The sequence below is a fragment of the Toxotes jaculatrix genome, chromosome 17 (assembly GCF_017976425.1).
Source record: "Toxotes jaculatrix isolate fToxJac2 chromosome 17, fToxJac2.pri, whole genome shotgun sequence".
In the NCBI taxonomy this organism is placed as follows: domain Eukaryota; kingdom Metazoa; phylum Chordata; class Actinopteri; family Toxotidae; genus Toxotes; species Toxotes jaculatrix.
The window spans coordinates 23,076,080-23,148,168 of NC_054410.1; the positions used below are offsets into that span (position 1 = coordinate 23,076,080).

Here is a 72,089-nt window from a genome sequence, read left to right on the forward strand (position 1 = left end):
ATGATAAAGGATTCCATGACTCAGTGATAACAGAATGGACAGTATTTACCAGGATCACATTCTTCCCTGTCACATCAAACTGTATGAAGAGAAGTGAAAATGGCAGTGGCAGTGTTTTTACATCAGCAGCAGTGGATCTCCAGCCCAGCGGGCTGCTGTATAACCACCTCTCTCTCCCTCCAGCATCAGAAATGTCAGCAGAAAACCCTCGGCTTGTTCCTCCTCTCTGGGGGTCCCAAGGCCCTCCCTCCGCCACTCCTCCACCCTGCAGACAGCCGTAGGTTCAGACAGCTTGTGCCACGGCTGCCTGGCTCTGCCGAGCCTCCAAATGCCAACATATAGCAGCTCTGCCCCAGGGGCCAGGGCAGCAAGAGGAGGACATGGGAAGATGAAGAGAAAAAGGTGAAAGGGCACCCAGGGGCGTCACCATCAATTGAGAAGTAAGAGGAAGAAGATCTTTCATTGTTTTTGGATCAGTCCAGCTTGGGCTGCCCAATCTCCTGTATTTTTCTCATTATTAACTCAATACTGTGTTGTTACTGATTGAAATGTGTCTGTGGTACTGTGTATTAAAAGCTGTCATGAATGCCTGGTCCAGTCATAATCTTGCAATATATTGCTTGATTGTCAGATGGTTTCTAATTTGAACAAAATCTTGCCAATTTTTAGACTTTAAACATTTGAGCACATATTTGTTGAATAAAAAGAAAGGTTTTGTCATCCCTCCCTCCGTTCGCTGAAATGGCAAGATAACCAAGCCTAAGTTTCACAGTTCAGACGCAAGTATGAGGACCATTGTCTTCAGCTCACTGACTGTTAAAGACCAATGAAGTTTTTCGCAACACAACTGGCAGGGCTTGGATATTGGATGGCTCGTGATCCACAGGGGGTGAATCTTACCAACCTTGGTGATTACCTGATGTTCCAGCCATTTATGACAAAATACCTGCACAACTGAAGACATGTCCAAGTACAGCTTAGCTTGTGCTTTATGTTTAGTGCTTTTTATCAAACATTAGCACCTGAACTTTACTTGCAAAACATCTGAATGTGTGTGTGTGTGTGTGTTTGTATATATATATATATATATATATATATATATATATATATATATATATATATATATATATATATATATATATATAAAGCTGATACAAAAAGGAAAAAGAACAGAGAACATAGAACGTAAACAAAAGTACGGAGGAGATTTAGACAAAGAAAGAGAGATCCAATAAAACCAGTGAGAGGATTTGTCAGGACGTGAGAGGAGATAGGACTTCCCTAATGCTCTGCAATATTCATGTCCAAAATGTCGTTAATAAGCTGGTGAAGTGATGAAGTGATTGTGGCTGGGCCGTTTTCATGGAAGTAGCTGCCAGGCCTTGTCAGATAGAGCTCTGGCAAATGAGTGTGCCACTCTAATCAGTCAGCGAGGACCTCTGCATGCCCCCAGTCTAGGTGAGGTCTGGTGTGGGGTGACCAGCACTGTCAGCCCCGCCCCCCCCCCCCACCCCCCCAAGCCCAGCCAAGATGCTGTTGCAGGATTTCAAGGACACCTATTAATAGGACACACTTGGACTGCATGTGTGTCTTGTCTTTTTATTCTGTTTTTGTCAGGCCCACGTGCCCTCACAAGGAACCAAAAATTTCTAGTGAAAATGCTGTCAAGTTTAGGACTTGGGTTTAGTGTTAAAATTGGAATTGAGATTTAGTTTAGGTTTTGGGGTTTTGAAATGAGTTTTGTCTGTAAAGTTCCTACCACATTATGCAAATGTGAGTGTAGACTGAGAGGCAGAGAGACAGACTCATCCTCAGCGAGAACCAATGTGGAATTTATACAGAATCTGTCTGGCACTACACTTACAAGGAGTTACCTTCTTATCCTTCAAAAACATGATGTTGAATTTCACAGCCACAAAGTCAGACTACGATATCATCAGTTCAATGAATAAAGAAAAAAATTGCCCCAACTGGCCCCAACAACGTCTCTACTGTTCAGATGTGACCAGGGAATTCATTCCAGCTTTTCACTCGAAGCTGCCACATCCCACAGCCAGACCTGGAACCTGAAGATCTCACTTTTCATTTAGGTTTGGTTTTGTGTCTGGGGGTAAGGTCAGCAGAGTTAAGAGGCAGGGCAGAGCCTCAAAACCAGCAAATACAACCTTCAGAGCATTCTGAGTCCTGCCTGGTGCCACACTGCATGTTGGAAAGTAAATAATGAGCAGCAAATCAGACAGAGACAAACCGGGGCCAGTGACTTGTAGAGGTCCTTGAGGGCAGCGCAGTGGTTTTTAGGAGGTTTTAGCTTTCTGAACGTGGTTCTAAGGCTCTGTGAAAGGAGTTATGGCTCTACAAATCTGATGCAAGTAATGGCCTGGATGGATGTGAATGACAGCCACTCTCACAAAAAAAGCACAGTCAAATAAAGAATGAGTTACACTGAATGAGTGTTCTCTCATAATATTGTTATTCATTCTCAAATTATGACATTCAAACATTTGATCTTAAATGTGGTGACCACATGTTATTGCACATATTATGAGAACATTCTAATACAATTATATTTTCTTGTAGTATAATGTTTTCTTCAAAATTTACTTTACACAACTCTTCTGAAAATGTCATGACTTTTCATCATATTTGTAAAACTGGAAAATTATCTCACAACTTTATTCTTGAAATCATGGCTTTAATCTCATAACATTTAATCTCTTAATTTAGCATAACATACTTTTTTCCTCATGTCAGTGACTAATACTCATACTTCTCTCTTCTCAGGGAGTTACATCCTTACTTATTGTCTTAGTATAACAATTTATAGCTGCAATATTGTATTATTATTATTGTTGTTGTTGTTGTTGTTGTTGTATCATTTTGTTTATATTTGATCTGTATTCAACTGTAACCGACTAAGTGGAATTTTTCACATAGTAACTTTTTTTTTCATAAATAGTATATAATCTCACATAAAGTTATGGTAACTTTTGCATATGCAGATTTTCAGTGATGTTCAGGTCAGGTGACTGTGGGGGTCGTTCCAAAAGTGTTGCAGCCAAAGAGCTGAATTTTAACTTGTGCACTTGTTTTCAAAAGGACTCTGGCCTATCCAGGTGTTGTTTCTCAGACTGCAGACACTGACTTTTGTCATGAGGTAGCAGGTAAGAGCCCCTCCTGATGACTCTTCCATGTAGACCTTGTTTGTGTGTCAGTGATGCACAGTGAGTAGTGCACCAGTGCACCAAAACAAAATGTGTAAGGATGGCTGTATGGCTGTATCTGCAATCAATTATTGATCCGACTGACTGAACTGATTTAGGCTTCATTTTGTGTCCAATGGGCAACAGGACAGAGGATTTATTTTTGCAAATAGAAAAAAAATGTCATCAGAAATTACTGCAGAGAGTTCAAAAGAGCAATTATAAGCCTCTGAGCATTGACAGATCTCTGTGCTCCAATAGAACATGTTGGGTTAGCAAGCCATAGTCTTAAGTCAGCTGTCCAAGATCAATCAGTTCTATGTTTCAACACTGAAATGACAGCAGTTTTCCCATATGAGTATCTGGGACTGAATCAGAGCGAATGAGTGTCCGTGGTCTAATGTGGGTCTGTTTGATATGAAAGAACTTGAGAAGTCTTGGTCTGGAGCATAAACCAATTCCCTTAAAGATCATGATATTAACCCCACAGCTGCCCAGTGTGAACTGTTTTGTCTCCAGGAAGTTCTACTGCCCTGAGCCAAATGACTCCTTCAAAGAGAATACTCCCCCTTGATCAAAGCACAGCCCCATCCCACCAACCAAAAATATTCTGTTACATGCTGACCTGTTCACTGATTAGCAAATACGCTGCCTCTTGAGAGGTCCTCTTCAGCACATCTCAGGGTGTTGACTTATGCAGGGAAATCCACAGTCCTGCTCTGATCTCACCACTTCGGAGAGATTCTGTTGGCATGCACAATCAAAATGCTGGGCTACAGGCTCACATAAACTTTTAGATGTCTAAATGAACATGATTGAAACATCAACCTTTTTTTTGGATCTTCCGTTCAACCCTGAGCTCGACTCTTCTTTTTTGGGTTTGCCTGTTAAATGTCCCCTTGAAGAACTTCAGCACAGTAATCCCCAACTTAGGGAACATGAAAATATTGTAGTATGATTAGTTCAACTCATTTGATCCAGCAGGATTACTTATTGATGTAATGCTGACTTTAAACTTTAAGTCACAATAATCAGTACAAGACCAGCTAAACTAACCATCTATAAACTAATCACTACTTTTGCAAAGTGCTCATTGTGTTCAATCTTAACTGCTCTGCTGTGCAGTGAGCTTGTCACAAAACCAGGCCACAATCAATTGGACTCATTGAAGACTTTAGCCTGGAGTTCAGCCTGACTTTGCTCCCAAACAAGGGGGGGCAGCTGTCAGTTTGTCTGCTGGTAAAGTGTGACCAGAGCAAAGTCAACCAGCAGGCTCAGGGAGTTTTGGGTGGATGAATAGACGGAGGGATGGAAGAATGGATGGCTGATAGGGAGGGTATAGGTTTGGGCATCGTTGAGTCCCTGTGTTTATTTAGTTGTTGTTGTTGTGTTTGTTGTGTATCAGGTGGCGTTGTTGAGGCATGGCTGCCAGGACCTGACCGCTGAGCGAAGACATCAGTCAGTGGACAATGACAGCAGCGGATAAGAGCTTGGAGGGACAGAACAGCAGACGAGAGGATGGACTTTGACCTTCCCCCTATCCGTTTAATACCCCCCCTCATGCTGCCTCCCTCACCCATTGCTCAAAAACAACTCAAAGTGATTGGTGATTCACTGGGGGTCTGAGCCCTGAGTGCTTCACATGGAGGATACAGTGGCCTGATGGGAGATCAAGCTGCGGTCTTTGTCCTTCAGAGAACATATAGAGAGACAAAGCAGTACATGTAGGAAAACAGATGGAGAGACCATCAGATATAAGTGTGGATGTTTGACATTATACTGAACCAACAGTCTCGGAGATGTAAGCACATGTCAAGTTCATTTACATATAACTGACATTAAAACGTAACTGTGACCAGATTCAAGGGTCAAGAAATGAAAATGTAAAAAGAAAAAAAAAATTCAGGGTGCTGTCATCCCAAAAAAAGAACTGAGATCTGTCTGATATCAAATTCTTTTTTTTACGAAAGTTGTTAAATATCAGACACTGGAATAAAATAACTGTTAATCTCAGCAATAAAGAAAAAAGAGTGAGCTGCCAGTCACACACACACACACACACACAAGGCTCATTCATGTCTCTGTCTGGCTGCTGATTGGTTGACTGAACATGTTGCTGCTCTCCTCCGTTCACTGAACACGTTCTGTCCAGAGAGCCACAGCCACGAGTGAAACTTTGGTGACTCTCTTAAAGAGACAGGAGTTAAGGTTTGTGTCCAAAGAGTCAGAAGATTTGTTGCTTTATAGAAAAAAGAAAATACATCAGTGAAGGGTCAGGAAAGTCATTACATTTAATGAGAAAGATGCTGTGTTGGCGACACTGATTCTGCTTCACTAGTTTGTCTAGTTTAACTCAGTAAGGTCAGTCACATTAACGTGACGCTGTCAGCACCTTTCTTTAGAGCATGCTCTTATGGGGTCCTAAGGATTGTGCCAAAAAAAAATAATTACAACTATAAACAATGATGGAGACAATAAGACATCAAGAAACTGGGAAGACAGAAATTACCATTTTACAGATCATTCATTCTTTCAAAAAAAAGAGAAAGAACAAAAGGTGTTATGGCAGCTGTGTGACTGAGACTGTAGATGTGAGCCGAGGCAGGGCCTCCCAAAGCACGATCCTGACTCCATCCTCAATCCCTGGATCTGCTCACTTAGAACCCTGGTGGGCCGGGCTCATAATGGGATCCAGATTCGGGCAAGTGTCACCATGGAATTCAGAGGAAGGGGGGGAAACCGAGGAGGCTGGCTTCAACTTCTGCCAAGTCCAGCAGCCTACAGTGTCAATTCAGCAGAACTCTGCAGACTCTGTAGTCCCGTCCAAACCCACTCCTGGTTCTGCTGAACGGGGTGGTCCCACTCTGTCGGGCTGCACTGCTCCGCAGTTACCCCAGGCCTTGGATCAATCATTTTGTGAGCCCCACCCTCAATCAGATTGGTATTCACGTGAAGAACGTACCCACGTCCTTTAACTTGAACGAGAGGAGAAACTGAAGGACAGAGAAGATGGGGACAGCGATGGTATTGATAATCATTATTCTTGAGGCAAAGGACATGAAAGGACATAACTTCTGCATAAACACTGGTTCAGCAGTCATGCAGGGAAGCAGATATTTCTTCCACTGCTGGTATCCTCAGTAGACCAGAATCCAATGCAGTAAAAACATGTTGTATCTAACAGTGCTGCTTACATTTTCTCAACCACAAAACCTCTCCCTGTGAGCATGACGAATACAACCTGTTCACACCCGCTCTCTGGGGGATTAGTCACAGGTATTCTGGGAGATGTAGGAAGTAGAAGTCGAGGCAGGTTGAGCATTAAAAAAAAAAAATCAGCCTAATGACAGCGCTTCATCATAAAATGACTCCTTGAATGCACTGAGTGCCACAGATTGATGACATTAGAGCAGTTTCACAGTAAAATCAGCCTGTGCTTATTTCTCTAAGCTTCACATTCCTCTTTCATCAATCACATTAATTACACTGACTGTAACAAGTGCTGTACTTGTTTCAGAAATAACAGGAATTAGATGAACTTTGACACGACATCAGATTAATTTTAACTACTTTCAGTCTCATTTTGAAACGGTGCCTGTTAAACTGACTAAATTGTAGGGAGCTGATTTGATGTCTTGCAGTTTTTTTTTTAATGTTTTTGGCAAATTCATGCCAGTCCCAAGCATGGAATTGTGTAGCGGCTGTCAGGTGGGAAAAGACAAGAATAGAGGCATTCAGAAAACATGGCACCAGTCTTTGCCTGAGGTTTGTAAAGACTGAACATAAGTGTGTGGAAGGAAACCAGGAACACTTCCTACTCTGCTCCTCACCGACTTAATTTGAAATGCTTTGAGTCATTCTGCCACCAAGCAGCAAGCCACAGACCAGGATGAAATACTCACGTCTCAACTGTCTCCAGTGTTTCAGTAAATACAGATGCAGGGAGTCACCTCTAAAAAGACCTGTGAAATGCAAGCTGTAAGTTGACTGAGGGTCAGTTCAGCCACTGAAATGAAGCGACAAGAGCTGGAAAATGCAAGTGTATTTCTCACACACTGTAACTGATAAAAGAGAAAAAGACATGATGTCCATATGCTTGTCATATGCTTGAAACGTGCTTGTGTTAGCCAATCAGAGTGGACATCCACATGGGCCACAGCCTCTGGATGTGTAGCTCAGTAATTTACAACACGACAGAAAGTAATTAAGGCTTAAAGAGCCCGGTTTATGAGAACAGCCTTATTTCATGATTGTCCGATAACAATGGAGCAAACGACTGTGTGGTGGTGACAAACCCACAGAGAAGTCTGTAGTTCCCCTCGTCTCCACAGAGCTTCTCAGCATGATCCAGCTCATTGTTTTGGTTTTATGGTTGGAAATAAGTCAAAGAAGAGAAAGAAAGTCTGAAACATGATCACGCCACTTTACATTACCTCCCCAGCACCAAACAGCAGACACAGTTAAGTTTAGAAATAAAAAGCCATTTTTTTTCTCTCTTATTTGGGGGAGACCCAAACAAAGCGGGTGATCAAACACATAAAAGCTATAACATTTTCAAAATGTCTTGACCCCTCAAACTAATTCTAGTTAATAATAAATACCTACAAATTGAAGAAGAGGAAGAACTGAATTTTTCTCTCCTCGTGACGTTGTCTGCACATCCAGGTGTTTCAGAGCAACATTCACATTTATTTTGTGAGTTGTGTGTGCTGAAGAATGTGATCATCCCTTCTGAATATTATCAGTGTCTCTAGGTCGGCTAAATTCCAGTTTCTTCACCAGTCAGTGTCCAACTGTGTCTGTCTGCTGTTTGCTGCTGGACAGGTAGTGAACAGAGGGTTTTTACAGCCTGTTCTCTGAAAATTTAAAATATATGGTATGTTTTTGTAATGTTTGCATAAAGTGTGTGTTTCTGCCTCCAGTAAGTTCAGTGCAAACTGAGCCAGCATCACTTCACTGGCGAGGAGTCACTCTGCAATGCGAGGTGTTCTCATTGAACATCCTCCGTTCATCACCTCCGTAGGTACGCTCTCCAATATTTATGCAGGGATTAAAGCATGTTAATATGGTAAAAGTCAGTGGTGTGCAGTGACCTTTACAGAAAGCAAGCAGAGCCAAAGAGCCAACTACCTCACCTTTCCTCCTGCCAATAAACATCAACCTGTTAAAAAAGCTGGACTAAAACAGACATTTCATGACAGTGGTAAAAAATGTAAGTGGATTCATGATTTTGTGTGTCTGTCTGTCCCGTGCTGAAAGTCTCTTTCCTGCATCTTGCTGTGCTCTATCTACACACCTTCACCTTTCTGACCTCCTTCCTGGTTGAAGAAGTTTTAGGACTGTTCCTTTGAACTGACACGTAAATATATCACACGTGCAGTATAGAGGGGAAAAAAAAATAAATAAATAAATATATATATATATATATGTGTGTGTGTGTGTGTGTGTGTGTGTGTAAAGAATCACTTCTATAGTAGTTCAAAATAATTACCATTAACTGACAATGTCACACTCCAGTCACAGAGCAGAATCCTGGATTTTCCTGCCTCTAACTTCTCAAACTTACTGCAGATCCTGCACAGAGAAGCCTACTCCTTGATTAACAGGAACGGAAAAGACATCAGTGATAATTAAACAGCAGAAGAGAATTAAAAGGCCTGGGTATTATGTGACATGGATAACATGGCATTATGTGACATGGTTAACTGAGAATATGGAAATTGTCCAATGTGATTTGAGATGATGAATCTCAGTATAATTTGCTTGTGTACTTGTTGCTGCTGCCTCTTAATGATTAGGAATAAAAGACTGTTGAAGTCATTTTCTAAGGTGCCAGCAGAATTTACACACACATCCCCGCATGTGTATAATAATATAATATTATCAATAGCTTGACGAGCACACTTGTTTGTAGCTAGCTACAGCTTGTCAGCCGCCAAAGATCCCAGGATTACCCGCAACGCACATGTGCAAACATCCCAAAAAAAAAAAAAAAAAAAGTTTGTCTGCTTGACAAACTCCAACCTCTGTCAACAGGACACAGCCACTCCCACGAAAAATGACAGAAATAATAGATGCAACGGCTGATAGTCAACTTAGCGTCCAGAGACAGCAGCCTACTGCTGCCACGAGAGCTGAAGAAAACCTGGGAAACTTCACAGATGACAGAGAGGTGTGTGTTTATTCATAAATAAATTCACTGAAGAATGAGGGAACAAGTGCAGCATACTTTATTCTCCATACTGTGGACTCTAATGCCTCTAATCATAGAGTTTTCTTTGTCCTGCCTAATTCATTGCTAAAATGCAAGTGTGTGTGTGTGCGCGTATGTGCCAAAGCAGCATTCCCCAGCATTTCCCCACCTCCCCTCCTCGCTCTAGAGCCTCTTAATAAAGCATCAGTTAAAAAGTGAATGGATCAATTAGGCAATTTATCCAGCTAATCTTTGGCAGGGCCCACCTTTTTGATGCCGCCAACAAAGTGACTGAAAACATTGTTAATGCATCCAAAAAATAAAAGGGGTTGCTTCTGCCTCTCGCTCCCAAATGATTTGGAATAATTTGCTTCTCATTCAGGAGATGGAAGGCAGCCGGGGCTCTCCGTCGCTGGCAGTCGGCATGAAAGCACTTCTCCACCAACTTTCCCCCAATATCTCCTCACTGGAATCAGCTAAATGGCTATTAGGCCAGTGCCTCCTGCCAACATGCTCTCCATAATCACAAGGAAGAAGAGGTGCTAGTTTGAGGGGGTCTTGTGTGACAGCTGTGTGAATTTGGTTTGGCGAGTGCGTCGTGTGTGTGCATACGAGCTATTAGGATGTAATATGAGGCGTCTTTTGGGAAGAGTGTTATATGTGAATGTGAGATATTTTCAAGGTTCATTTCTGTCTGTGCCTGCGTCGACACTGATCTGAGTGCAGTAGCATTCTATAGAGAAGAAAGAACCATGTAGGGTTAAGGTTACTCACCAAACCATTGATGTGGTCCATAAGTATTGGAGTCACATAAAGAGTCAGCTCTACCAAAAATGAGTTATGAAGCTTTCAGGTGACATTTCCACAGGTAAACATGAGGATAGCGACTGTGATTCCACACAGGGAGATAAAGTGAAAGCAGAACTTCCTAGTTGTGTTACAGAAGTAAGAAAATCTCATTCAAAATCCCAACAGCATTTCCAATGAAACAAAGCCCTACAGCATAATGTAACTCAGCAGTGTGCCGCCCAGTTTACTCTCTTTGTAAAGACAGGAATGGTGCAAACATACTGATCATGTATGGAAGACATACAGTTTATACATGCGCATGTGGTTTATGTTGTGCATTTCACATGCGATGATTTCACAAAGCACATGTGGTTTTTGGTTATTTAATATCTGAAAACATGAATTTTGTGTGTGCTCTTAACCTCTCAACTGGGCTCTGTCTGCCAAACTGGTGATATTTAACCCGTGACAGTACTGGATTGATGTCAAGCTTATCATCTTCATCAGCCAGCTTTAGAGGTCATTAGTCATTGTCACATGTCATTTATAACCAAGTAGACTATTATATCTGAGATGCCAGGAGATGACCTGACGGCAGACATGACCAACTGCCATGTTCTGCTGGGTTTCAAGAAAGTTTACTTGGAGAATACTGGAGCGTTAGTTGGCCTTGAAACAGCTTTTAAAATAACTTTTGAACTGTTAAAAAGTAGAAGTTATGTTATTTTAAAGTAAAAAAAAAAAAAAAAGCAGGTCTTGAGGGATTATCTAATTCAAGTGGAAATGATGTGGATTAATATCAGATATGAACTAACTTTAACTTGAAGGCAGATAAACTGGGTGATAGACTGGTTTGTTAGCTGGACAGCTGACTCTCTCCTCCCATTTGTCCAACTACATTTAACTACAGCTAGAAGGATACAGAATATTTATGTTAATAATGATTTTGATGATGAGTGAGAAGAGTGGTGCATTGGTTTGTGTGTAATTGGCTGGTTGGCAGGTGAGGAAGGATTTTTTTTTTGGGGCCTACCAGCTTAAACAGGCTTCTTCTCTTTCCCTCACACTGCCAGAAGACACTTAACAAGCTGGCAGTAAAAATGGAAGGGGCCTGTTGAGCATGTGGGCCAACATAAAAAGCTCTGGATTCAAAGTTAATTTTTCCAGACATGATTATTAAAACCGTGTGCCAATGTGTGTGTGTGTGTATTTGTGTGTGTGTGTGTGTGTGTGTGTGTGTGTGTGTGTGTGTGTGTGTGTGTGTGTGTGTGTGCCTTTGTGTCCATGACTGTGCCCACATGTGGCCCCTGGACGGGCCCCTGTGAGAGCTCCCATGTGAATGCATATGCGGAGTACAGTGTATATATTAGCATGGGTCCTTATGTCTGAGTGTGTCCCAGCATGTGAGTGCCCATATGTGCCCATGGCCGTGTGTTACTGTGCGTTTATGTACGTGTGTGTTCTTCAGTGCAGTTAATTATGGCCGCTTGTTAGCCCCAGTCATTTTGTCACTTCCTTGCCATTTCAAAGCAGAAATAGAGGTGGGGTGAGGGTAGGGGTGTGTGTGTGTGTGTGTGTGTGTTGGGGTGGGAGGGGGTGGAGACAGACAGAGCAGACAGAGCCAGATCAGCTCTTTCTTTCTAGAGAACATGTTCCTCTTTATGACTGTGAGGCTTGGCTGTCTGTGGGCCTGTGCTCCCTCTTCCTCTCCCCTGGCCTGACAGCAGCAGCAGCAGCAGCCCTGCTGACCTACAGCAAGCACAGATACGTGGCCTTCGCTTCACTGCAAAGATGCGCACAGCCAGCAGGTGGATACTGTGTGTATGCATATGTTTTCTTATACACAATAAACCCCTGTTAAGTGCAAACTACAGCAAAGCCAAACTGAATTAAATCAGTCAGATGAAATACAATATGATTGATTAAACTGGATAAAATAAACCCATGTATTGTAGGGTAGTGTAACCGTGATCAGCTGCATGGGGAACCCTGGTGGCCCAAGGTTAAAGGAACTGTAGAGTCGACTGTTTGCAGCCAGTTGGACGTAAACCTTATCTGTCTTCCATCATTTCATGTTACGTCTCTACTCTCGAACTGTCGAATAAAGGCATGAAAAAACATATTATTTTGAAGGAAAAAACAAATATTCATCAGAAAAAAGGAGGAAGGAGAGTAGAAGAAACATTAAGAAAAGGGGAAAATATGCAGTTAAACTGTGGTCACTGAACAAGACTCATCATTTTAGCATTTTACACATTTTCTTTTGAAACGACTGGGTGAATTTATTCAGATCAGCATTTTTGTGTTTACATGATTCAAAATGTCCAGAAAAGTTGAGAGTAAACAGTGATGACAGAATAATGTATCATCTTTAAAAGACAGCAAATTAAAAATGATGAGAAAAACACAAAAAAACACTGTAGAACAGGCAGAGGAAACACACCTGTATGAAGAGCTCTGACATAAATTCTACCTCTACAAAGCTTTTCATGTCCAGTTTTCATTGACATTGCATTGTCAGTGAGGTGTCAAATATATATATATATACACACACTCATTCTTCATTCAAAATCACAGGCAAATTGATTTTGAACATTTCTTGCATCTTATTTTCGACACTTCAAATATTAATTTTTATTAATTTTTACTCACAGTGATAAATTACGACCTTGTAACAAATTGTCGAAAGGTGTCGAAAAGGTCACAGGTCAAAACCTAAAATCTATGTGCCAACTGTTAGGATATTGTCACTGGACAATATTCTGTACATGGACAGAAATAAACAAAAAAGAGATTTTTTTTTAAATGAAAATGAAAGATAATAAGAAAAGAAAACCATGTTTTAAATCTCTTCTTAGTAGTTTAAAGAAAGCAGAATAATATACATAAAAAATATCTTGCAGCAGCCGTCCTGGATTCTGTCTGTGTTTAAAGTGATCAGCCGCCAGTGGCATCTTCCAGAATCAGCTCTGAAATAATACTGTGATTGGCTGAAGAAAGGGGATCCTGAGATTTTAACTTTAAACACCTCTCCATGGATAAATCTGCGTTTTGACATGGACTCAATTATAGGGGAGAGCTAATCCCAGAGACCCTTTTAACCTGGAATGTACCGCAGGGCCAGGAATAACCATGCTCCTGAGTTAGGAAATCAAAGACAGGTAATTAAAATCATAATGGTCTTGGTTAAGATGATTATCATCGGGGCTTCAGATAAGGCAACCTCCAGCAGATTTCCACCCTTTTTAAATATTTATGGAATATGATTAGTCCGCGGGGCCAGAGCCATGTTAAAAGGTTTAAGGATGACTTGCAGATCAAGAGATGGAAAATAAGCATCTTAAAGAGGAAAATGAGGCTGGAAATGATGAGGAGGAATGCAGAGAAGAGCAGAGAGAGGAGTGACCAGGTTAGTACGGGTATATACTGTACACTCACAAGTGTGTGTGTGTGTGTGTGTGTGTGTGTGTGTGTGTGTGTGTGTGTGTGTGTGTGTGTGTGTGTGTGTGTGTGTGTGTGGAGGAACCAGATGTGTGCCGGTAAGCAAGGGATCAGGTTTGATCAGACTAAAACAGAAAAAAGAGTCTATAGGGCAGAGTTTGGATCAGGCAGGGGGAGGGTCTCTCTCTCTCTCTCTCTCTCTCTCTCTCTCTCTCTCTCTCTCTCTCTCTCACTCTCTCTCTCTCTCACACCCACCCACACACACACACACACACACACACACACACACACACACACACACACACACAAAACTGCATTTAATGTGGTATTTACTGTATGTGATTATACAGATTTACAGATATCTGAGACTAGATAAGAGAACAAACATTTTTAAAAAAGCAAAACCAGCTGGATGTAATTTCTTTCAATAAGAAATGATCTCTTTCCTGTAGATGAGCAAAGATGTAAGAAAGCGTCAGAATCAGAAAGAGAAAGTAAGTGAAGGAACAAAGGTGGCACTGAGTTGAGGGCCAGACAGGCAGACAGCCCCCACCCCCTTCCACCCTCCTCAGGATTTCTCACAGTATGATTGACAGCTGAATGGAAACAGCAGAAAGTATCCCTGAGGTCACCTGAAGGTCACTTCCTGTCTGCACCCTCTGACCTCAGCAGAGGCCTTCTGAGACCTCTGAGACTTCTGACACTGCTGTTATATACTGGAACAACTGGTTCAGGATCAAGTGAACATGAAGCTGTTCAAGATTTTTATTTACTTACTTTTATGAACGATGCCTCCTTTCTGCTTTAATAAATGATCATTTTTATTCCACAGTGTGATGATGATGATTATGATTATTATTAATATTGCACATCCATACATTTGTAATAATTGTTTTAGTGTTGCTAATTGCTCTAGATGTTGCCACATCATTGGAAGATAAGTCTGATTTTTTGTGACTGTTCATATTTCTCATGTTATTTTTTTAATGATGATGATGATGATGATGATATTGTGTTCCCAGACCTTACCTGTGAATGCAACCAGTGTACAAGAATCTCCTCAAATGGAAGTGTGTTACTGTAGTCTTGTTTATGGCGGCTCTGTGGTCTGACCTAAATCACTGCAGTAAGCAGTAAAACACCTTCCTGTCAAATGAGTCTCAGCATGTGTATGATTTTATGTCAGATTAAATTAAAGTAGTCCCTCTGAGGATTCGGTACAAGCCTGGACGCTGCATTGTGGATACAGCTTATTACCAATCCAGTTTGGGACAGATGAGACACTATTCAGTGGGTGTTTGTCTGTGTGTGTATGTGCGTGTGCGTGTGTGTTTGCTGTGTAGTGTATTTCAGAAGATCCGGAATGTCACTAACCTGCTTTTGGGCTGACATGTGAAACCACCACTTGGCCAGAAGAACCTGCTGCTGACTGGTTCCTGGCTGATATAGAAACTCACTCAAATCTGACGGGTGTGTTTTTGCAAAGTGATAGCCACCAAAAGAGCCAGGGCGAGTATTTTAACACCAACCCTTAGGCCTGTCTGATCTCAGCCTCCATCATCTATCCCTCTCTCCCTCCCTCCCTCCCTCTATCCTTCCCTCCCCAGAGCTTCTACACGCGGCCTCCAGTGGTTTCTGTCTCCATCTGGGCCTGATGCCAAAGGCCTCACAGGCCCGTTCTAGTCAGGCTGCAGCAGCCCTGCAACCATCCATCCCTGTCTGCACTGATCTGTAGGGAGGTGTGGATGGAAATAGCAAGGGGAAGGAGCACAAAACCCTAAATGCACACAAAAGGGCCTCAGAGGGACAGTTGTCATTGGCATTATAGACCTCCTCGTGATGCACCGGGAAATATCAATCAAAGCCTTATTAGTTACGCTGGGTCAGGATCAAAGAAAGCTGCACAACCCTCTGAGGCAAGATGATACAGTCTGACTTTGGAGCTCCAACTCGGTTGAGAGATTGACACTGTGGCCCAGGCCTCACATGCTATGAAATGTTTATTTTAGAGACAAATTAAAGTTGATGTGTAGTTTTATGTCAAAACATCAATGAATTCCTTTTGCATTTAACCCTGTGAGACCTGAACTATGAAAGAATGGTCAGAAAATTCTAATTTTTCAAATATGAACTCTTTATTTGTCCCTGTGACAAAATGTAAAAAAAAAATAATTTAAGAAATAAATTCTAATTATATTTTTTGTTTGTATCACACATGTCAAAACATTTGGAAAAGTGAGGGGGGTCCACCAGGAGTCAGTATACGAGCATAAGAGTTCATCTAAAAGGGTTAAATGCAAAGTTTATGCTTGATGGTGATGCAATGAGTCCCAGAAATGTGGGTATCATATATGATACGTACGGGCTCACAGGGTTAAACACCAAATAAAGGACAAGCTTGATATTAATCATTGTTGCTGTAGGTAGATTATTATTTATAATAATTCAGTAATTAGCATTTCATCAACAGAAGACTGAAATTCAGCTTCCATCCTTTCCAGTCTTCTATACACAAACACAACAAACCCATGGCATTAGAACAGGACTCCTACCTACCTGACTCTATTAGACTGAATAAAATTTGGATCTGGCCCCAGCTGGGTCTCAGGTCAGGTCTTGGTTACAAGGAACCAACTGCACCCATGAAGACTATGGTGCAACAACGTGTGCAGAACTGTGACATATTTGGTCCTGTGATCAAAACGCTCTTTCAAAGTTTCTTCCTTGTGTGGTTGAGAAATAGCTTTAAAGAACATGATAGATTCATCCTGTATGTTATAGGATGTTACATTATTTAACGCTATCTCAACAATTGTGTATTTGTTCCTTTTGTGCAAAAAAAAAAAAGAGCAAGGACGAGGTGGCCGAGTGGTTAAGGCGATGGACTGCTAATCCATTGTGCTCTGCACGCGTGGGTTCGAATCCTATCCTCGTCGCATGGGAATTAAGTTTGTTCTGCCATGTTTCTGTGTCAACAAACTGAAGGCCCTAGCTTTCAGATTTCTCTTTAGCAAACTGCTCTGTGCCCTAATGTGATGCTGTGAGTCTGTAGTCACTGACTGACGCACTGCTCCTGCTTACTGTGCCATATTTCCTCCTGTTTATTCCACACAAAGTCAAACTGTAAAATGCAGCACAATGCTTTGTTCCAGTGTTCTCCAAACGGCCCAGAGTCTGCAGGTTTTTATTCTAAGTAAACACCAGCACAGCTGATTTCACAATTCAACACATCTACAACCACACAGAAGGAACTCATCAGAGAAAAGAGCTGATGTAGGCCAGGCTGGAATGAAAACCTGTAGACCATTCACTCTGGATAGCACATGGTTGGAGATCACTGCTCGAGTCTCAGGAGGAATTGAGAATCTATTTTTGATACAGTAAGTACGACTCTTTAGTGCTGGCCTGAAGTCCTCTGAGTTTAGCCTTTGTCCCGTTCCCTGGAGTCCAGATGTGACCCCAGCTGGATGTGACCATTCACCAGCCCATACTGTCTCCACGTGTCACACACTGCAATGGCATGCCAAGACCCTTGGCCCTGTCGCAAGACACACACACACACATTGGCCCAGGGGTCACCTCCTTCCTACAGCGGTCAGGTTCCAGATGGATTGTATTTCATCCAGACCTGCCACTCTCCATCTGAGGCCAGTGGCATCCTCCAGTTTACAGGAAGTGTGTGTGTGTGTGACAGTGAGAGGACAGATTTTGTGGAGGACCTAACATGTTTTGTATGTGGCTTTCTTTCTCTCAGATAAACTGAAACCAATAGTTGTTCAGGAAGAGAGAGGAAAAGGCCCAAACTGAGTAACAGCACAACTGTCTTTCAGCTGATGCAGATACTCTCACACTATAGTGACCAGATTTTGTCCCAGTAAGACTTTTTAGAGGATTGGGGTCTGAAGTCTGTTAGTCTAATCACAGCTCTTCTCAAAGATTCATTTGGAAAAAGCATCTAGGATATCAGCTTTAGATGTGAATTAACGTGTTTTTGGTGAATTTGTATGACACTCTCCAGCATGCCGAGAACAGAAAAATATATGAAGCTATGCTCAAGTGTTTCAGGTCTTGTAAGTGGCTTAGATGTTTTGTGTCCAAATCTTTTCTTTGTATGCATCTAATGACGATGGCTGATTTCACTCAAAGTCAACATGCACTGTCTCAACCTGATGTCTGATGTAGGACACAAAGCTTCTCCATTTACTGCTTTGAATCTGCACTAATCAATATTTGTACATTAACAATAGTTCAAATGACTGTGTGTAATGTGAAAAGTGATGCTTTTGTGGACAAACTGACAAACTCTACCACCAACTCTGCACTTCCCTTTAGCTGTAACGAGATTTTTCTGCTCATTTCAATGCACAAGCACATGTTCCCTGAATTCACAGCATTCACAATTGTAAAGAGTGGTTATCTGAGTTATCACAGCCATGTGTGGAGTTTGCATGTTCTCCCTATACTTGTGGGGGGTTCCCTCCCTTTTTGGAACTTTTTTGGCTTGATTTTGTTTGTTGAAGTGAAAAGCATAAACAAAGAAAATGGAACTGGGGCGATGGAAATCCTCTCTGCCGGTCCCAATCTCAAGTATGGATATTTCTTGTATACAAGTGGAAATATTTTGTTTCATCTTTTGGGGCAGAAGGTCAGAAAGTCATTCCAAAACATTAGGAATCAACCTCTGGGGACCATGATTATCAACAGCAAATTTAATGGAAATCTGGCAATTAGTTTTTAAGATAACTTGTTACTGCCCATGATGTGACTGAAACAAAGAGAGAGACCAGATGTCAGAAAAATCATTAGAAAATATCCTCTGGGGGTTGTGAATTCCTGTGAAAAATATTCTTGGAACTCTTTCTATGTTGTTGATACAGTTGTTGTTGAGATACCTCTGTCTGTACCCTAGTATTGGACTGGCTAAAAATGACTATGTGTGGGCATAAATTAAAAAAAAAAAAAAAAAACGCAACACACGTATCTTCTATTTCCATTCAACAGTGAAGGCTCAAGGCCATCAAATGTATTCCTCGCTAATGGGTTGAACATGCACATGCATACGTCACCTGTTCCATCTCAGAGATGGACAAAAGCATCCATGCTGCACTTGTCCTTCTCATCAACCCTCTTTTTCTGCAAACTCATTATACTCTGCCTTTTCTGCACTGTGTGTCCAGATGGTGAGGCGTCTTGCAGTCATAATGCTGTGGTAATCCCCCCTGCACATGGTGCCCTCACTCCGGTAAACACTCTTCCTATTGTTTCCAGGTCTTCCTTCACACCCTCGGCCCCACTGGTACCTCGAACGCATGGCCTGCAGAGCTGAACACGCTTCATACTGTACATGTAAATATGCCTGGTATCCTCTCTACAGGTCAGCGGAAGTCTTCCTTTGTAATGATGTGATGATGTACAATATACCAGTGTCTGTTTGGGATGATGAAAGGTTTACAAAGCTGTTTTGAGAGTGAAATGGTGAAGAAGAGTTGCAGCGGTCTATGTGTTTTGAACCTTATGAGGTGAAAAGTAGCCTAAGAATCTTCAGTTGTTGTCACTTTAGCCCACTTCTTTATAGATCCACAATCTTTCATCACCTTTAAAAACTCCTTTGGCTGCTGTTTAACCGTCTTTTGACTCCACCCTAGAAGATATTCTTTCCAGCTCCAAGAAAAAAAAAAAAAACAACAACTTTGAGCCCACAGAAAGTATTTTGTAAGCAAATATTTCTGAACAAATGATGCCCGGCATGTCATCAGTATATTTACGATGGCTCAAAGACATGGCTGTGTGGGTCTAATTAAAAATGTGAAAGGGTTAGCAGCCTGCCGCTCGTTGCCAGCTCTTGGCAGCTCTCCTGTCAGGCAGCCAGCTGTTTAGTCTTGCCCTGAATTATTGCCAGACCCACCGCCAGGCATTGTGGGATTGGCAGGGCCGGGTGGAGAGCTATTGTGTTCAGCCACTGAAGGAGAAAAAAAAAGAAGAAGAAGATGGAAGACGAAGCATTCCCCTCCTTCGAGTTCCCACAGACAAGCAGGACTTTGCAAGTGCTGCTGATGTGCAGTAGAAAAAAACTCACAACTGAAAGTTCAGTAAACGTAAACAAGTTACAACTTTAACACTCTGTGCACATCCTCTACAGTTTGGAAAGATCTGTTTGTAGAGGAAAGTAAGGTTTCTGTCACACATGTGAAGCAACTTATCGTATGACACATTAACATTTAGGCACAAGTGGCCGATTTCTTCCCAAAATTCAAGGCACACTGCAGGGAGACGAGTGAATACTTTGGTCACAGGGTTCAGTCATCATCAGGCTCCCTCATTACACCTGTGACATGCTAATGAATGAACACTGTCACATTTGGTGACCTGCCTCTGATCAAAAAAAAGACAGCAAAGACTGAAAATATATACATGGATTTTGTTCACCTCCACAGTGATGCTTGTGGTTTGGTTTAGGCAACAAAGGCACTTTGGTAACAGTTGGTTAAGGTTAAGGAAATATTGTGGTTTTGGTTCAATCTAAATATAACCATTAAAAATGTTGTGCTGTGCTGTAGTCACTACAACAGGATATTTTGGTGGAAAATATAATAAGAAAATAAGAAAAAAATATAAGAATGAGACTCGTGTTCAGTATCAATGTGTTTGTGCAATGTCAAACACATAAACACAACATATCCTCATTATATTAACAGAAAATTGAATCTAGTCACAATCATGTGGAGGTTTGAATTCAGCCAGTGCCTCTCTGGAGTCTTTGTTAATGATTTCAGTTTGACCTGTGCTTTTCCTGCTACAACATGTCACAATGTCTACTGTTGAAAAGGTGCAATTTTAGTTCTGACATGTTTGACAGGGAGGCTTTCAAACAGCAGTCAGACTATTACTGAATTGTTAAATTAGGCAACAATGAAGAATGTAAATAACTAAATAATAAAGAATTAATTCTTGGGGGTAGGTGTACAGGATGTGTAGCAGATTTCTTGACCTCAGTATTTGTAAAATCATGGCTATATGGCCTAGCTGTCTTTGGATTTCAGTCTTATTTAATTTTAACTTTTAATTGTTATTATTATTATTAGTGTTAGTAGCAACATCATCATCACTATAATCACTATCATTATTGTTATTAACTGTTAAAGCTGTCCTTATATAAATTGTACCTATTGTACTATATCACCAGTCTTAAAAAATATCTTGTGAAAAAAGTTGGAATAAATGGATGGCACTGTTTCAGAATGAGGAGGTGAAAGTGTCCTGTTGCCTTTCTAACTAGCTGTATCACTCCGTTGTAATCTATCCATTAACAGCCCCCATCATCACATTCCTGCCTCTGTGGGTTTCAGCCTCCTCCGCCGTGCTCTCTGATCGCACTGCCTTCTCTGCCCCGTCTCGTCCCACTTTGTTTGTGTACAAATCATTATTTTTGCTAAGCATACAGGCCCAGGAAGCATCTCACAGAACCCGTCGCCGCCATCGTCTCCTTCCACCAAGGTCTGCCTGCTCTATGTTTTTCCTCCTCCTCTCTTTCAAATGGTGCTTTTGAGTCTCAAATTTTGTATTGATGAAAAAATAACAAAAAAAAGAGAAAGCAGAAAGTAGTGTTGTGCGCAGAGAACAACCAGCAACAACAAAGAGTAAACACTTCTGTTATCTTTAACATAAGAAGAAGTCTTCCTCGTTCTCCTTTTGTCTTGCTCAGGAGACACTTCCTCTCCCTCCTCCTGCTCTCCTTCTGTCTTTCTCACTCCCTATTCTGCCTTATCCTCTCTTGCTCCCTTCTTTTTTGTTTTCCTCTATTCAGAGGCTCATGGGCCAAAAGCTCATAATCATTTCAAAGGTCCTTTAAATATATAATAAGAGTTCTGCATTGTGATAAACAACATGTCACAGGGAGAATATCAACATGGCTCCTGCGCACACACACACACACACACACCACCCCACACACACGCACGCGCACACACACGCTTTTGTCTTGACACAGTTGTGAGGACATTCATTGACATAAGGCATTCCCTAGCCCCTTATCCCTTAACCATCACAACTAAATGCCTAACCCTAACCCTGGCCTAAACCTGGTTCTAACATGAACCCTAAAACCAGGTCTGAACCCTCAAACAGCCCTTGGAAGGTGTGAGAGTGGGGTAAAAAAACAATGATGGTTTGAAACCAAAATTTATCCACATAACCACAGAAAAAGCTTGTACAAACAGAGACACACAGTATTTTGTGTAAAACCGGGATATTGCTTCCCAAACCAGTATTTAGCTACATTAGGGGGATAGCCCTTTCCATGTGATCTACTAAGAAATCTATTTGATCCACAAAACACAACTCAAAATATAACAACCTGACAACATGCATCATTATAAGGACTGGATGATTAGGTGCAAAAGCTCCACCAATGACACAAGTGGACATTATAAGGACCAACTCAGTCTGTTAGGACAATGGATATATAACACACAAACATGCCACTGACGTGCATAAAAGGATCAAACGGCCTGTAGATTAATACATAAAGCGAGCAATGTCTTTTTAAAATAAAACTAAGACTCTCAAAGGTGGAAAAACAACAGAGTGAGACTAGAGAAAAACAAAAATGATTTCTGTGAATCACTGCAAGACCTCTACCTGTCAATCTGGGTTGGCACATGACTAAGTGACGGGGGGCATATTCATCAGGATTAATCCAGGTCTCTGTGATGACTTTAAAAAATAAAAAATAAAAAAAATCAATGTTAGTCTTAATAAAATCCTGGCAGATAAAAGACTTATTGGCAAGGGATCGTACATTAAGCAAACAGAGAAGAGCTGTTTCAGCAGAGCGAAGGAAAGAAGTGGCTTTAACCGTGATGAGATTGTTTCTGTGTGGACTGAGTACATTTGGTTTTACACACTACCTTTCAGACATCCTAACAGGGATGAAGGAATTAGAGAAGGAGATAAAAACCAACACCAGCAGGACCTGTACTATCAGAGACATGGCTATGAAGTCCAGAGCTAGAATGCTGGGCAGGGTCTTGCCAGGGAAACAGTCGATTATGGCTATAGCAATAAAAAGATAAATTAGTCTTCCTGTTCCTTTGCTGTTAGGATTTAAATAATTGTTTAAAAAAAAGATCCCACTTGGTCCAGGAATTAAAGAGCAGCAGTAAAAAGACAACAAAAAAGTTCAGGGCTTTTAGTTATGGTGGGAGTGGGGGCCAACAGCACACACCTTCTACCCAGGCTTTCAACTGTGGAGGCCAGAGACTCAAGTTCATATTGTAATTTAATCGATTCCCTGGACATGACTTCATTCGTGCCGACATGAACTATTACATTGTGGATAGAGGGGTGAACGTAAAGGAGAGACAGAATTAATTCTACAAAATCCTCTCACCTCCCGAAAGACAGAGTGTAACAACTTCAGGGAGCTTTACACGTTTCATGATTGATTCAACAACAGCTGAATCCACTCAGTTTCACAGTTTCCACTGTACATGGAAAGCTTTGGATGGAATTGTGGGCAGAGAGTTAATGAGCAAGTTGAATCCAGCTGCCGCCTGACTGACCATTTGAGGACGCAGAGGTGCTTGTGGGGCAGTAGTCACTGAGCCGATGTCGCAGAGTGGAACAGGTTGACATCTACCTGCTGTAGGAGTGATAAACGAGGGGTCCCGATTAGGGGTTGAGGGGCTGAGTTGCGTTTTCTGGTGGCAGACCCGCAGACAGACCACAGCAGGGGGACTGGGGGAAAACACCAAGTGTGTCACAGAAGGGAACAGAGAGCGTGTTACAACCTTTGACTACAGATGCCCAGGAAGGGGGAACAGGGTAAAGTCTGGCCAGGAACATCAGCAGGAGTCGCTGCAGCTCAGGGCAGAGCCAGAGTTTTGTGGAGTTGACGGTAGCTGTCAGCACATCAATGGGACAGGGAGAAAACTTGCTCACTCTGCTCTCAAACAGGAGCCCACAGCAGTGGTTAGCTGAGGAGTTCGGTCTACTGCAGACAAACCAGCTCAGGTAAGGTGGCTTCCCCTTGCAAGCAATATTTGGCTGCGAGTAGGGAGCACAATCCCAAAGAAATCAGCAATATCCAACAGTTGAGAGACCAGCAAAGGAAACAGAAATGGTAACTGTGCTAGCTGGTTACCTCAGCAGCTGACAGTCAGATATAGGATGTCACAGATTTAACTGGAATTAGAAGATGTGACTGTTTACGTGCATCCAGTCTGATCTTGTAATAGACATGATACACCAGCATATACTACACAATGTACAGTCAGTGAAGAAGGAGCCAGCTGAAATTGTTGTAGTTTTCTTGTCATAACATAATGACAGCCTTCTTCTCCTGATAAAGACACATCACAACAGAACATCCGAACTAAGTCTCTTATGTTTCAAACAGCCACCAGCTAGAGAAGGATGCTCAGAAGTCTTGCATTCATAAAATACAATACAGACTGTGCATCTAATTTGTGAGTACTGAGTGTTGGTGAGTCTATTTACTGAGTGTCTATACTATCGGACCCATTCTAAAAATGTTGTAACTGAGGGAATCAGATGTTGTGGCCACCACAGCATTGACAAAGACTTTTTCAGTTAAAATCTCAAGGGGAAAAAAAGAGTTTCATCATTAAATGTTAAATTTTGCTCACATTTTGCATTTTTTGCATGTTGTGAATCAACAACACAATTATGCATTTAGGGAATGAACAGCTGATTGGAGGAAGTAAATTAGGCTTATTTACCTCAATGTTTCACACACAACTATCCAACTAAGGAGCAATACAGCTTAAATGCCCCCCCCCCCAAAAAAAAAAAAAAAAAAAATCAATCAATCAATCAAAAACTAGGTTTAACTGCTAAAACTTGTGGCTAGACTAGTTGTTTGTGGACTCAAAATAAATGTGGAACGTTGATATGATTAATTCTTCATGTGTAGGTTTTTCAGTCTGTGGATGATGTGAACACACTCTTCTGCTCAACATTTCAAGTTCATTCACATTATTTTGTGTCAAAAAATTGTCTTTGAAAGCGTGTGAGACACTGAGCTGTCTCCCTCTCCTCCAAATGTCAGTGAGAACAAGACTTTAAACTGTTTTCTGATGGTGATGGTGATTAACTTGTGTTGTGACATGTGCTAGCTCACACATGCCTGGTGTGCTGACGCTGTTCAGCAGCCTTACAAAGGTCACCTGTGCCCACTTCACTCATTCAGCTACAATGCTTTCGACATACATATGTATCTGTGTAAAGGCCAACTTAGCACCAAGTGAGAGCACATGCTACACACAGTTTCACCCTCTCATCTCCAACATGGCTGACCAGGATGTTCAGGAACCATGTATTTGCTTTAATCACTTTGGATGGTCAAACATCTAATCTACACTCAGCTGGCTGAAATATGCACCAGTTTACTATATTTGCCATAAATCTGTTATTTTGAATTATTGGGGCATTTTTTAATAATGTCTAAAGAAATAAAATGAAATTTAAGATATACTGTAAGGTAAGTCTTATTAGAGTCATTTTAGCCTGGATTAACCAGACAGTCTGTAGGCTCTGCTCTAACTGAGGTTTTTATTCAACTTATCTGCAGTAAATGTTGTGTTAAAGCTTTGGCAGCTGAGGTTTCTGTGTCGAGATAGATTTGTGTTAAAATTACACATAAAAAAAAATGGAGACCATAGTCACCCAATCAAGTGCTGGTACACTTGACGAGGTGGTGTAGTACCAGGACCCATCTACTTCTGGAAAGCTGCAGTTATTTCAGGCATACATGGTTCCTGTTCATTTTCTGCAACAGCAAAGTTAGGTAACTGACAGTTGGAGAACTCCAAGGAATCACCCATGCATGCAAGGACATATACTTAAATCTGAAATCAGCTGCTGATGCTGATTCGTCCAAACCTGCAAACTGAAAAGAATAGAAGATCTTAAACATGCTGGATTAACATGAATGGACTGATTGTCACTTACTTTGTGGTGTTTTATTCTACATGTTACTAATTATTCATGCTATTAAGCTCTGAGGGCTGGGCTTCCTCCTTTTGCTCAGGGTGTGAGGTGTCTGGCAGGTGTGGGGATCCTCAGTCAATGATGGAAAAACCAAAAAGGGGTGATTGAGAGGAACGACATAGTCCTCCAGAGAAAGCTACCAGTCCTTAGGCCTCTATCCATGAGCAGGGTGGAAACACTTCCATCTTCTTCCACTGATGCCGTCTGATACCCAGTATCTTCAGTGCTCTCCAGAGGGACTGTCCTGGGAAACCTCTTGATCCAACCTCCATGGGCAGTAACTTTGCTCACCCCTTCTCCGACAAACAATATATTTTGTTGTTTAATTTTGAGAACCTGTCGGCAGAAATATATGTCAATTATAGCCTGTTGTAGAGATCCTTACGTGTTGAATCCTGGTTCATTGAGGATCCTGTGGTTGGAGAAAAGTGTGTCTCTGCCTCCGTATGTTACAAAAGGGTGAGTCTGGAGAAAAAACCCTTGAGTTTCTTACCAATGATATTCTCCACAGTATTTCTCAAACTCAGTTGTAGCTCCTTGATATACATAGATGAGACATTGTACAGTCTATATTTGGCCAGTCAACCACAAGAAAAATACACCATGGATGGCTGTTAAAAGAGACTAATACTTACACACATTTTTAAAATTCATCATATAGCCATAATGCTGTATATGTTCTTTTCTTCTAAAAATTTACTATTAGAGTAGAGTAACACTGTGTTGTGAATAGGAATCTAATTGTATCAGACTGGATAATATTAGATTTTAAAAAGTATTGTGGATGAACAACCTGGTCCCATCCAGAAATCTCTCCAGATAACGTGGGTGTGGTTTCGACAGCTTCTCTTTGTTTTCACAGATCTCTTTGAATCCAGTAATGAATCTTAGCTCAGATGTACTTTCTTGATTCCTTAAGACAGGATTAATGATGAAGGAAGATATCCCTTACCTGTTTTTCTTTTTTCTCCTTCTCTTCTGACAAGCAGTGAACAACAAATGGCACAGTAAAGAGTGGATGAATTGTGAAAAAAAAAGCAACATCTCCACTTTAGATGTAAGCAACATAACTGGATATTAGAGTGGAGATGGGGAAAAGATGTCACAGATCAGTCAAGGAGGATATGCATGTGTGTGTGTGTGTTGGATGCATCCCACTGTCTTTGTAAATACAGGCAGTGTTCAGGTTGTGGCCTTTCACAGACTGACAGAGTCTAGATTGAGCTCTGAATCTAGAGGAGAGAAAACATCATGGAAGGCAATGCAAAGGCCACATACACAGTCGGTTTCACAGGAGGTAAGTCTAGGAAACCTTTAGGTGCTGATACATTTGTGAAAACTGATTAAAGGAACAAGAAATAGCTGATTATTTAGTCAGTCTCTACCGACTGATCCCATTTTTGTTACTGTTACTGTTTCCCTACCTAAAGCATGTCTAAACAGTGTACCCTGACTGTTCAGTTGCCATAATCCAGATGAGAGATGAGGTTTAAATGGTAATATTCATCAGTTGCCTTCAGTTGTTACCAAGAACTCATGGCAATCAGACTTTACGAGCAGCAGCTTGGGCTTGGCAGACTTTCTTGGCCTAGCGAGTGAATGGTGTTGGGACTGTATGCAGCCTGAGAGGAAAACCTGAGGGTACTGCTCAGGACTGAAAAAAAAAAAAGTACTGCCACCTCCCAGGCAGGTTTTCAGGTTAAAAAGCAAAACAAAACAAATCCTTAATCTTTTTTTCATATACAATTAATTCTCTATTCTATTTAAATCAGCAACATTTAGCATGAATTTAATATGAGGCAACAAAGGACAGAGCTCTTCTTAATGAAGAGGCAAATAATGAGGTTTCGTCGTAAAGACTAAGATCTCTACTCAGCTAAAACTAAACTAAACATGATTTAGTTTGCTGGTTAGTGGCATGTCTGGTTTTTTTTTTTTTTTGTTCGTTTTTTTGTGTAGCCTCAATAGTCCCTGTAAACATTTGTAAACTGGACATGTAAGAGTTGTGTAACAGTCACCTCACTTCCTGTCTTTGCTCTTGTCTAATTATTACAGCCACTAGAGGTCAGCTAACAATAAAACCTAATGATTGGACTTAACACGACGCAGCACAGACGAATTAGAAGATTTTTTACAGCCTCAGTGCCAAAACTCTTTTAATATAATTTTATCTTTGCTCTGCCTCAGTGGCTGAAGAATGTGTTTCGGAGAAAATATATTTTATTGTCAGAATATTCACAAACTCTTCAATCCTGACAGAAAAATGGTTGCCCTGATATTTCAAGAGTGGAAGAATCAATCTATCATCACCTTTACACCTCCAGTTTGGCCATGAACAGTCCCGCACTCTCTTCTTTCAATAGGTGGTTTAGGTGTGTTATTTGAGTGTTAACATGATGCAATACAGGAAATAATAACACACTGAATTTGCTTTCCCAAAGCTTCTCTGAGCTGTAAATGTGTGCCAACCTTTTCGTTTCTGGTAATAAAGTTATTTCCTGGTTGCTCATTTTCCCTTGAGGGAATGTTAATAGCTGTGTTATGCTTCTGATTTTTACAACCAAAAATCTTCTCCAAAGGTTGCATTTTCTCCCTTTTTTTTTCACCCGAAACATGCAAGCATACGGCACAAAGCAAGACAAAATGTCTCCCTTTAGTTGAAATTCTCCACCATTTGTTTCTTCTATGCCATCGAGCTCTCTCCACAGTCACAGCTTGCAGGGCGGGATCGAGGTTAAATTTTGTCAGTACAAAGTCATTTAGCCAAGAGGCACATGCTAAAAGATTTATGGTGAGAAACAGTGCCAGGGGTGAGCTTCTCAATTTCCTCCAAACAGCATCTTTCTGGAGAGAAAAAGCTGCTTCTCTGCAGCATGTTTACATGCAAACAGTGTCAGGGAGCTCCGAAATGTTAGTTAGGGCAAAGCCTAACATTTAGATGGAGGGTGACACCCACCAGGCATATGAACAATGTGAAGCCAAAGCTGCGTATACTGGCTGAGATGTTTGTTTGGAAAAAAGAGGGAGTAAGGTAATACAATGACTTTAGGAAGACAAAAGTGTCTTTTTTTGTGGACATGTGTTATATTGGTAAATGGATAGCAAATAACCAATAAAGTCACCTCATTTTAAACATATTTGTATAAATGTGTAATTGTAAATGTCATTGTTCCCTCCCTGGCTTATGGCTGTTAGCTTTATCCCTTTTAAACTCTCTGACTTTCCGTACCTTATATGGACAACACTGTAAAGGCAATTTGCTGTTGGTCAGTGGTGCAAATTTGTAAGTTCAGAAAAGCTAAACAGAAGGGATTGAGCCAATTTCAGATCACAACTTGGCTGATACAGATTATCCTTTTACAGAACTCAGTTGTTAGGCCCATATTCACCCCCAGACATCCAGAAACCAAGCAGCACTACAGAGCTAAAATGATAAGTTTATTCATTGATTAGTGGACCAATAATAAATAATAAATAAATAAATAAATAAAATTAATTTATATAACTGATCATTTGTTTTAGTCTCGATTTGAGCAAAAATAACAAGAATTCACTGTTGCAATTCATTGTTGATTGCAGAACCACACTTCTCCTGTGATGGAACAATATGACCTCCTCAAGGTTTTCTGTGTGGTAATTACTTGACACAGAAAAAAAAAATGAAAGCAGTTTAATAAAACCCAACTCACTACAACAGGTGAAAACAATATAAAATAAAACAATGTAGGTCTTAAAACTAGATTTTGACAAAGGTTGCCTCTACAACACTAAGGCCACATGACTGGGAAGGTAGGGGATCCAATACACAGATAGAAAAAGAACATAAAACTAAGGTGCAAAGTAAAATTCTTACCCAAACAGTAAACGTCCATCACACATTACAAACTTCCTGCTTCAACTTTGACCAAACTTACTGTACTTGTGCACACTTATCACTTCCCCGTACATTAGAAGCACCACAGGTTCTAAAGAAGCAGATACTTCAGCCAGATTATCTCTGATTGTCTATGCTAATTTGTTTGGCTTTGACCTTTGACCTCGGGGTGTGTTTAAAATCTGTCTGATTATCTCACTGCTCATGGTTGTTGCTTTACTTCAATCAAATTATAGCAATGTGGCTGTGATCCAGGATCTTAGGAGTTGAACCTTAAAGTACACATTAGCTTTCTAGCTAATGTCTACTACTACTGCTTTCTAGCTAATGTCTCATCTACTACAAGGGTCATGTGTTGTGCTGCACCTTAGCTTAGCTGTAGCACAAACAGACATTTTTACATGTCAGCATTGGTCAGTTCAGATGTTAAATGTTGTGGTCCTTGTACTTCAGAACCACTGCTGAAAACACACTGTGTTTATGTCTCAGTGTCCCTGCTGACTGAGTTGTTTTGTATATAGTAATAATTGTGCCATGCATGCACATCACCTCTCTGTGGTGACCAGCGGAAAGACAAACTTGTAAGAAACACAAAGAAAAAGATGAGCAGGTCACAATGCATCAAATTTAGCGTGTGTCTGTGAAACACAGTGCCAGTGCGACCACACTCTAAATTACAACATCTTTGTGAATGAGCTTGTCGGTAGTTTGAAATTTTTTATGTCTGAGTGTGTGATTCCATGCCTGAGCATGTATAGTACATCTAGGTAGTCCTCACCCCCACCCCGACACGCACGCAGTGTGTGTGTTTGTGGTGTGCAGAGGTATGCGGCTGGCTGCTGGCTGAGGGTCGGGGGGGTCCGTGATTTCACAGGGATTCCACTGAAAGGTTTTAATTAGCCACTGACTTGGGTCTTGGCAGCCAGTGTGGAGATGTTTACTGAGGACCATAAATCTGCAGCGACGAGGATGGAGCCCCACCCTGGGGCCCCGCAGACACCCAGCCGACCCATCCATCCACACCTCCCTACACCACAGATCCCCAATGCCAGCCTTGACAGGGACGTGCTGCACTTTCTCCTGCTTTCTCCAACACACAGAGACAAATCACATGCAGACATACACACATGCATTCACACAGGGGACGTATTAGAAGACTTCTGGCAAGCTGATTTTGAAATAGCATTGCATCACTTTCACTAACTCACTGCAGTCCTCTCTGTCACACCCTTACTCATTGACTGACTGGTTTATCACTCACTCACTCACCGTTAGCCTGTCTGTCCTCCAGTGGTTCTTAACAGAAATGGTAGTGTCTTCAGGTAAAGCACTGAACCAGGATCAGTCCCTTACTTCTGCTCAAAGTAATTCTATAGTTACATCCTTCTCATTGTATGCGATTTCCACTGTCTCAGGCTCCTTCATATCTTTCTGTTGGCTTTCTTCTGCCTTCTAAATTTGCCTTGCTTTCTTCGTGAACACACCTTAAAGGAAAAATATAGTATATTTCAAAATTCAATATTTCAGTCTGGTGCATTTTCTAAAAAATGTGGTCTGTGAGACTCTGCGGGTCGTGATAGCTTTGCGCTTGCCTGTTTTGTTGTAGAGATTCTGGAAAATGAAGATTCATGCAAAACAATGTATACCTGGGCAGGTTGCATAAGAATCATGTAGCTTTTCAAATAAACGTGATTTTTACAGGAATCGTTTCACAAGTCTTCACAAACACTTTTCACTGAGTCTGACTGAAAGAAAAGCCAACTGTGGCTGAAGCATAGAGGTTTATATACAAGCACCTCTGATGTCTTCCTCAGTTAGGGCTTTGTACGCATCATTCTGAGACTTTGTGGCCTGTTATGACTGATTCATATTGTTAGGCTTTGAATTACTGAATAGACATATTGAATCACATTTAATTGTTCAAAGAAAGAGAGATTCCCATTTGTGCCATAGGTGAAATTTTGTTTAAGATGATTGATTTATCAGGTATCAAACTGTACCAGTGGGTAGATGGATTACATGCCCAGTGTTGTAATAACTTTGACTTTGCTGTGATGCTTGATTGTGCTTTCTGGTCAGCCACGTGCCACTAAATGTTTTCTTTTTTCTGTGGGAGCAGAAGTGAGGATGAAAATTCACCGTGCGTTATTATGACAGCATTTCAGGTGGATTTCTTCTTCCTCCTAAGCAGATGAGGAAGCTTCATCTGGTAGACTGAGGCACAAAGCCATTAGCATACTTATGAACTTTCACACTGTCTTAATTCTCAAATTAAACACCTGCTTCATTCTGCTGCTGAGGTGTTTCTGAGCACCATCTCTCTCTCTCTCTCTCTCTCTCTCTCTCTCTCTCTCTCTCTCTCTCTCTCTCTGTGTCTCTCATAACTTTTCCTCTTCTTCCCCTCTTTCTCTCTCTACTTTGTCTGTCTTCTTTTCGTCCTCCCTACCAGGAAGCCTGAGCCTGAGAGTATATTCATCTCTCATCTTTTCCTGTTTTGTGATAGAATTTTTACTGTGCATTGTATAAAATAAAATAAAATAAAGTTGATATGTGTCCAAAACCCAAAGCTTTTAAGTTTACTACCATAGAAAACTTACTATCCTGTCAGTTGTCTTATTGATTGATCTCCACTGTGACCTCAATAATATTATATTTCTTTTTTGCACATTTCAAGGGACTTGAGTATTTTGGGAAGTTACTGTATTGTATTCCTACCTGGCTTTGGATTACTGTGTAGTGACTTAATTTCACACAAGAGAAAAAAGTTGCTAATTTGAAAATCATTTTCTGAAAATCACATGAAAACCAAATATTTCCCATATAACAGTTGGGCTCTTTGCAGCTTTTCTAGACTTCTTATTCCAACTTTGCCACATTGTTTTGATTAATAAGAAAAGCTGAATGGCACATTTTTATAACATTTCATATCACAAAAGTTGTGTCATTGCCTTTACACTGGTTCATTTTCATTGTACACAGGCTGTCAAGAATGCCACACTTCTCTCAGTTCACTTGTCACAGATGTCAATTTTTTTCTCCGACACAGCCTCAAACATTTATACCTGCCATTGGCCCTATGTGTTTTCTATGTCTCCATGGTGACTGTACTATACGGTACCATAAAATAAAACATGACCACCATTAGCTGACACTAAAGAACAAACAATCTCACTTCTACCAATGATCTGAGCAATGCAGTCACGCTTTTTGAACCTTCTCTTTGCTAATGCTGTCTTTGTTTCTGTCCATAGTATAAAACTCATTATATTAATTTAGACCCCTGCTACTTAAAGAAAAAGCAGACAGCAGCTGAGATGCCACAGTTGGAAACACTGATCTTTCATGCTATGATATAACAATGACACATGATTGTACTCAGTCCTGGGACGTATACTGTATGTCTTCCTGGATGTCTCTATCTAGTCTGTGACTAGAGTGGTAGCGTTCCATTTTGGGCTTTCAGTTAAGTACAGTGATGGGTTTTGAGTGAAGTGCCATGAAATTTGGTATAAAAGGACCAAACATTTTGCTGATCCTCAAAATTTTCTTCTAAGAGGTGGAAGTATCCACAATTCCACTGAAATATCTCAACATCTACTGGACTGGAGCAATATTTGTTACAGAAGTTCATGGTTCCCAGACAATGGCTCCTGTAGACTTTGGTTATCCACTGATTTTTCCTCTAGCGCCACCATGAAGTAGACATTTGTGGTTTTCAGTGAAATGTCTCAACGAGTACTGGATGGATTGTTGGTAGATTTCGTTCAGACATTCGTGTTCTCTGCAGGATGCATTATCATAACTTCACTGATCCACTGACTTTTCATGTAGCGCCATCATCAGGTCACAATTTATATAATTTTTATATTCAGGTTCATGACCAAACAGCTGCAAAATTAATAACATTCCCATCAGCCTTAGCTGTACTCTTTTCAGTGTTATTTGGCAAATGTAAACATGCTAACAGAAAATTAAAAATTGGCATTGAACCTGGACCTTTGAGGGGTATTATTAGTAAGTGTATTGTTAATCATCACATTTTAATGCTCATCTCAATCACCTTTGGTAGTTTGTTCCAATTAGCTAATACTGTGTTACCTTTTGTCTGCACAGCCCGTTAGCTTTAATTGTCCATAGTCAAGTCAGTTTTATTTATGTAGTGTTAAATCCTAACAGAAGAGCAGGTTTAGACCTTACTCTGTCAAATATCCATCCATTTTCTGTACAGCTTGATCCGTCAGGGTTGCAGGGAGCTGGAGCCTATCCCGGCTGACAACAGGTGAGAGGTGGGGTACACCCTGGACTGGTCGCCAGTCAATCGCAGGGACTGTCAAATATTATTCATAAAGGTCCAACACTTCCCCCATGAGCAGCACTTGGTGACAGTGGAGTGGGAAAACTCTCTTTAACAGGCAGAAACGTCTGTCTCGACCAGCTGGGTTGAAAGAAAAAGAAGGAGGAGACAAGAAAGAACAAAACTACAGGAAAGAAGCTGACTTAGTAATATGTATTAATGGGATATAAAGGAGAACAGATGGAGAGGGAGAGGAGGAAAGATTCAAGATTCAAGATCTTTATTTGCAATTTGTACACAAACACTCAGTCTGGGCACATAGAAATTCTTGTGCGTTAGTCAGGAGTCAAAACTTCAATAAATACTGTAGAAGTGGAAAATAGAAAAATAAAATAATTACACACTATAAAATAAAATAAACAAAAAAAGAGAGCTCTGGCATCATGGGAAGTCTTTTGGCAGTCTGAGTCGATAGCAGCTTAACTAAGGGATGGTTCAAGGCAAAGATCTGGCTCTCATTCTACTTTTGGAGACTCTAGGAACCACAAGTAAGCCTGCATTCTGGGAGCACATAGTGTTTCAGTGGGGTAATAGGGCAAAAGGGAGTTTTTCCATGCCACTGTCGCCTTAAGTGCTTGCTCTGGGGTCAGGCTCTGGGTCTCTGTAAAGCGCTCTGAGACAATTTCAGTTGTGTAAGGCGCTATATAAATAAAATTGAATTGAATTGAATTGAATTACTATGAGCTCTTTAAGATATGATGGTGCTTGACCACTGAAGGCTTTTTAAGTGAGGAGCAGGATTTTAAATTCTGTTTTGGATTTTACAGGAAGCCAATGTAGAAAAGCTAACACAGGAGAAATATCTCATGCTCACAAGCCAGAGAAGGAACAGCAACAATCCAACCTGGAAGTAACAAAAATAAGTTTCTGCATCTTTTTGAGACAGGATGTGCCCGATTTATTTACAATGTTCCGTAGATGAAAAAAGCAGTCCTTGAAATTTGTTTTATATCATTAGTTGAGCTTGGGGCCAATTATAATAACTTAAGTTTTTTCTGCTTTTAATAGCAGAAAATATCAGACTTACCTCACCCTTCTTATGTCTTTGTTTTATTATGTGTTACTGACACTTTTTTTTTTTACATTTCTATAAATATATAATATAATGAAATATAACATATATTAAGGTAGAAATAATATAACAATATAACAATATAATCATTGATATTAAAGAGACAAGATATTCTTACTACAAAACAGGTTGTAATGAAAGGAGTTACAATAAATGCCCCAATTTATTAGACCATGTTTTATGGGAAAATTGTGTACGAAGTGTATGATGTTTGATAAGGGAATTACCAGCAGGCTAATGATAAATAGATAATTCCAGCAGGTGGGTACTAAAATTTTATCAGCATGTGTTTCTCAGTGTCTAGTATGCATTTTTGTATCCTGTAGGGTACGTTGCTCAGAGCAAATGTGTCATGCTGAAGTGAGTCATCCTAAGATAAATGTGTGCTGATGAGATCCCTGTCATGTCATCATCTGCCGCTTATCTGGGTCCAGGCCCAGGTTGCGGGGGCGACTGCTGCCCAGTCCACAAAGCACCGAAGTCCTATGGCACCTCCACGGATGGTGAGCCCATGGGAGGTGGTGCCGCCCAGAGTGGGGTTCAAACCCACGATCCTGAGAGATTGAGTCTCATGCTCTACCAACTGAGCTAACCGGGCAGCACCTGATGAGATCCAACCATACTCAATTATGGGAGTGAGCGAGGAACTTGTTTGGGAATAATAAGCCTACTGAAGACCAAAGTCCCTCCTCCACCTTGCAGCTGATATGGCCACTCTTACAGTGAGGAGGGAGACAAACCAACCTACCCTGACCTCTTCTGTCACTCTTTGACCCAGAGAGAAGGAAGAGACTGAGAAAAAAGTCAAAAACTAACTAGCTTCTCCCACCAAATATTTCTTTCCAACAGCAGCTTCTTTTGATCAGTGGCTCCAGAAGTAAGACAAAAGAAAGAGTGACATTCCCAAACCCCAACAAGGTGCTCAAGCACAGGCTAACTGGGCTGCAGAGGAGCTTATCTACAGACCATGATGACCAGTTGAACAGGAAGAGGTCGTGGAATGACTGCATGGATCCCCAGAGGACTGGAGGTGAGGAAAACGGTCACAGCAGTGCAAAAAATACTTATTATAACACATCATATATCTGCTGACTGTCTCACCTGTGGGCCTAACCAGTGAGACAAAAAACTCCAGAAACAGAAGCAGACACACCTGACAAAATGACAGACCCATCCTAACAATATACACAGCTGACAACAAATTTCAAAACACCCCCTAGAAAGATTCTAGAGTGAACCATCATTTACTCTCTCCAATGTATATGTGCACTAAGCACTGAAGTTCATTGCGAAAGTAACTAGTCTCTATCCCGTGTGTTTAACCCATCCAAGCCAATTCTGGATATGCCAGAATTACAGACTAAGAAACAAACAAACAATGCGCTTTTGGGTTTAGCAAGCTGAGGTTCTCCATAGTTTTGTCATTTCAGGTAGATCTCCCAACCCTTATACCCAAAAACACATGGGGGTCATATGGGGTATAGGTTTGTAAAATCACTGTTTCTCACAGACAGAAGGACACACATGCTTAACCTTTAATACCACAGATGTTTGAACATTCATGCTTGGACACATTTATTCTGTTCAGGATTTGACTGAGTCCATCATTCAAGGTGACTTCTCAAACACCATGGCCCCAGACTCCATAAAATGTGTGTTTTCTGATGCTAGACTACAGTACATTTTGTTATTGCCTTAAATCAGTTCAACAGAGCCTCTTTAAAAAAGATGATATGTCTGTTAGAGAATAAAAAATAAACGTCAAGAGGGAGGCATCCTGACACAGGAATGACAGATTTGGTGTGCATGTGAAAGCCCGGCAGGCAGTAATGCTGTGTGCGAAGGCAAACCTCATAAAAGGAGTGGCGTGCAAGGGAGATGGGCTCCGTCGCCTGCGGGGTACTAATGGCAGCCGAGAGGCAGCAAAGCCTGAAATAAGGAGATACTAAAATTTATGAAAAGAATCAGCCATCCAGCCTGATTACCACTCACACAGAGGAGGAGGTGAGTGTGTGTGTGACAGCAAAAGAGGTTTTTAAAGGAGAGATGAGACACGTATTCAGCAATACATCAAAAGCATCACATAGTTTCCCTCCTCCTCTTTCAGCAGAACAAGAAGTTCTGTGGAGACATAACTTCACCTTTTGGTCGTATACAGTTTTTTTTTTTTTTTTTTTGGAAGAAATACTGACATTTGAGAAATGTACTTGTTTGCTAACTTATACAGGGTAGTACATAAAGAGCTATAACAACTATTTCCCTGTGCATCCAGTTCTGGGTATATTCCTCGCTTAGAATGAGGACTGGAAGCAAGAAGAAAATTCTAGCCTTTAGTTTCATCAAGTCAAAAGGACTTCAAACTGCTGCTTCAAAACTGTCTTAAACCCTATGTGGACAGGATTAACATTACAGGTGGGCACTGGAAATAAAACATGCAATGTGCTCCTCATTGTACTGTGTAACTTCCAGTACAGTACAGGAGAATACAAGTACTCATCTGTGGGTGATATAACAAAAGATCATATAGTGAGGTCTTGCTCCATATTGACATGATTGCATCACATTATTTCTGCAGATTTTTCAGATTCATATTCAAGCTGCCAATCTCCTGTTCTACCACATCCCAAAGTTCTACTGGTTTCAGTTCTTGAGACTGGGGAGGCCACTGAAGTTCACTGGTTTCACTATCATGTTTATGAAACCAGTTTGAGACAACTTTATCTTTGTGACATGGAGCATTATCCTGCTGGAAGTAGCCATTAGAAGATGGTAAATTATGGCCATAAAGGGATGAACATGGTCGCCAACAATACTCAGACTGTGACATTCAGACCATGACTGATTGGTATTAAGACCCAAAGCAAACCAAGAAAACACACCCCACACCATCACATCACCACTCTGGATTGTTGACACAAGGCAACAGTTGGGTCCAAATTCTGATCCTACAATCTGCAGCCTCAGCAGAAATCCAGATTCATCAGACTAGGTTTTGTTTTTTCCAGTCTTCAACTGTCCAGTTTTTGTGGGTTTGTGTCCACTGCAGCTTACCTGTGTGTTTTTCATATAATCCAGTTTAATGGGTTTTGACCATTTGTGTTTTGTGCTTAAGTTCAAACACTGTGTTTTTTTGAGCTGAGTGCAAGGAAATTTTGCTGTATGCCAGGCTACTGTGACAATTTATCTTGTTCTTGGCAGTTGGTGAAGTCACTGATCCACAAGCAATATCCATCCATCCATTCCTTAGCCATAAAGCTACCTTTGAGCCAGTCCCAGCTGACACTGTGTGAGGGGTGGAGTATACCTGGACAGGTCACCAGTCTATCACAGGGCTTCATAAGTAAGACAGAAAGCGAAAGTGAAGTCCCTGTCTGTAATAGCAGCAGGACAGTCAAGTGTTCATAGTTAGTTCACATGAGAAGAATGTTCCTCAGCTTTGTACACAATTTGTGAATTTTTCCAGAGCAGTTACTCATCCCATAGACACTCCTGACCAGAATCATAAACAATGTCATCTATTTGTCAGACATTTATCTGACTTTGGGTTAGTAGGAAAACACTAAGTTCCTCTCAAAGTACCAAAATCCACCTCAGTTGTTTTTTAATTGAAATACAGAATGAGATACCATGGCTATAATGGATTTTCCTGTCAAACGTGGTATACACCACTAAATAAGCTGTGCAAACATGTCAATGAGAGAGCAGCAGTGAGTTTAATGACTCCACTTGAACATGATTTGACCTGCTCATTTGAAAAGCAGTTACGAGCTGTTTGGCTAATCAGTCCATTATTCCCAAACTGTAACACTCTATTTATCAAGTGCCCAGGGCTTTCTGCTCACCTCACGCTCCGCTTCCATCTGATCCTGGCGCAGGGATCTACTATTTGGCAAGAGATGGCCTATAAATAAAGAGAGGCCTGCACAAAAGAATGTTTTAATTACTAATTAGAGAGAGAGGGACCAACTGAGTGTTTGCTGGAAAGCTACAGTGCATTTGTGTGTATGTGTATTTGTAGGTGGGTGCGAGTGTGTTCAACAATTGCTCTGTTCTGAGCCATACTGATGGTGCCACCAGGACAAAGAAATTCAAATCAGGTGGAGGAGTCAGAGGGACACAGTGATAATTTAAAGGTGCAATGAGTAAGAGATGGTACTGATCAATCTGTGGGTATTAACAGAGTGTTGACTCAACTGTGAGGACTTTAAAAGATGCTGACATTTCTGATTTAGATCCCTCAGTCTGCAACCCACATATGTACACAAATGCTCACTATGTATGTTCAGACAGTGAGCATGTTCTACAGGAAAGTAAGATAGGTGATATATATTTAGCTACAGGCTAAAGCCATGGTGGCAGCCCGTGTGTGCTATCCATCAAAGAAATTTGCCGGACAATAGGAATAGCATAGTGATTATTTTCCAGTTGTATATGTATACCAGTGGTGGAGCGAAAAATACTGAGTTTGTTCTGAGGGTAGTGTTAGAGAAAAGACCATGGAATTATTAAATCAAAAGGTAATTCCCCTTAAGAGCATGAATCTGGGTGCAGTTTTACCACAATCTACCAATTAGATTTTATTTAGTGAAATTGCTGGCCTGATGGTGGTGCTAGAAGAAACATTACGAATCATCCTCTGAGAAACATGAATATTAAACATTAAACTACAAGATGATGTTGTGAGTTGTTTTCCAGTACCATGTCATAAGTTTTGACCAGAAGGTGGGAAGTTTATTTAGAATTATTCTCTAGGGACCATGATTTTGACATTCTACAAATGCAAGGCCAACCCAGGACCCAGCATCTATTGTGCTGCAGTGGGTAGTATCAGGCTTGTCTGTTTTGTTGTTTAGAATGGAGGACCTATGATGGGCATGACCAGCTGATAGCACTGTGACCATCCTTGGATCAAACCAGCAGATTAAAAAAAAATTATAGCATTTTATACTTTGCCATTTCTGGTGGTAATCTTAAAAGCTTCCCAGCTAGGGATACAAACATAACTTCATCCGCTTGAATCCTACACTAGAATCCCACACATTCACCTTCAATTCACCTCCAACCAACTTTTCACACAAACACTGAAAAATACTGAAACTCTTGAACACAGTAAATAAGCCTTGCCACCTAGTTAAAGTGGTGGATATTAGTGTCATATAAAAAGTGGGTCTTCCCTTGCTCACTTCCCAACCTGCCATTATAACTGTGCCATGAAAATATTGCCATAGCCAGTCCTCTCCTTCCCCTTCCCTTCATCTAAAAAGAATGTTTCCATAATATGAAATAATAATGCCCTGTTTGCAGCTGCCGTCGCATCTCCATAATGGGGATGCAGGATTGAAAGAAAAGTGGGCGAATTAAACTTTAAGGAGACGGCAGCGGAAATTCAGCAGTCTATTAAAACTCACATTTAAAGGAAATGGGGGGGGGGGGGGTGGGGTGTTGGGTGGTGGGTGGTTAAGAGGAAGGAAAAAAGATGGAGGTTTGAAAATAATAGGTTTGCGGGGTTTCTTCCCTCACTTTGCACTCTCCTGGTTGGCTGACTGGGTGCCAGTTTGCCAAGGCCTCGTCATTAAAGATGGCATATGCAGCCGATGGGTCCCTCAGAGTAATGCGAACTTCTGCAGCCTGTCTCCCCAGACTCATCCCCCCTACACCCTCACCCACCCGCCCTCCTCTCACTGATGTTAAAAGAAATCTTTATTGTCAGTCACATATCCTATTCACTTTGTTCACCTGCACTGACAACCCTGAGCTGAGAAGGAGTGTGTACAGGTGAGTGTATGCTATCCGTGTGTGTGTGTGTTTCACATGCACTAAAGAAGGTGTAAGGATGCGGCAGATTTGTATGTTGCTGTGTGTACTGTATGTGTGTGCAACCACTGCTGTACAGTAGCCTACTTTTCCCTGTGCCCCCCTCTCCCGTTCATCTCCTTCCTCTTCTAGATGTCAGCATCCCTGAGATTCTAAATGCTCCCTCATTAGCTGAAATCTGTTTGAAACCTCCAAGTGAGAGGCTGGTAACGAAGTGATGTCGGTTCCATCTCTCTATCTCCCAATGTCTGACAGGTGGGGAGAACGACGGGTGGGGTTGGGAGGGTTGTTTGATTTGAGGATGAGGGGGTGACTGAGGGGAGGAGGAGATGGAGGAAGCAAGGGAGGAAAGGATGTGGGAGGTGGACCTCGGTGATGTGGAGGGGGGTGTCACCAGCTTTGCGGAGTTTCTCCACCCCAGAAAGCCTTCATGTGTCTTGCTGCTCCTCTGTGACTGCAGCACCTCGATGGGAGAAGGATGACAAGTCCCAGTAAATTATTTATCCAGCTCTGCCACCGAGTTTGCCCCACGCTTCATTATACCTGATTGGCTCCTTAATGGGGTGAATCATTTGAAGGTGCTGGGCCAGTTGCAGAGATGGCCTCCTGAAGACGACAGCAAGTTTCTGATCTTTCCCAGTGTAATGGGAAGGAAGAGACCAAAGTCCAGACACTTCTTCTTTGAAATAAGCGGCAGTGGTGTGGCGGCCGGCTGAGTTTTTAATGATGGGGCTCCTTTAGTGGACTCTCTACCGCAAATTTGCTGCTGACAGTTTAACCAAGAGACAGTGCATAGATAGTGCATGGATACTTGTCAATTCATTAACTGCGCCCATTATGTAAATGATTTCTTTGAGCTGAGTTGCACCACTGTCAACAGATTAAGGAAATGTCCCTCTGAATAAATTTGCTTTGAAGAACATCTTCATGCCTTGATAGTAAACTACTTTGCTCTTAAAGTGAAGTGTGATAGCTTTTAAAAGGCATGTGTCAACAAAACAGCAGTAAAATAATTGCACTAAGTGTGAGGAATGTAAACTCATTGAGGAGTTGTGATTGGCAGGCCGTCACTTGGAAAACTTCCCAGTAATTGCTTTACTCCAGGTAAGGCAGTGGGAGTTTGCTTCTTGTTTATGGAGATGGAAGTATCAAAATCCTCTGGGTGAAGAGCTAAAAACACATGGCATGCAATCTGTTGGCTGTCTCATGACCCCCCGACGCCAGGATGATAAGAGGCGGTCACATCCACCTGAGAAGGTATCTGGGAGCGATAGAGGGTGATTTTAGACTGCACATCATGCACACACGTTGAAACTTTTGCATCTTTCACATTATCTGTAGCTGTTTTTTTTCCTATGGGGCGAGATAAGACTTCATACATAGAAGAAGGACTAATTATCTCCTAAAATAAACAAACATGGATAGCCGTGTCTATCAAGTCATAACAAGGCCTCTACATTTATATATATATATATGTGTGTGTGTGTGTGCTTGTATATACCGTCAAAGAACTTGAATTCCAGTGATGTAAAGAGACACATCACATTGGAAAGTTCATTAGTTCATGTTGTGTTTTGAAAAACTATTTGAAAATGAATTAGATTACAGAGTCGTAGCCATCTTAATTCCTTCCAAAATCAGGTGATTTTTATTTGCTTTGGGTTAATAGACCTAAGGGAATACAATTATGGAATAATTAAATTTATATTAATGAGGTATACATTATCCACCTCTCGAAGAGATGAATGCATTAAGAAATTTGTTTTCTAGGTGGAAAACAACTGATACAGTGCAAACTTAAGAAAAACAAGCACATTTGTTTCCAATTAGTGAACAGAATATAAAGTTAAAAACAATTTTGTTTTTTTCTACAGTGTATTTATCTGTATAACTAAGTGGAGAGAGTTAAATGAACAAGCTGAACAAAAGTACATGTCTCCAAGAAGCAGACTGATTTTCAATTAACCTAATGACACAGAGTCTGATTATATCTGTTTGCTGCAGGTAACACAACAGAAAAGAGTGAACACAAAACAGATTCAACAAACAGAAATGTGACTACATTACCTCATGAAATAGGGCAACTCTATAATAGTGTCTATCTCGAGAAAATGCAGGGCTCCTATAAGCTCTTGAAATGACAAAGTGTACCTTTCTTGTCTGGTTTTTGTCAAGGCTGCTGGCAGCTTGACTCACTTTTAACAGGAGTACATGGTTAGAGAAATGTGACCCTCCATTTCTTCCCCGTCCTTGCTGAACTTTCGTTGGGCCGTCAGGCTAATTTTTTGCTTCAATGACCAGCGGTTTGGATGTGTCACTTAATTCAACTTGGAATGGATATAGGTATACATGACACAACTGACCGAACTGAACTCTCCTCCGGTTGATTTAAGGAGCATATGGGGAGAAAAGAAGGTTTTGATTTAATTTTACAAAACCCTCAGACATAGAAGTGGACATAATAGAGTTTACTGTAAGAACATGAAGCTGAAGTATACACTTTTTTTTATATTTGGGAACACCACTAAGGCAATTAAATTCTGAATTGAATTAAATCTATGTAGAACCAACACTGTTGATTTTAACACTTCCTACACCTTTATCTACAAGCTTCATATAATCTCTATATGGATTTTTAATCTTCCTTTTATGTTGCAAATTGCCGTGAAATCTGTCTTTTTACCTTTGTCATCAGTTTGTTGGGTAACAGAAACACCCGACATGGATTGTAACCAGTAAAAATACCTCATCTGAATAAACTGTTGTCTGATCAGCAACCGAGCCATCAAGCTTACCAGCTAGCTGGGATAGCTATTGTGAATGACCAGCGTGAGAATGTTCCTGGCTGGCTCGCTTGTTAGCAGTTAGTTCACCAACTACAGTAGTTCACCATACTCTGGATGTTGTTGAGTTAGTGTTTTCCCTCCTGTCTTTTACCTGATCTCAACTTTTCTCTTGACTGTACTAACCTACCCGTGAGTCTGCATTTTGGCCCAGTTTCCCTATGTTGACTTGGATTTGTGTTTTTACTCCCTGACTGTTGCCTCAATCTGTACCTGAACCTGATCTTGGACCTTTTACCTATTTTTGTTCTTCCTTCCTGGACTTTGTAAACGTGTTAATTTGTGTTTATTAAAACCTCTTCACTGCATATGCCTGGCTGTGAGTCTGCATTTGAATCCAGTTTCCTTGTGAACTCAGGACAACTGTTAAATTGATCTGAATCCTGTCAAACCTCACCAAGAATCAGGCATCTTTGGACCTTGCAGTGTTTCCCCTTTTTTTTTTTTTTTATTTCTACCAGTACAATCAGCACTCATCATGGAGACACATCTCCATAAAGCCACAAAGAACATTATTATCAATGCTTATACTTCACCCGAGCCAACACAAAAAGACTGTGGAGGAAAAATATTTAGAAAGATGACTCTCGGCTTTACTGAATTATGCTGGTGTGTTGCCACTGGGCAAAATGTAACAATCAAACTTCATTCATAAATGACTGAATTGTCTTGACACATGCAAACAGTCCCACAGTATGACATAGGGTAAGTGTCATTGCTGCTGCTTTAAATCTGGGCCAGAAAAAAAGACTGTTTTCTTTGATAGCTGAGTTTAGTGGTTAGTAAACACAGATCCTCCTCTGTATTTATGGAGAAGACCAGTTCTAATAAAGTCTTTGAATGCTGCTTATATTGGTACAGGAAGGCTGGTGATTACAAAGAGGAGAAAAGAGAATTAACTTTCTTTAAGACGACATTGTCTGGTCAGGGTTTTAAAGGCTTTTTGGTCATTTAGGGAGCAAATTGAACTGTAAAACATGTTTAGCAGAGTATATTGGCAAATAAACACTTAATTTGCACCAATAAGGTTTGTTTGAACTTCTGTTACTGCTGGAAACTGTTAGGTCTTACAGAGGAGCATGGTGCCTTTTTTACTCTCCACATCCTTTCTACTGTACAGGCTGTTCAGTTATTCGTCTTTATGTTGGTCGACATCTTCTTCTGCTGATATTTGCTTCAAGCTGTGTGTTAGTATGTTTTGTTTTATCACTTTTATTATCACATTCATTCCCTCTCTGAACAATACACAAAATAAACCATTAGCTATAAGCCCTTATTACTAGTGGTGTTATCATTATTATTATTATATTTGCTTTGTTTGCTGGCCAGTTATATGGTCAACAACTCTCACTTTCTTCACAGTGTGTCACTATAGCAATGCTGCTGTTTGCTTCCATTGCCATTGCTTCAGCATGTCAGGCTCTTCACTGTGCTTGCATCACAAAGCCCAATCTGTCACTTAATGCCTCTCAACATCCAGTGTTTTAGTACATGTGAACTGAGCAGTTTGGCTTGTTGTTGGACAGTGTTTTCAGGACCAGTATGCAGTATCTTTATTTACTCATTCTCATGACAAAACAATCCTTCACCCTCCTCAATTCTATTACTAGCACAGAAAAAAAAAACCCAGTCAGATTTTACACCAACAGTAAAGCTGCTTCATTGCTACTGTTGAGTGATACAGGAAACTGGAAATTTTATAGAGTACCCATATTGGTTAAAAAGGATAAAAACATGTGCCAATTGAAATCATGAGATATGATTGAAAAGCTCCAGATCAGCTTCTACATTGTGACGACCTTATTATGAGAGTTGAGAACTTTGAACCGCAAATTGTATCAGTCTGAATCTTTAAGAGTAAATTTCCTTTTTGGTTGGAAGATTCACATCTGTTGAAACTATTCTCAAACATTGATAAAATGTTTGAGAATAGTTAAGCTTGACTTTGTAAATAGCAGCTGACAAAACAATCACTCAGGGTCCACTTACTTGCTAGTTCTGGAGCTGTCAACCATATCACATAGGCACCTCCCACAGCCCTAACCGGACGGCTCCATCCATATTATCATTATATATATATCATATTCTGAAGAATCGCTTTCTATATGTTTGATGCAAAATTTGAAATTGAGCAAAAAACGTTTATATGCTTTCTTGAGGTGGTTTTTGCCTTTTTCAAAAAGAGTTGATGCTTAACGGATGACAGAAAAATGTTTTGAAATGTTGAAAAAAATTCTTGAGGTCTCCACATTTCTCTCCTATGCAACTGATTTTATTTTTTCTTTGTCAATGTGTTTTGTTTTGTTTTGTTTTTTTCTTTTTTTTTTGGTGGTTAGCAAGCAACTTCTTTTTTTTTCAGATCAACACCTCCTGTGTTTAAAGCCACTTCAAACCACTTCATGGAAACACACCTCTTTTTCACTGTATTTCAAACGTTTGCTTTAAACTTGCTGGATAATTATAAGGAATCATGACTACTGTCTGTGACATCTGCAATACGTTTACATGACAAGGATGAACCTCAGGTGATGAGATGGACAAAGTTTGGTGGGTTCAGTCTTCATCCCTGATGCTCAGAGTGCTTTATCATATCTGTAGAGAGGAGAACTTGATAATGTGGCAGAGTCGTCCTCTGTGGGATTTGTCAAGGAACTTTCTTTGATTGTCTCCCCTTTCTTCTTTCTCTTTATATCTTCTGCTTCTTTCCACTGCCTTCCCTCTCCTCCTCTTCACCTTCAAGCACACTGTCATCCCTCCCTCTTGTCCCTCATCATCAAGAACACCCCACCCCCCCTCACACCACCTACCCAGGGGAGGTAAGGGGTGTTGGTTGTGTTGCGGTCGCCCTGTTTATGCAATCCCCCTTGTTTTGAAGTGACAGGTCGGGGATAGATATGCAATATTAAAGAGAGGCCTTATGAATTTTTGACATCTAATTAGTTGCTTCCCCGTTAACATATCGTGGCTTGCAGGGGCACGGGGGGCTCTGCTGGGGCCCCTCTGAAGTGCAGGGCAGGAAAAAAGAGGCCCACTGCCACTTCTAATGTATTTCCCTCTAATGTAAGTAGTAATCATAGCACTAAGGTTAATTAATGGTCCTCCAGTGCCCTGCTTTCCACAGAATATCAGGCCTGTGGGATCATTGGATCACCAATTAGAGGCTTTATTCTGCTTCTGCTTCAAATGTTTTTGTGAATGTCGGAACACTTTAGGAATGGTACACATGCCAGCAGGCTCTGACTGCGCTGTAACACACAACCACACAAAGACACTACAGTGGCATACACACATTATCACACATTGTCCACGTGGCTTTAAAGCAACATTATCAAAAGTAAAGGCCTAAAAAGGACTCAGTAATCTGTGAGTTGCAGGTCTTTGTGTTTTAAAGGTGCACTGAGCACAATTTCTACTGCCTCTACTGTGGCACAAAAGTTATCTGCAGGAAGTTGATCAATACCATTGACTCAGCAATTATGTGTCCAGCTGCTAACCATGTAGCACCGGAATGAGGTTACTTTTTGTGTTTGGCGGCTGTCATGTTTTGTCAGTCCGTCAAACGTGATGGGACAGAAGGTGGCTGGAAGCTGGTCCTGCAACAAGCCACATATTGATGAGTCTGGAAAATACAAAGTGTTATACAGCGTATAAAAACAGAAGTCCAGAATAGAAGCAATACTTTATAGGGGCACTACAACAAGTAAGCATTGCATTTTGATAACACTGGGACATGTGATACTGACTCCCATAAGAGATACTTTAAAAAAGAACGGTTAAAATGAAATGAGCAAAGGCTGAAGCATCCTGACTTGACTGGATCAAGCTTTAAAAAAAATGCAAGATCCTTAATTTCTCATCATGCAACCAATGGCATCTTTCCGTCAGATCCTCCCCATGTGGTAAACCCAATCAATGTGATCATGTGGATTATTTTCTCAACAAAAACTCAAAATGTTCCTCCAGAGCAGCAGAGGTTCATTGGAATGAACACAAAGAAATCCTTCTCAATCCATGATGGAAGTTTTCCTTCTCAGTATAGAGAGTCAGTCAGTCAGTCCTGAGTCAGTCCTGAGGATTGGTATCGGGCTGATCCCAGACATACTGTGGTAGAATTTACTGAAATGTATATCAATAATGACTGAATCAGTGTGTGACGCCTGATCCTCATTGTAGCGTGGTTTAATAAACTGCTGGAGTCAAGCTTGGTGACAATTCATTCAAAGGGTGTGTCATATACAAACAGACACACCTTTCACAATATATGCTGATAGCAAAAAAATCTAATCTATCTAATCTAAACACATATATACACATGTATAGAGATAGATAAGTGCAGCTTTAAGTTAATACTTACATAATTTAATAATTTTATAAAATGCAATTTTTTTTCGTGCTGTATCATCTGCTTAATTAATCAGACACTACACCCAACATACTGTTACTGTAATTTATTTCTGTGGCCCTGTTCAGACCTGACATTAACATCTGTCTCAGGTGATCTGAACACAAGTGGACAGCTGTGTCAATGAGCACAAATAGTTTGTGTTTTGAATGATTTCCTTTACTTACTTGTGTTGAGCAAATGAAGCATCATTGGAAACATCCATTCAGAGTCAGGCTCACCTAACAGGCTGTGAAAACGCAGCTCAGCAAACTTTCATCTCCAGCACAAAGAAAGAAACGACAGAAGAGTGAAGGATGAATAAAGGAGGTTTTACTGCCTTTTAATCTTTACTAGTTAACAATAACTAGGTCGAAAAAATATTTTACTTCACTGAGCTGCTCAAAGGCTACTAACAGCTACCAGCAACTTTTAAGGTGGAATGTTTTCTTACATATTATTATGCGTTGATGTTGTGAATCAGTCAATACACCTTAAATGTCAATATGACAACTCTGACTATTCCATTTGTTTTTATTGGCTCTTGTATGACTGGTCAGAATTTCAGCCTGATCATGTGAACTGTGAATATTCTGTTTCCTCACTTGGACAAAGAATTGATGGAGCAACATTCCTGTGACTGACTGGCTCTGTTCCTTGGTGTGCTCCACTCAAACTAGATCACCTAAGCACTTTGACACACTTGTAATATGTCTCTGTGGGTTTTTCAGAAATTTCAGACGTCATGGACAAAATCAGGTCACACAATTTGTATTGTGTAATCTGTACTTCACAACTCCTTAAAGAATGTGGCCATATGCCAGACCACCTCTGAATGTACTCTGAATGATCAGATCTGAAACGCGTCCTTATTGCATTGGGGTGTATTTACACCTGAACTTAGAGCTGTCCACTTGTGATCGGATCACCTGAGACACATGTTAATACCAGGCCTGAACAGGGCCTTAGCTTTATTTTGGGGATTACTCTCAGATGGTTTTAGGGAAAGTGAATGAGTAACTTTCTTCCCTCATCAAACAACTAAGTGTCAGATTGTCCATGAGCAAGACCCCGAACCTCCACCAGCCTCACTCATACATTACCAGTAGCCGACTGTGGTTTTACTGGGCAGCTCCCCGTCTGAATGTGTGAAGTGTTTGTGAAAAACTGCACAGTGCTCTGTCAACTTTCCCTGAGTAAATAAAGGTTAAAAGAAGAACGTGCACACACACACACACACACACAGTCACTCACAGTTCAGCTCACAGTCCAAATAATGATGAAGTGACCAAAGGAAAGAGTGTGTTGTTGTGTGTGTGGAGCCTCAGCACCACTTTGAACTGGAGATGTCAGCGACTCGCTCGCCCTGTCTTGTCTTCTTCTTCTCTCTGATGCTCTCCCTCTGTCTCTGTCCTCTATATGTGTGGATGTCTCTTGGTCGCTGTCCTTTGTTCATATTTGATTCCCATAGGTGCTGCTGGAGTACTCTAGGCTTGGGAGAGGAGCCAACATATGTAAAGACAGTGTGTGTGTGTGTGTGTGTGAGTGCGTGCGTGCGTGTGTGTGTGCTGAATACACTTCTGCACATAACAGAAGCAATGGCATGTCATCATGTCATCATACACAGATACAGATAGGGAAGAGTGTGTGACTGAGAGTGAAAGCTTTGGCATGGTGATTGTAGCATGTGCATTCTGTGTGTGTGTGTGTGTGTGTGTGTGTGTGTGTGTGTGTGTGTGTGTGTGTGTGTGTGTGTGTGTGTGTGTTTGAGTGACGTAGTGATTTATAGATAAAACTGCAAATTCAGCCCAGTTTAGATGTGTTTATCTTTTAATGCTCCGCTGTTTTCACCGAACTGGACTAGATGTGTCTGAACATCATCAGTCACAGTAAAAACAAAGCTGTCAGAACATCTGAACACATATTATAGGCTGCTTTTCACGACCATTATTTTACCCCAAAAATAATCACCTCTCAAGGTATTGTAGGACAGCTGGTGACTGACTCCTGACACAGAAAAAGTCAGGGGTCAAAAGCTGACACAAATATTAGAGTAAGCTCTGTGAAAAAAAAGAAGAATAGTAAATCAGTGGTGGGCTGAAGGAGTGAAGTTCTTACTAGATGTTGGACATATGACAGGAGAGGAGAAGATTAGTGTCCCAGTTTTTGGGACTTGTCCTGTCTATGCCTCTTGCTTTGGTTACAGATACTTTGGACATTTTCATGTTGCAGAACATTATAGGCTGTTTATTTGCAGCCTGGTAGAAAGCATTAACACATCCGCAGTGACATGTCAGAAGTGGTGCAGGTGGGGTTGTGCGATTTGTTGTACTTGCACTGACCATCCCACCTTACTCACTCATTGCTAAACAAATGGAAGCTGTCTATATGCCCCACACACACACACACACACAAAACTCTCACAATCCCAGATAACTCCTCGCCATGATCAATTAACTGATTATTCCTTTCACTGACTGGTGATTGGCTATCAGCAAGGCTATTAATCACCTTCTATCTGTACTCATCAGGAGATGCCTATCTTACTCTCAATCAGGTCCTCATACATCACACACCCTAAAACAGGTGTGGTTCAGGAAGCAATGAAAACACACACACACACAAAGGTTTGAATTAAAGAGAGTTGTTTTTAGAGACATATGAATCAAACTTTATTGTAATAGGCCTATTGCTATTTAACTGTTTGCATTATTCCAGTTTATTGCAATTGCTGTATAAGGTTTTTTTATGTGATGAGAGATGCTCAGACAGAAGAGTTTCAGGCTTTAGAAATGATCTTTGTCTAACTTTTTTTGATCTGCTCTGTTGGATCCGCGCTGTTATATAGCTCTGACTTCTGCTTCTTGACCAGCTTACTGCAAAATGAAATATAGTCTCAGGAAACATAATTTGTGAGTGATTGAATGACATTTGAGAGAACTGAATTCACCTGTGATTCCACATTAATGTTGCTGATACTGGGCTACAGTAACAGATGATGCTGTTGTTAGCATTGCTGTTAGCAGGCATCACTTTAAGGTTATTAAAGTCACATGAAGGGTTATTAAAAGGCAAAATTCTACTCCCTGAAAAACACCTTCATTTCATTACATATTCATTTGCTGCTGTTAATGCTGTGATCGCACTGATGTCAGTATTTTCACCTTGAAAAATGGAAGGTTAAGGGTAAGGTGTAAATTATGGGATGGTTTTCATGTGTTTTTAGTTCATTTTTAGAACCCATTATATCATCATATAATCCACTAACACAGTACAATTCATTATTATTAAACAGAGGCCTGTGATAACAGAACAACTCTGTACAAGAGTAGAAATTGATTCAGTGGTTTAAATGAGTCCCTCTCACCTCCTATGGCTTTATTTCAGATATTTTCAGTATAATAAGCTGTGAAACAATGTATGTTTCGATGTATTGATAAGAGCGTCAGTCACACCACACTTTCAGTGTATTACATCATGTCAGGCCCAGAGATGAGGAGGGGAGGAGCTGCATTGTGATCTCCAATCACCGCCTGTTTCCTGAACACTCACTTCATCTCATGCACTTGCCTCTCTCTGCCATAATATTCTTTTTTGTTATTCCCTCTCTTTTTTTTTTTCAATTAGAGTCAATTGACCTGACAGAATTGCCGGCAATTAAGTGATTTTTGTAATGGTCCTGGGCTAATTTGCCTTGGCTTGTCAGCTGTATTTTATGTCACCAACCCCCCACCTCGCTTACTCTCTCTGTCACATAATAGCTTATAATTTCAAAATCTTTACCCTCCGCTTCCTTCTCAATAAATCGCAATTACAGGAAGTTGTTAGAAATGCTTAAACTCTCCACCACCAGCAGCGGCAACCCCACCCCCGCCGTTTTACTTTATGCCATCAGAGATATTTTTATAAATTTTCTGCCATTGACAGAGCGGCAGAGAGCAGCAGAGGAAATCTATTTGTTTGCGGAGCCTTAATGTAATCACGCTTCATGTGTGTACACTGAGTCCAACTCTCCTGGGCTCCAGCACACGGAGAAGTTTACTCTCTCCACATTGCTCATTAAGAATATGATTTCGTGGCAGCTGGTCTTTGGGCAGAATATCTTTTATTTCCTCTCAAACTGAGGGATTTAAAGGTGTTTCATTTCCCAGAGAGATGCCTTGATGATGGATCCTCTTGAAAGTTGTAGGTTGCACCAATATGTCATCACCAAAACGCCACATGAAAGAGAAAGGTCAGCTGGTGGCTTCTGGTTTTTTGTTTTTTTTTTTCAGGTCATTTTAGAGTTTTGGAACCTTGGCAGCAGGGGTCGATGAGGGAGTTCATCAGCCCCCAGTCCCTCAACCCCCCCCCCCATCCCGCTTTGCTCCTGTTTCCTCTCATCCGTCAAGCTCAAACCTGCTGCCACGCTTCGAGTCTCCTCATAAAATATGCAAATGAACTCAAAATGAAATACCTTTTTCCTTGCTCTCTCCGAGCTTGAAGGCCTTACATCAGTTCAGTGAGCCACCAACCCCCCATCCCCCAAACCAAACCCCACTCCACCCCAACACTAATCATTTCTGTACATAATAACTCCAGAGCTGAGCATCTGCTTGGCTCCATAACACTCCACTGATCTCTCCTCCACCCATTCCACAGTCTCTCCCCCTCCCCTCCCCCAACACAATCTACATGCATTAGGTCATAATGGCTTAGTGGTTAATAGCAAATAGATGCCAGGGGACATACAGATACCCCCCTCCCCATCGACCACATTTCTTGTCACACACACTCTGAGGCCCAACTCTGGCTACTCATGATAAATTGTGTGTAGTGAGAGAAGAACTGAGTCCTATCCATCACATTAAGCGTTGGGGTGTTTGTTACCAGGAAGTGTGGCTGTCACCCCCATTCAAAGCCCAAAGGGGGTTGGGTGGGTGTTGATGGTGGGGAGGGGGTAAAAGTTTGTTAACACCTTAGCGAGCACTGTTGACAGCTGCGGTGTACATAGCATGCGGTAGAAGAAAAAAAGGGGGGTGGTTGGCGGGTGGCTAACTAGAAGAAAGCAATAATGGGCTTTAACCAATTAGCACAACCACACACACACACACACACAAACAACAGGACAAACAGGAACAGATACCATGTGTATGTGCGTGCAGTAAACCTCAGGTGGAGTCACTACACTATCACACTAACACTCACCTAAACTTTTTCCATCTCAAAGTTGGCGTCCTAATGTTATTTTAGTTCAGTGCAGCAGAGGCGTCTGATCAATGGATATTTTGTCACTTGATAATTCTATTTCTTCACGCAGTCTCATTTCACTAAGCATAAGTATACTGATACTGGGCCCTAATGGCTGTGCGTGCTGTGCTTAACGCAGTTTGAAATGAATAACCCTGCTAACAGTCTCATAGCCATTACAAGCAGGACTTAAATGATCATTTGGGGGATGAAACCACTGATAACAGTTTTGAAATTATCATAATATCATTTTCAGTTTGCCTAAATCATTCTAATGAGATGTGCCACTTAGCGACCATGTTGGAGCTGCAATAAGACTCGTGTTTCAGCTGTGTCAAATGCCCTGGATGTAAAACGGCTGCAGAAATATGGCCGCCCACTGCTACAATAAGTGGAGTTGGCCTGTGTGTGTGTGTGTGTGTGTGTGTGTGTGTGTGTGTGTGTGTCTGTGTGTGTGTATGAACAATTCCATCCAGCTCCATTTGCACCACGCAGCAATTCCTCAAACCAGCAGATCATTTTGTTGTTGTTGTTGTTGTTGATTGAAGCATTTTATTTTCTAAGGATACAAGCGCACACACACACACCACACAGTCGCAAATGGGCTCAGGAGAGAAAGGGAGACGGATACATACATTCAGTTGGATCAACAAATAAATTATTCAGAGCGATATGACAGCAGATGTTTGGGAGGCCGTGATTCAGTGGTGGTCTGCGCCGCAACTTTTGATCAGAAATTCAAAAACAGGCCCTGTGTGGCCGACAGACGGCTGGATGAAGTCTGTGCGCCGGCTCTCATCTTCCCCTCTGCCATCTTCTCTTCCCAGATATTTCTGAGGCCATTTGTTTTAGGGGAGATGTTTTGTGGAAAGGCTGCACACTGCAGCCACATGGTGTTAACTTCTTCACTGCAGCTATGAGCAGTCGATTATATCAGGGACAAAAAGAGATTAAGGTTAAGTAATGAGGCAGGATATTTAATTCTTCTCTGTGATGAGCATATAACAAGACAAAAAGGATACACAAATTAGCCTGTGACAGATACAGAGTAGAGGTTAAAAAGCTAAAATCACTTTCAGCAGGAATACTTTAATACTACCTTTTTAAAGGCTCATAAATATTCATGAGGTAAATTAATAGTGTACATCTGGTTTCAGCTCTACAAACATCTGACCTTGTCTAAGAGAAATTATGTTTACATCCAACAAAACTAAAACGGTGAATATGTTTTATAGCAAAGACTTTGTCAGACCAGATTACATTTTTCTGTTAACAGAGTGAGGATATGTTCATAATTTACAAGTCTGGCAAGTCTCAAGTACATTGATGCTCAACACTTGTTTTTCTCCAGAATATCTAATCTTGCAGTATCCACTTGTTATTGAATAGAATAGAATAGATAGAATAGATCTTTATTGTCATTGTCACAGGTACAACGAAATTTAAAGTGCTCTCCAGTCAGTGCATTAAAAAAAATATTAAAAAGAATAAATAAATAAAACATATAGAACATATAGTAACATTAGCAGCATACATAACAGACATACACACGCAGTCATACGCACCAAATCATTGCCTAAAAACAGAGTATTGCATATTATTTTTTTGCAGTATTGAGGGTTGTTATGGCGGTTGGATAAAAACTGTGTTTGAGTCTGTTTGTCCTTGCATTTATTGACCTGTACCTTCTGCCTGAAGGCAATAGTTCAAACAGGAAGTGACCAGGATGGTGGGTGTCCTTTATAATATATTGTGGTTCTGTTCAGACTCTCACAGCTCTTGGTTCAGTTTAAGGAAAGATCCTGGTCTGGTTTAACACAGAAAAAGTTCAGAGACAGTGACAGTTATTTACAGTTTAACCAAAACCACCATCTTTGCCTATATAAAACTATATGAAAAATTGTGTTCTCTGTTTTCAGATTCATGGCCCATAAATATCTAACATGAACATACTCATGTTTTACAAATTTCAGATGGGCCTACATAGAAAGAATTTTGCCTGGATGGCATCAAATGACCGCCCAAACAGACCTTTGGCAGACGCGTGTGACTCTGCGTGTGACTCTGACCTTGTTGAGCTCAGTACCTGGGCAGTCCCTGCCTGAGTCCCATCACTTTTAATCAGCTGCTCGGCAGAGAATCTGGAGTGTTTGGACAGGAGGACAGTGGGTCAAGACACCCGTTGGCTGTGTGAGGGTGCCAGATAAGGAAGGTTCAACCAATTGCGCTTTTTCAGCTCTGTCCAACTCCAGGTACTGTCTATAGTCAGGCACTATGATGTGGGTGGACAGCGGTCTATTTCATAACAAAGTGAACTCAGAGGTTATGGGAAGGAGGTTATGCAGCCGTAGTCTTTCCTAAGACTCTTTCCCCAAACGAGTCCCATCACACCAGGATTAATGCCAGAGCTGGCACTGTTAGCGCAGCTAAACAGAAGCTAGCCAACTCCAGATGTAAAAGCTAGCAAGCACACAGAACAATGCAAAACAATGCACTTGAACAATGGAGTTGACTCACCAACAGGAAAGGTTAAATTGATTTTGAGCCCATTCCTGAGAAACTTATGCAGAACGATAACTAGCTGTAGCTAGCTAAATGGTGAGGTGTTCTTAGTGAGGGGAAGAATGTAACAACAGAGGGACAACACAGGATGTTTGCCTTAAGGCGTGAATAGAGGTGTCAGGACACTTAAGGACTTGGTATTCTTCACAATATTTGTTGTACCGAGAGAATCAACTGAAAGAGAAGCACATTTTACTGTTTTACAACTAAACCTGAATACTGTATGTATTATTTTCTTTGAAAGACAATAGAAGAAAGGCCATTATTTGTCATTGTCTCTTTAAAACCTCATTTCCCTTCATTGTGGCAGCAATGAAAGTGTGTGTGTGTGTGTGTGTTTGTGTGCGTGCGTGGGTGCGTGCGCGCTTACATGTGAATGTGTGTGTGATTGGGGAGGGGAGCTGGGGTGGTTACACTGGGATTTAGTCGTACTTAACTTGCAATTGAAGGTCCCCCTACACCACTTTCTTCACCCAGACACCTTTTTCATACACGAGTGAACCATTCATATTCCATCTGTTCCAGCTCTCTCTCTTTGGGGAGGCTGTCAATCTCCAACACTCATGTGATGTGAATGGAGGTGGGGTTGGGGGGCGGGGTGGGTAGTGGGTGGGAGGGGTGTGCGGTAGGCCAGGAGAAAGACAAAGAAAGATGGGGAAAAAAGGAGAGAGAGAGAGAGAGGAATCGTGGAAGTGGAAACAGAGGAGAATGAGTGGAGAGGGAGAGGAGGCTCACCACAGCCGCTGAACTCCTGGGACCTTTCAGAAAAGCTCATCGCACATCAGTGTCCTGCTGAGCTGCCACCATGGAACAGAGGACGAGCAAGGCAGCGGAAAACAGGGGATGAAGAGGGAGTGAGTGAGTCAGAGAGGGAGGAGGGAAAAAAATTGAAGAAAAGCAGGAGCAAAAGAAAACTAGACTGTGATCAATGGTTGGAGAAAATGTTGATGTGGAAGACTAGAGGGGAGCTGAAGACAACTTTGATGTGGTGTTAACTTTATCGCTGCAGCTGTGAGGACAAACAGCACAGAGTATTACAGTGTTTAACAGGAAATAAAGAGGTATCCTGTAGTTAAAACTGACAAATTAAGCAAAATGATTCATTCTGTTTATGGCTTTCAGCTTTGGTAAGTCAACATATCTCTCGAAAAACCAGCGTGCATCAATATCAATACTTTATGGTGTTTTTAGGCTTTCCCAAGCACATCAGTTTCTGAAGGTCGCAAATATGTCCATCCATCCTTTATTATCTATACCACTTATCCTGTTATGTCATGGGGGCACAACCCATCGGAGTGTCTTCTGTCATATGACTACCATGGCACATGTATCGGACCATCATCGTCACGGTTGCAAAACTCATGGTTAAACTTAAAGAATACTTATTTGTTTATCTACAAAAGTATAAATTAAATTGAGAAAGGTGGACTTTTGGGGTTGTGGAAGGAAACTATAATCTATTAAAATTTAAAGATATTATTCAGATGAATTCTATTATTTCCATTTTGCTTGGCTGACACAGAGAACTGATGTGTTGATGTACTTTTTTTTTGAGTTCTCTGATCACAGAGTATCACTCATACTTCCCCCCTCTTCATTTTTGGATTCCTATGCACTATACCACTTCATCATCATCAGTGACAGAGAAATTGACTGAAGAGAGGAACAGGGAGAAGGGAGAAAGAGAGGAGGCTAACAAGCAGGGGAGGTGAGGAGGGAGGGGTTCTGCATGGCTGGGAAGCAGCACGGAGGCGACACATCTGTTGCAGTATTAACTTTCTCCTCTGTGGGACCTAGGTGTCAGCGTGAGCTGCTGGGGCCTAACTCCAGCCATCCTGAAGCTCAAATGGAAGAACAAAGCTGCACAAAATACAGCCCCACACAAAGCCACACACAGACCCAACCTCTTCTCTCAACAGAGGGGGACGCTGCACGAGCCCCCACCTCCCAAAATACATCGATCCTGTTTCAGTATCTAACTGTAGAACATCTTTGTACTCCAATCTCTTCTCTTTCCTTCAGTATCTACTACAGTATGATGGATCTCAACCAAACCTAAGGATTGTTGCACATGTTTAAAGAACAACTCCTTTGGCTTTAACAGCCATACAGGTCACTTGTGCTAACCCTCAGATACAACCCATAGGAGTGTTCTAGTGGTAGGCATACCACCTTTGTTGTCAGGGGTTTGTTAGGTTAAGGCACGAAAACTGCCTTACATTGCGTTTAAGTTTAGGAAAAGATTGTGGTTTGGCTTAAAGTAAGCACTTAAGCTCTTCTTTAATGTTAGAGGACTTCTGTTGCCTTGGTTACAATAATGGACAATAAAGTAGTGGAATGGACATGGAATAAGAAGAACAATATTAACTGTTGGTTTCACAGGGAAGAGGAACAGCAATCTCCTGTGTCAGAGTCCTTGTGTTTTGTTGTTCCATCCATCCACCCCAACCTCTTCTACATCACCTGACTTCCTCCTGTTTGTGTGTCACCTTTGTAAATGGTCACATTGACATTAACATAATACCATGCAAAATTCAAGTACCTCCACAGTAATTAGATCCAACAGCTACTCATCTCTTTAGCAACAGTAAAACAATGATTTCATTGTTAATTTCATTGTTAAGAATCTATACCCTGAACTGAATTTAAGATCGTTTGAGCAACCCAAATAAAAAAAAGGTATTGTAAAATTAGACTGGTTATGACATTCTGTTTCGCTTTTCAAAGTTGTTAAACTGTTAATGGGCAGCTGAAGAAAAAAAAAACACACTGAAACATGTATGAATGATTGAGCAAACTATATTTTTGCATCATAACAAGCAATATCCAGCTGTGCTCATTATCCAAAAAAAAAAGAGACTAAAATAATCCATTCCAAAATGGTTTAAGGTGTTCTTCCTGAGCTCTTGTGCACTGACAAAAGGATTTACCACTTTGAAGATGGGAAGTAAAAAAAAAAAATCTTCTAAATCATACATTAGATACACCTAAGATTTCTCTTTTGTTGATAAATTATTTAAATAAATTTATAAATTATTTTTAAAAATCTCATTTGCATTATCATTATTTTTAACTTGGTCATACTTGGTCTAACTGGTCATACAAACTTTCCACCGTACTTCACAGTGCTCCCATCTCACATCTGTTGTTGTCAAAAGTGGGACATACTGTATGTCTGAGAAACAAAGAGATATTGAATCCTTAAATAGCTTCATATCTCAGGTGTGACCTTTAACCCCAGCTGTATGACAAACAAGCCTGAAAAAGTGTCAGGAGTGTATCATAAGGAACATGAGGCCAGCTAAGATAGTAAAAAAGTGTTCACACAGGGCATGCACAGGGTAAGAAAGTTCCTAAAGCTGCATAGAACAGTTTAGCACCAGGATACACGCTAACAGAGAAATGTAAAAATATGAAATTGTTTAAATAAACCCTAACTAACCTAAATCTACCAACATTATCTCTTTTTTGGAATAAGTTTTGTGTTCTCTGTTTCTGTGTTATGTCCAGTGGCTCTCCTCCACTGGTGTGATGGATCGGTCTCTCAGAAAAAAATGGAGCAGAATTTGAACCACCTCAGTGCGACAGGCCTCACAACACATGAAACCTGTCATTAAAAGATAAAAAAAAAAAACTGAGGTTAATGTACATGATGCTGTTTGAGGTTTTAATCTCTTTAAAGACTTGATTACACCAGGGGATTTCACTTAGAAATGAAACTTCTGGTGAACAAAAGAGCAGAAAAATGAATGAGTAAGTCTAACTGTGCTGACCACATTTGGATTGCCTCGATGTCTTTTTTTGGTTTTGTTTTGTTTTTTAATCATTGCCCTAAACCGAGTTCCAGCAGCGTCTGAGCATCTAATCTCACTTTGTCCAGGGAATGGCCTTTAGTGCCTTTAAATCAATAGAGCCTGTTTAGTGTTGGATCTCAGAGGTGCTTTCTGGCCAGACTGTGGGGATTTGTTTTCCACCATCCCCAGGGCTGAAAGGGACCGGTATGGCCAAACTGACCCTGGAGCCCTGTGGCCCTCAACTGGCAAAAAGACTCCTGCGCTGGAAGTCCTACAAGTGTGCCTTGAGGGACAGCAGGGTCACCAAGCTGCTGCATCCAGTGCTGAGCTCCAGCTGCTGGGGCTGTTGTTTTTGTTGCGCCTGCTGCCACTGTTGTTGTTGTTATCTAGTGGAGTGGCGTCTCTCCCCCCACCTCTGTCTCCATCTCTCCCTTGCTCCCTTTTTCCCTCTCTATCTATCTCCGGCCTGCAGGGCATAAAGAAGCCCCATGAATTAATGAAGATGAGCGAGGTAATTAAACGTGGTGGTGATGGTGACACAGATCCTGGGAGGGTTTCAGAGGGACAGGAGATCCACATGGGGCCTCGGCCTGCCTGCTCCACTATTACCCTCCTCCCGTCCTCCGTCCCCCTGGTCCCCAGGTTGCATGGCACACAGATATGGCTTGATTGGCCTGCTGGGCACGGGGAGGAGGAGGGTTGGTGAAGTTGGCACCCAGGGGAGGAGGAGGGAGAGGCAGGATGGAGGGGGGTAGATTGAGCTCAGGCCTCACCTGTGGCCCTGGAGCCCCTCCCTGGATCCCTCCCCTGGCAGTCAGGTCACACTGCGTGGTCCAAACACCTCCCGCCTGGGGAGGAGAGGAGGAAAACAACAGCATGGAGGGAAGGGAGGAGTAGAGGGAAGGATGGAGAGGATAAGGGAGGTAGGGCAAGAACCATAGGGGCACTTCCAGGGATTATGGCCCCATGCTGGCCCACTGGGGCGCAGCCTTGATGGACGTCTGACTGGCAAGCACTTGCCCTTTTATGAGATGTGATGCATGCCGACCACCTCGACAGCACACAGCCCAGCAGCTGGAGGAGGCCTGCAGACTGCAGCTCTCACTGGTCACTTTAGGGCCTCATCAGGTCACATGTTTTTTTTAATTGCCTCAGACTCATTTGAACAGTTAATTAACATGTTATGAAAAAAAACCACTAAACAATATGCATTAAGCAAATGTTGGTGGTGTTCGCACACCATATGCACATGACACTATATATACATCCATCCCAACTCTTACCAGCTGCAACACTGTGATTTAAAGAATAATTCCAGGTTATTACAGAACTGAAAGACTTTCAGAGTTTTGTGATTTCTATCATTATCATTAGCCCTGTTAACACTGGACTCATCTAGTTTATTACAGAGGAAGTGATGGGGAAAGAAACAAGAGCAGATGAAGGAGGTTTTAAACAAACCCCCAGGTGAACCAAACTTGTTTGGAAGGGAAGCAGAGGTGAAGAGATGGCAGTTTATAGACCAGTATTCTGCTTTAGCTTTGACCTGCTGTACTTTCCACTGCTGTGCGCATAATGAGCAACAAGGGATTACCAGCAAACGTTTGGGTACAGACATGTTCTCATTCAACTCCAAATAAAATGCTTTATATGATCTGGCTAAAGTGCAGGTTTTAGTTTGGTTCCAGACCTTTGAATCAGTACACGTTGTTGTATTGACTGACAACTACTCCGCTGGTTAGAGAAAAAACTGACCAATCAGGAGGCTCTGGAAGCTGTATTAAGAATGGGGAGAACATTTTTCTGCATGCAGTCACTTAAAGACAAACTAGAAGCCTTTCTCCACACAGAGTACTCCAAGTTCAGACTCCCATACTTGGGAGTTCGAACTTGGCAAGTTCAAAGGTACATGTAGGTAAATATACTGCACTGCAAATGATCATTTTTGTTTACATTTATTTATTTATTTATTTATTTATTTATTTATTTAGAAATCACAACACAAGTCAGCTCTCGATGCATCCTCGATAAGACAGGCAGAGCGACCGCACTTCTGGAAATTTGATCTGGATTTGGTTAGATGCAGACTTTGAATTGGACTACAATACTTGGGCTGTGGCTGCTGACGATTCATGAGACCACGAGAACACAAGTAGACAAAGAGCTCAGACTGAGAAAGGCTATAGCTACATCCATGTGACATAGCCAACAAAAACATAGATGGGGTCAATGCAGCTTTACATGCTGGGAGTCAAGTCACAGAAACAAAATTTCTAATTCAGTAAGTTCAACTGTGTTCATCAGTGGTTCTAGTTTTGGTGTTCACTTTGAAATATCTAAGGTGAGTTCTAAAGGTTGTGGCAGTATGTTAAAGCCATGATTTTAACTGGATTGTACATTTATTTGTCTTAATCATGAGTACTCATTTCAAGTGCAGCACATGAATATGCTAAATTTTAATGAGTCAGGTGTTAATGTTATTTTTGAAGAAAGGTAGTGTAATGAACAGATGGATTTGATGATGAACCCCAAGGCGAGGGCTAGATGTGCTGCTCTGGGTCTCTCTGACTCACAGCGCTATTAGAGGACTCAGTGGACACCAGAAGCAGTTTACCATTAGATTTGCTCCAGCATCATCACCCAGGAGAGCTCCCCAAACCCCTTCTATGTTTATTTGTTATCAGAGCCTTCACTGGATTAATTAGACAGGCCTTAACTTTGGTCTTGAGCCATATTCCTGCCCCAGGGGCAGCAGGATAAGCTCCACTTACCCCCGTCAGGCCTACCCATCTCCCAGCCCACGCCAAAACACGTGTCTTCCTGATGGCTTCTGGGAATTTGATGCCGTGAGGCAGCAGGTAGGATGTTTTGTTCAGCCACGAGTCATCATTGCACATCCATCTGCCCGTCCCCCCATCCCATCCTGTGTCCCAAGATGTTTGTCGTCAGCGACCCTGAAGTTCGTTATGTAAACAAAAATTTGCCCTAATTAAGGGAAGGGAAGTGTTATCTTGGGAACAGGAGGGGTGTGGGGGTGTTAGGAACCAGGTGGCCTTTTGTCACTTAGGCACCCTGTTAGCATTATTTATTTGACTGTATGTATATATACATGTTTTTTACCTGCATCTGTAAATTAACAACATGTATTAAAATAAACTTCTAAATGTTACAGTGTCTGGGAACTCCCATGTACATGGATTAAACAAAAAAACATTAGAAGTGGCAAGAGATGTGTGATTAAGATAAAATATAGTCAAACAGATAGAAGGAGTAGATAAAGAAGAAGGAGAGAAAAAAACAGGAGGAGGCTGGAGGAGAACAGGTGTGCTGCGGACTTCCTCCTGGGACTACCCCACCACCCCTGGGTCCTAAGAGGGAGGGACAGGGATGGGATTGGGGGATACAGGAGGGACGTTGGAGGGAGAGAGGGCCAGAGCTTAGCTCATTAGAGAGAGTTTGCTTCTGCTAACTCACCTTCCCCTCGGGAGGTGGCTAATCATCGCACAGGGACTGGCAGCTAGAGACAAGGTGGAGAAAGAGAGACTTATTTAGCATCCATCCTTCCAGGCTGCATCCACAAACTCATGGTGCATTTATCTGATCCCTCCGAAAAAAGGGCCGGAAGTGGTACAGAACTGTCCCATCTCAACACATTCAGCAACTGTGCAGAGATGATTCAGAGCTGGTAAAGACTCCAACTTTAACCTATGTCCTTCATGCCCTTGTGACAGAGGTGACAGGATGCTTTATATTATGTTTCATAATGCAAATGCATGTGCCTTCCAGTGGTGTTAGACATATTCCCATCCTTCACTTAACTCATTTATTCCCAAATTTTTCCTACACATAAACCTATCCAAATCATGTGTCATTAGTAACCCTTCTAAATAACCCATCATTATTTTTGACCACTTTATGGAAACATTGGTGAAAAAGTGGTCAGTCACAACTGTGACTGTGAGGATGTTATGTGCTGAAATAATATATTTCTCCTATACAGTCATCAAAATTCTTATAAATACCAGCACAGTTATTAACAGTTAAACCTCTGTCGCTGGCACTAGAATGCTCTATCAAATTCTGGTGTTTCTCATTCATAGGCCATACTTACCCTGTCCAGGTTAGTTAAGAGCCCAGGTAGGTTAAATCACTTTGTTCTAACTTAGGTAAACCTACATGAGAATGCCTCAAACTAATATTTGGGCACACACTTCTGATTTGTGTGCACTGTAGTAACTGAGTGGCCTTCATGTGAGGTGTTTAGGGAACATCTGCAAATTGTAGCAACAGAAAATAACCTGGGTTACAATTATATACACTCATTATATATACATGTATTTAAATATAGTTTATGCTCCTAACTGCCCCATAATGACCAAATTCCTAAAAACAGTACAAGCATCAGGAATTCCAGGAACCAATACCCGAATCTGAACCAACTGTATGTTTTGGAGATTAAAGAGCTGAACACCTATCTCTTCTCCCTGACGTTGCCCTGTTAAGGCGAGACCTTATTTGTGCTCTAAGCATTTAAGTGCATTGTGACCATACGGGTATCAAAATAACAAGCGTCACTGCTGGTCTTTATCCTGTTTGCCCATCTGGGAGTGATTATCATTACTCTTGGGACCTTCTAAAGCTTTGTGATATAGATAAGCTGTTCTATGGTACCACAAATTTCAGAGATGCCTAAATGTCTGCACATTTCTCACCAGGGACTAGAGATTACACCTATGAACAGAGCTGGAATGCCAGAAGGGATAGTGACATAACAGAGATTTGCGGGTTTAGATTTTGCAGCTGCATCAACAACCCTTTCTGGATCTCAGGTGAATCTGTTTTCAATACTGGGTCATGTTCCTCACATCTTTGACAAATTACTCTGACTGCATGTGGACGCCATTGGGTCCTTGGGTTCAAGCCGCTTGGCAGCTTTTGAGACTTCCGACTGGCAAACCAGATCAGATTGTAGCTCTTACTCCCTTTCACATAAAATCGTATATTCACTGAAAATCAAGATTGAAGTCATTCAACTATTCACACACATTAAGTTACACATGTGCCAATGACTGCTGAAGAGAAAGTGCAGCTTTCAACAGTACCTGTCAACTAGTGGCCTTGTGGCAAGTTTGATTTAGGAAATATGGAAGATGCAACTCCTGTTATTGTTCAGCCAAAGTCTACTTTTAGACCATGGGAAAGACAATATCCACACAGTGGTTGAAAACATTGCTCCTTTTATTCAGTTTCTAATAGATCTGGCAGATCCTCACACTGGCAGCCACTGTGTGGAAGTACACTCGTTCAATATTTTGACGACCTGTTAGTGTGTTCCCTTAAACAGAGGGATTTTCAAACTGACGACAACGTCTCTTTTTTGGTTTCTGGCAGAAAATGGTCATAAAGTTTCAAAAGACAAGTTTGTTTTGTTATCAGTGCTTTATCTTAGCCATATAATCATGTGGGAAGGTCACAAATTAGGCCCGGGCCACATCCAGGCATTTTTGGATGTTCCAAAATTGCAAACTAAGAAACAAATGATGTCCTTTTGAGTTTAACAGGCTATTGCCGCCCATGGGATATAGTGGCGATCTCCCATCCCATTTTCACTGTTTTACACCAGACCCAACCAAAATCTCCTTTTTAATGTCAGCAGTCCTCACTCAGTCCAATGGTGACAAACAGCGACCAATAGTTTACTTTTCAAAACTCGTCTCTACCAGAGAGAGAGAGATATGATAGTATGTCTCACAACTATTGTAGCTGCTAAGCAAATCAGTTTTGATCGCAGCTGGTATTGTTGGTGTTGCTGGCAAAATGCTGTACTAACCACACAGCAAAAATCCCAGTGTATATTGTACTCTTTAACTGTACATTTAACACACATTTTGGTGTGCATACATATAGGTCCAAGAGTTCGGTGTTCACTGACCACCGTCAAAAGTGCAAAATATGTACTCCAAATAAAGAGTTCCATTTGAACCCTTTGAAAGTGCAAATGTATACTGTGATATAATCTAAGTAAGTGATTTGTAGCACTTTGCAGAGCTGATTTAACACTTTGAGAGTGAGATGTATGTACTCTATGACTGGTGTACACCCAACACTTGTCAGGTGAATTATTACCACTTCAGGAATTAACAGTCTACAGTCTTATCTTAATATTATGGAAGTGAACAATCCAAAATCTTGTTACAAGAAAAGGACATTAACATAAAGTATCATCACCAAAGTTATGGAGCCAAAGTGCAAAATAAACTGGAAAAATGATGAACTGAGACAATTTTGATTGTGGAAGGCGTTATATAAATAAAAATGAGTTGAAAATGTGTGAATCATTTTGTGATGTGACTAAAACTCTTTGAAAGGTTTATGATGTTCAACAGTGAGATGCTTCGGCCATACTGTCATGCCCTCAGTAATGACTGGAGAAAATATGATGTTCATGATTTCCAACAGAAGCAGCAAGACACTCCAGTGTGCGTTTCCTTCTTGTACAACATCTCCAAATATCAAGAGCATATTCCGGATCAAGCAAAACGTCTGAATGGCATTGAGGCCAATTCCATTTCTAGTTTGTTCCAAGTTGATTCTGGTTGTTCGATTTTTTTGCTCAACAAAGCCATACTTATGAATACAAACATCTGTCTTGGATATAATAATCAATGTGAACTTACCAGGCGAGCGCTGTGCTGCATCGTCGAGAATCATGGGTCAACTTTTGTATGTACTGGAAGGTTGCTCTCATTTTCATGAATATCTGCTCTTTGTCTGCACTGTGTTTCAGTAGAGATATGGCCTTGCAAAACTGGTCTCCGTCCAGCTGGTGCTCTTTAGTCACTTCTCTCTCCAACTCTGGTCCGCTGCTATCTGAGGTGTGAGAGCTCCTTCTTCAAACTCCACTGTTACTGCCACCGCTGAGTTCACTGCTGTGTTTTTAAGCTACCAAGCAATGTAGCCCTTGCTGCTATCTGCATCAAAGAAACGTTCCTAAAAACAAGTACATATTATCACTGCTTGTGACTGCAAAGTTTGAAGAACATCACTCAAAGCATTGTAGAGATAACGCATTCTGATGCACAACATCTGCATTAAGGTCACAGTGACCTTTATCTTTGACCTTTGACCTCCAAAGTCTACTCAGTGCATTCTTGAGTCACAGTGAACATTTGTGCAATGTTTGAAGACAACCCCTCAAAGGGTTCTTAAGATATCACACTGCCAAGCAATGCAAAAGAAGCAAAATAATAATTTTGCTTGTGAAAGTAGGACATTTCTGCATTGCAGGAGTCCAGACTTAAGATTTGAACACTACATCTCAAAGGGAGAGACAGTCATCTGGATTGCCCTATGAGTGTGACTGGTAGACCTCATGTGAATCTATGTAAAAAAAAAAAAAAAGATTGCTTGGATTCAGGAACTGATGGTCTAACTTTTTTAGACATCTTCAGCTGTATTTATTAGTATCTGTGAAGCATGAAAAATATGAGGAAGTGTACCTGTAAAACACCCCATCCTGTTTACAGGGAATTTTCAATATAAATTTGCTACATTTATACAGAAAAAGGCTGGACTGAAATATTACTCTATCAGTTGAAGTTTTGATGATAAATGTATAGAATTTTTAATATCTAAGTTAAAATAAATTACAAATGAAAAAAAAGTCTGGCCTGGACTTAAATGGGTAATCATGTACCTATTAAACCCATGCCAGACTTTTCACATAATTGCATATTTTTCCAGTGTTCCTAAAAAACTCAACCTGTGATTAATTCTAAAATATTGTTTCAGTGTCTTCAAATTTAACTTAGACGTAGACTAAAACAGCATATAAACAAAAAATAATTTTGGTTTATATACAAAAATAGTCAATTCTCTTTTCATATCTTCTCATATAACATGCTTTTAATGCCTTTAAACCTGTTAAAAATTCTTACAAAATGCACTTACAAAAACATCTTATGATATATCTGACTATGCAAGAACATGCATCACATAATGTGAAATTTGCACGCCTAGCACGCATATAGCTTTTACAGAACTAAAATTAAAAAATCTCATCTTTATTTTACAATAAATTGATTTCTTGTTCCTTTTTTGTCCAAGAAACCTTCTCTTATATTCAAAAATCAGCATATTAACCTCCTGATTTTACATTGTGGATATGTACTCACCCAAGAAATTAGATACATGGAAAATATCTTTATTATTATCCTGTGAGAATAACAAGACTAGGATAAAAAAAAATCAAATACATAGCTATAGAACAGGACATAGTTGAGGACATAGTTGAAAACTGTTGAACAACTACTTTGAATGGAAAGTAGCTGAAGCTAAATCGTCATTAGATGATGACGATGATGATGAAATACTAATTAGCATATTTATGACATCATCACATTGTACTTGCCTAGTTTCAGCTGGTCTCAGCTCTTAGCTCATTTGTTAGCTTCCCTCCTCCTCTCTGAGCTCACATATACAGCCATTTGATTCAGCTGAATTCACAGTAAAGCTGTTCTCATTTACATGTTTCTCTGTTTCTGTGTAAGACAATGGAACAAGTATGAAACAGTGACTGAAATGTGGCCCATTGAGCTCATTCATGTCTACATCTTTGAAAAAAAGGGTCTGAAACCTAAAGGGTTTGAAAACATGGACCCATACTTTAAAGTTAATTTAAAAGTAAGTACTTAGTACTTTTACTTAAGTAAGATTCTTGATGTAGTACTTCCACTTTCACTTGAGTAAATGTTTTGCGGGATATTTGTAGTTTTACTTAAGTACTAAGCTTCAGTAATTCCTCCACCACTGATGGCCAGTAGGCAAACTCTAGTCCTTGGCAGGCTGATCAGTGATGTAATTTCATCAGTCAGTGACTGACATGTTTCTAATATTTTGTCAATCTTAGTTCATATAAAGGGGATGGACAAATTATTAGAAACACTTCTCAGTAAAACCCAGTAATGAGACACAGCGCCACAAAGTCCAGCCTCCAAGATGACCATTAAAAGAAATCCACACCTCTTTCAAACAGATTCAATAAAACTGAGCAATCTAATTCTCATGAAAGAGGATTTATTGCATTACACTGCATTAGTTTCAGTCAGTTGTACTTAATAAATTGATGTATGTGTCACTGCAATCCTTAAGAATATGTGATCCAACATAGTGGTCTATTGTTATTATTAATATTAATATTATAACACAGCAGTGACATGGAAATTTGATGATTGAATAAAATATTGAACTATTAATGAGACAACAAGCACATTTTGAACAGGCAGAGCTCTAGGCTGTATAATGCTGGTACTTCAGAACTGTACTTAATTATGAAGTTGAGTAATTGAGTAAACCTTTCCCCCACTGGTGCCTCTTTCTGTTGTGTTCAGCAGCTCAGATTATGGGTTTTTGTTACTGCACTCTGTTTTGACTGATTGTCTGCAGTATGAGAGGCTATGATTGCAGCTATGCATGAGTCTGCAGATACAGTATTTAGCCAAGAAAAATAAATCATATGATCATGGGATTCTTTTGTGGCTTTTCATGCTATTTAACAAGACAGTTATCTAATGAGGGCCAATTAGTTAGCTGTAATGAAAAACAAAAAAAGAAAAACTTTGAAAAATTTCAGAACTCAGAGTGGGATATTATGCCATGTAGGCTTATCATTTAGAGAGGTTTAGTCCTGTAAGTGTAAGTAAAGACTACAGAGAAGTGAGAGGTTATGAATTGTTGTAATCAAATCTTCATGAATTTTGGACTGACCATTTAAAACTATCAAATCATATCAGTAAGGAAACATGAATGTGGTGAAGTCAACTGCGCTAGACGTGTTAGTTGCCTTCGCCCACAGCTGTGTAACAGCTCTTGGTTTTGAAGTACCACTACAAGGGAATTCAGCTTGCCTAATGCGATGGGATGAAAGACTGCTACAGCCAAGGAAATTTACGAGGAAAGTTACAATAGCAGCAAAAAGTTGGAGCATGTTAATGATTCCTGCTGAGAATGTGCTGCAGTACTGCTGTCAACAGAAATTATGTTAGACACCAACACCTCTGGAGCATTGGAGAAAACATTCAACCGTTACTCTCATCATTATTTGCACCTGTTCCTGTTTCAATTCCTTTAGATTGTGAAATATTTCAGTGATTTCTTTGATCCTACAGTAGTTCCCCCAGGACATCCATGAAGTGGTATAATCCAATGAAGACATGGGAGAGCTGGCTACGCAGCTGGAGCGACGTCAAGGATCATTTCCATTTCCCAATGATTAATTTGAATTTAATATCTTAAATCAAAACCTAATTAATTTAGATACAGTTTTGATGGTGCCCTGCTACTAATCAACATGCTGTTAATTAGATGTAGCCTAATGTCATTTTCCCCCCACCCTTAACGTAATTAAAACAGTAGATCCCAACCCCTGTGAACTAATGTTGGTACAATCCAGATGAGAGGGAGGTGTGGTAACTGATGGGGAAATGTGATTTGTTGTTGTAGAGAGTAGAGAACCGACATCCACATAGAGCTGGGGATATTAAATGAACAAAGAAACCAATCATCAATAAATAATGGAATGACAACTCCATGACAAAGGAGCTGAGGAAGACTGTGAGATGCAGTTGAAAACTGAAAAAAGTTAGTCCATGGACCTAGAGTTACAATCAATATACCTTTTGGAAGAATAATAGATGAAGAGTCTCTGAGCTCAAAGATCTCTGAAGTTTTGAACCATAGCTCCCAGTCTTCATTCAGTAAATGGAACTCGCCTTGTGAGCTAAATGTGAACTTTAGGTCATGTGATAACAAGTGGTCATATTTGGCGGCGCAGAGGAGGGTTGTAAGTGCTGTTACAAGAACAGTCTCTCCTTTTACATAATAACACAACAGATCTCTAATTCAGTGTTTGGTTCCACTACTTCATTTTAGAGCCTTGCACAATTGGCATTTGGGAGCACTGGGAGAAATCCATCCTTTGTTCCATCATTGTTCACTTTTTCTGCTGGCAGACCATTAAAATAAGTGGAGAAGGAGGGTGAGGGGAACACAATGAATAAATACACAAGAACAGCAAGAGTAACTGGGAACAGGTGAAGCTAATCAGGGCAGGGCAGGGCAGGCAATCACACAGGTTAGACATGTTCTGACAGCCTTGTAAGGGAGTCCAACCCTGTCTTCAGCTGGACAGCATTCTCATCATCATGTTACACCTCCCCACAAATGACGATTTACTACCATGTTACAGAAATTAGGTTACATGATGCCATCTGAGCTGTGTCAACTCCCTATTGAAGAAAAAGCTCTGAAATCTGGTTGCAAATTGCTGCTCATGTTTGATTTTCAGTACCACATATTAAAAATATTATTTTTTTCAATCTTAGTATTAGTTTTACTGAATGAACCTGCTTTCCATCCAGAAAACTACCCAATGGTTAACTCAGCTAACTTTTTTTTTTTTTTTTAATAAATGTGTTAAGTAAAACACAGTGACAGTGTTGACTATAATGACAAACTAACCTGGATGATTTCTCAGCAACATACCCACAAAAATCTGAAGAGAGGGAACACTGGACTTAGATTCATCAGGTAGCCAAAAATAAAAATGTTGCTCTGTGCTTGCCAGATGTGCAAATACACAATAGTTTGCTAACATATTCACTGTAACAACTTCATGAAATGACAGTATGGCAGTGTTATGTTATATTCTTCTGTTGCCCCCAAGTAGCCAAAAAGTAATCAGCTGCAGCTTTAACCCTTAACTGTGGAACCAAAATCAAGCTAACACATAAATAAATGCTTACAGTTGACAGTAGAGCTATCGCTTTCGTAGAATATACTTACCATTCATTTTCATTTTGGATGGCGAAGGATTTTTTTTAAAACTTGTATTAATGGGCATTGTGTTATTGGTAGTATAGTGACTTATGCTCTGTTTGATCATGACTGTATACAGAGTATGCAGCAATTGTTTTGGGCTGTTTTTCATTTGTCTTGAGTCGACCACGGTTGTCAGGAGACATCTTTGTTGTCCTTAAATCTATTCTAAAATCTAACGAAGCATAATTTATAGAAAAGTAAGGCTATATTTTTAGGAGATATTTCTTTGTGAGTGACACACCTTAATTAATAATTCTCAACCACAAATAAAGTTTTTAATTGACAGGGGATTGCGTTTGTGATGTGGTGTTGCTCTACCGGAAATGTGTGCCAGGAAGAATGGCATATTATTTTCACAACCAATTAAAAGCTGAAGAACTCCATTATAAAAATTCTACTGACTGTATCCAAGCAAAGCAGCTGAGATATTAGTTATTAATTGATATCCATTCAGCGTTGCATTCATTTGTGCAAAAGGTAAAACAAGGCATATGGCTGTAAACGGCAGTGTATTCAATCTGGTCCTGTTCCAAAACTATCTCCAGGCAAATGCTGCCTCAGAGTTATAAAATGAGCTGCATACGACAGTATTACAATGTTTAATTAACACACAGGTAGCAGCTTATTTTACTGAATTGAATATTTCCTATTATGTCT

At 40.8% G+C, this 72,089-nt stretch overlaps 2 non-coding genes across 2 annotated transcripts; one reads left to right on the forward strand and one right to left on the reverse strand.

The window, feature by feature from the left end:
• The first annotated feature begins 16,477 nt into the window (after positions 1-16,477).
• trnas-gcu lies at positions 16,478-16,559 on the forward strand. Its single transcript has one exon. It is a non-coding gene; the product is annotated as a tRNA-Ser (tRNA).
• An 18,898-nt stretch (positions 16,560-35,457) lies between these two features.
• On the reverse strand, positions 35,458-35,530 carry trnal-caa. Its single transcript has one exon. It is a non-coding gene; the product is annotated as a tRNA-Leu (tRNA).
• Between the last annotated feature and the right edge of the window lie 36,559 nt (positions 35,531-72,089).